Source organism: Solea solea, chromosome 9 (genome assembly GCF_958295425.1).
Source record: "Solea solea chromosome 9, fSolSol10.1, whole genome shotgun sequence".
Lineage (NCBI taxonomy): Eukaryota > Metazoa > Chordata > Actinopteri > Pleuronectiformes > Soleidae > Solea > Solea solea.
Window position 1 is genome coordinate 5378738 of NC_081142.1, and position 72089 is coordinate 5450826.

The following is a 72089-nucleotide window of genomic DNA, read 5'->3' on the forward strand; positions in this document are numbered from 1 at the left end:
GGGGCACAATGAGAGGGACACAGAGTGGGGGCTGTGTCAGCATTTCCTCCCATATTGACTTTCCATCTTGATACACGAGAATACAAGCACTTTATCATGTAGAAAGTCTATAAAACATTTTCTATACACTATTTATTTGAAACAAAATTATATGTTACTCCTTAATCTGTCAGAGTCTTTGTTACTGTATTGTTGGTCTTCTAGTAGCTCACAGCCTTTTCATTTTTGTATGTGTGTTTTCTTTTTTCCCCTCACTGGCCCATGCACTTTCACTCTCTGCCACTTTGCCTCTCTCACATCAGAGATATTTTTGTGTAACAGAGAAAGAGGGGGGTAAAAAGGCAGAGGCTAGAAGTGCTCACAGGGCTTTAGTCGTAAAAAAAAAAAAAAAAAAAAAATCATTCCACAGAATCTCTCTCTTTTTCTCTCTCCACTGCGTGCAAGCACAGAGGCTGCACTGGAAAAGGTGTGGAAGACTCACTGACAGTAGACACAAATTCTCTCCTCCCTCCACTTTCTGTCCAGTCGTCCTCTCCCCCTGGCTAGTGCTAAGACTCGGTAGGCGTGTGTTGACAATTAATTCTGAAATACCTCAAAAACCTTTCATGTAAACTTTATGTAATTTAAACTGAAAATAATACTGCTAATGATAACGATGATTATAAAACTATGATACTATGATAGTTAGTTTTGGAACTTGTGACTTGAAGCTTTATACTGTTAAATTCCTTTTATTTGTTTGCTCATTTTTCTTGTACGTTCTCTTGTTTGTTTTTGCTACGGCATGTACTTACTGTTTTCATAAAGGAAAAGACATTGTGAATGTTTCTGTGGAGAGTGACTCGAGAAAAGAAGAGAGAGAAGGAGAGAAGGCTAGAATACAAAGAGAGGGATGAGAGCTACTCACTTTTTTGGTTCAAAGGTCTTTCATCGGCAGGTACATTTAAAGAAAAAAAGAAGAAAAAAAAAGGAAATGACAAAAATATGATTTGGGCTGAATTTTAAACCAAAAATTTGATGTTAAACCAAAGGAGTGAAAACCTTTTACTCATCGTTAGCTTTCTTCTGCCTTTACGTTTTCTTTTCTCTGAAAAAAATATTCACAGTTACTTTCGAAGGTTCCTGGGTGTGTTCAAGTGCTCCTGATGTTCTTAGAATATTAAAGACTAGCACCTCCTGTTGAAAAGGAGGTGCGCTTTTTCTTTTGTGCATGGATATTGTATAACTGTATAGAAACCAACAGGAATGACCTGTGATTTTGTGGGGAGGAGGATGGAAAGACTTGGGAGAGGGTGGAGAAAGGGTGGGGGATATTTTGGTTATCAAAACAAACAAAAAAAAAGCGGGGTGGGAGGATTTGGGTTTTAGGCATTGGAGGGGTCCTTGTTTTTAGATTTTCCGTCACTGTTGGATTCACTGGTTGTGTGCATGTGTTGTTGCAACCCTTCCCCTTTCCCCAATGTTTCTTTGATGTATATAAATCCAGACAGTAGGGGGCAGTGTGTGCTGGGGGAGGTCAAACTCCTCTCTTACCAATCAATAGCATCCAATCTTCATTCCTCAGCTTGTGGTCCTCACTCGGGTCCTGAAATGTGTGTCTTGCTTTTCCAAAGACAGGCTGTTTATTTGGAGTTAATCAGAGGGACACACGCAGACCCGAGTGGCCTTGAAAATACCTGTGTGTCTGTCTACATGCTTTTCTTCAATCTGTGTATGTGTGTTCATTTGTACCTATGTGGAAGACAAAGTGTTTTCTTTTTTTAAAATGCTCCTTTACTATGGGTTGCAATATTTGTCATGCGAAAAATTTGAAACCATTTCTTACTGACTGATCGACCAACCAACCACAGAACCACTGAGCAGCTGATTGTCCCGCCAGAAATGTCGCCAGCATTTACTGTCAAACAGCATATGTGTGTGTGTCATTTCACTGTGAGATGAATAGGTTGCCGGTGGGGCTGACGTGGACACCCCCAGTCACACTGTGCTCTCCCTCTTCTGTTACCTGTTAATCAATCAGAACCAAGTGTCTTTGTGATGGTAGAAGACAATCAGTTTCAAAACAAGAAAAAAGGTAGAGAGAGGGCAGGCCAGTGGGGAGGAGGAGGGGAGGACGAAGAAAACAAAATCAAGGGAAAAGAGGTTGTCTGAACTGTGATGAGCTGTAGTGCCCGACTGCCAAATGACTGCCGTTCCATCTCCGACACATATTTGCCACGTCACTGCAGCCAAACTCCTCTTCAAATTACAAACTCTCCATGACACACGAATGAAAAACATTTTAAATTCACTCCCTCATCATGTTGCTTTGTTGCTTTTCACCCTCCTGCCACCATGTAGTGCAATGCAGGAGAAGTACGATACAAAAGAAAGCTGTGGTGCAAAGACCACATTTCGCGTCACCTGCCATGATTTTCCTGCTAATCTAATGATGATGTAACCAACCGCGAGGAATAAAAATGGCTCCGGTTGGTGGCTTTTGCACAGAGAACTATGCAAACACCTGACCCCCCCAATCTTAATCGTTGCTGCTGGGTCAGAGTGTACAACCCTCAACCCCCCCGACAACCCCCATCCTCAACATTTAGATGCTCATACTTGGACCTCCATGACCCCCCCCCCATCCCCACCCAATCCTTTTCCACAAGCCCAGTGCAGGCAGAGAATCCCCAGTCACTCAGGGTAAAATGTAGAGTGGCTCGGGGAAAGACGAGCACTACAGCAACCCATGTTTCACTAGACATGTTGTACAGCTTTACACTAACGCCCCAAACTGCCACTGACATCAAAATGGAGTCCATGTTGATATTTGCAAGCTGCTCCTCCCCACGCATGGCTCCATTTCCTCTACAGTGTTCGACTGTCTTTGTCCCCAGAGCCAAGGAAGGGCCACAATCAATGCAAAGACAGTAACATTGTACTTACTTGAGTTTACAAAGTCGTCTAGAGATGGTGGCTTATATTGCACTCAGACAGACAGCATGACAAACAGACACACAGACAGACACAGGCACATACTGGAGAAGGTGAGTCTGCCCTTTGAGAGTGTTTGCTAAAACCAAAGATGAAATCAGAGGTATGACAATCTGGCTACCAAACTATGTTCAGCTTTACGGGCTGCTCTACGGGTCCTGTGATTTAACAGCCCTGTGGACATTCCACCTATTGCACTTAAACACACACACACACACACACTTAACACATACACACACTCACCTCCACCCACACAGAAGCAAGGGATAAGCCCACTCACAACGTCTGGTCAGAAAACCTCTTTTCCCTCCTCCCACTGCAGAAGCCGGAGAGCCTGTGCAGGACTTTTAGTTTCACTCTAGTTGAGACTTTTGAGAAAGAAAAAAATCTGAGTAATAACTGTTACAGAAAAATAAAAACTTAAAAGGATAATATGGGTAAAAATTGCGTGTTTTGAAATAAATTAACAAATAAAACAATTGTAAAACAAAGCTGCGCTGTCAGTTTATTGAGTTTGTTTTGATCTTTGAAGGGAATCCCCTGTGACCCCAGCAGAGGGGAATTTGATTTTTACCACAAAGCTCCTACATACATCAAAGAGGCGATATTCACAGAGAGGAAAGCTGTACATAGTGTTTACATGTAAAGGTAATAAACTAGATTTGTGGAACATAATGTATTATGTACATGTTATTTTCTTTATTGGAAAATTGTAGCCATAGAAAAGAGCAATGGGTCCACTTAGAAATGTCCACAAAAACAGTACAAATGCAGACATATTGATAAGTCATGATTTCAATTCTACGTTGGAGACTAAATCTATATATTCTCACATTTTCCCCATTTAAAACTCATTCATTATTCACATTCCGTTCAAGGTATTACTATTGTCCTTCATGAGAGTTTGGCCTTGGTGGGGGAGATACTACATGTAGTCACCTTCTTATCCACTGGTGGAGCTGTGCTGTGAATGTGGGTCGCAGAAGTGATGAGGCGTCCAGTTCCAGTGCCCTGAGAGATGGCAAAAGACGAGCGACCAAAGGACCCTCTGCTGAACTTTGACTTCAGCTCCACCGGCCGAGTGGACATGCTGTGGACCTACACATGACCAGGTGAGAGAGATTTTCAGTGACCATTTGACCATCACACATGTTTATACTTGAAATGATGGGTTGTGAATACTTCTGCACAGTCAGTGTGTTACATGTAGCGCAGACAGTGACTGTTTGAAAAGGGAAATCATTGACACAGTTATACACAGTGTTTTGCTGTAAACGGGGACAAGAGAAAAAATGTGTCGTGCCCCAGTAAAGGAAAACATATGAAAACAAATTGAGTGTACAATATAGTGTACAATGTCTAGACAGTTTCCCCTGCTGTCAGACATAATACACACTAGCTATATAGCTTATCCTGTCAGGATCAGAAGTGCATTGTGTGAAATCTCTCAGGATCTAATATTGCCCAGGCAGAGCAACAAGGATGACAGCTTTTATTTCATCTAGATAAAAAATAGCAGTGTTGCTCCAGATATTAGGACATGTGGGACAACAGCGCCTTTCAGACTGGGACAAACCCCTGCTGCCCTGACCTCCGACAGGAGGATCTTCTTTTATGAGATAACAACATTCCTCTGCCGTCCCTATTCAGCAAATGGCTTACAGGGGCTAGGGAGATGGTTGTTTGTTGATATTAGCAGACTCCACTGCTACGTAAACTGTAACTACAACTCACTCATTACTGCTACTCATTGCTTCAGTTAGAGCCACTGATGTTTACCCTGAGACATATGGGTACGAGTGCGTAAGTCAAAGGAGGTTATGGAATGGGGGAAAAAAACATAAAGAAGCGCAAGAGGGCTGAAGCTGCTCGATGGACAGAGGTAGTATGACAGAGTTTTATTTTCAAAAGCCTGACATTGCAAGGAAGTTAGAAAGATATTCAAACTTCTGTGATCAATAACATTTCAGCGACATGCAAGACAAATTTAAAATCATAGTGATGTAGACAACAAACCTCATTTTCATCAAAAAGAGCCATCTTCTGTTTTATAAATGTCACAGTGGTAGTGTACATGATAATAGACCTTGATAATACACAATCAATGTAGTTTCTCCAGCTCTTTTTGATTAAAATTGGGTTGTAGCTTGTTGTCTCCATCACTATGATTTCAAAATATGTCTCGCTTACTACTTCTTGGCCACAAATGAGAGTTTTATCCCTCATGTCATGTCTGCGGCTTCATACATTTGTTATGTCATGTTATGATCTTTTCATTCGTTGGCATTAAAATATTAAATAATGCAGTGCAGACCCTAAACGTTCGGGTTTTCCCATCTCAAGTTTCAAACAGCAGCTGAAAACTGTCTACAGTACATAAAAGTACAAAAGTATACCTTCAAGGAAATGAAGCCTCATTGTCTTATATCTAAAACAAGACATAGCACCTGAGAAAAACATCTCACAATGGCTGGTGCATTTATAAAAACCAAAATATCATGTAAAGAAAACCAAAGTTAGTATCATATTGACTTGGTATGAAGTCAATTTCTTTATTTGTGAACATGTCAGCATCCTACGACTGCAGAACAGTTCAGGCTGAACCCAGTAAGATGCACTCGCCAAGTAATATGCTTAAAATGGTTACGTAACCATTGGTAACATCTGACTGAGGCAACTACATATAAATAAAAGGAGTTTTAATTACTCCACTCTTCTGTCATATTTTCTCAGTAGACTAAATTGACTGTATATAAACAATGAGCCTACTTCCCACTTAATTTATGATAATCCTGAGGGTTTTAATGCTCTCATTCACTAGTTTTGGACTCTTTATCAATAGAATATGATGTCTCTTGGTGGACTATTACTTTTAGTTTAGTGCAGACATCTCACCTTGTGTGTGTTGTTGACGGTAAGGATGATATTGAGGCCATGAGCGGTCAAGGAGGGCAGAACAGCCACCCAGGCAGTGAGCAGAGCAGTGAGCCATACAACTGGGTCGAGGAAGGCCTTCTCAGACACACCTGAAGAAAATCAGAGAAAAGGGCAATTAAATTTGGTCAGATCCCTGATATTCTCCATTTAAATAAATAAATTCAGCAGTTGCTATAGTAACGCCACAGCCAGGAACAATGCCACTCAGAAATGAATAATGGGTGTGTCTGTAGTGAGTGGAGCTGTATACCAACAAAGAAGAAGTCACTGGGTGAATTCTGAAACAAGCGTGAGCTTTGGAAGATCCTGGTAAAGATGAAGAACAGCAACACAGAGACGCACACAACTGAAAAATTGAACTTTGTCCAGTATCTCGTCACCAGAATAATCTGACACACACAAAGAGAGACACTGTAATTAGTGGAGCATAGTACGAGTGCATATCAGAAACAAAATTATTGGAAAAAAAATACATTGGTGTGATTATATGAAGCTGTGACAACAATAGAGGAGCTCCAATTACAAGTGAACACATGCACATTGTATTTCAACAACTAAATCATTTTTATTCTAATCTTCATTTTCAGTTGCTGCCACTGCAATTTATTGAGTTCTTAACTTTTTTCTTTTCTTTTCTCTGAATGTATGAATGGATAAGTGTTTGTCAATATGTGATGCGTCAGTCAAAGATGATGTAATATAACATCACAGTATGATGTAAATAGTTCATGACTCTCTGCTGTTAACTCTTTCTTCTTGGTTTAGGCATCAGATTAATGTGGGTGAAGCTATTCTTCTTTATTTGAAAAGTAAGCGTCCTGTCTATTCTGTATGGTGGCCTGGAAGTGCAAAGCGTTATTACAAAAAGAGAAACACTTTTACTAACCCTGAGACAAACTCATACTTTTGAAAACAAATTCACAAAACGTGGAACACTTTTACAAATCCCAATACAAATCTTCTTGTATTGCCAAGTCTTGGCAGTATGTATGTTAAATAGTATGCGTCTTACGGTCAAAAAAAATAAATAATTCATCGTCACATTCACAAAATGTAAATTTGTTTCAAATGTTGTCAATTTGTTTCGGTAATTATGATGATTGTTTGCACTGTAATTCTGGCTGCTGTAGAAACATGGCATCAAAGGATGGCGCCCTCCATAAAGCAAAGCCCTTGCCAAAACTACACATAAAAGGCTAAAATTATTTTTATTTTAAAGCAATTATAATAATATTCAAACATACTTATGGGTAGTATATACTATTCTCTGCCAACAAACCCTCCTAAATGTTACACACTGTACATTTAAAGCAATTTGTTAATTGTGATATTCCTCGTTTGTGCAATGCCGTTTAATCATCTGGACACATTTTTAATGAAATACATGACCCTGACCTCAATCGTGGCAGTAAATGTTGCTGCCATGGAGACAGTGACGGCCATGGTCTGGTAGTCAAAGGCTGTGTCGTGGAAAACTCCATAAGGTATGAAGAAGAGAATAAGCGAGGCATAGAGAGCGTACACCAGCGACAAGGAAAGCATCAGAGGGCTGGAGAGCTCCCGTCTCTGGCCAGTCTTGTACAGCTCTGGATACTTCAGGCTGTTTTCTGCACTCGTATCCTATGACGCAAAGAGCCAACTACATGGAGTATTATGACAGAAATCAATATTAAATCATAAGGCATTAAAAAGGTGAGATACCTGCTCAAAGAAGGCCGTACACATAACTGGGAACGATGTATACAGGGATATGTAGAGAGAGATGAACCATGTCTCATACAGCCGCTACATGAAGGAAAGAAACATACAGAGTTTGCTCCATGCTTCTCTTACATTTAGCACAGGACTTAAGATGATCTAAAACAGGGGTCTCAAACTCACGGCCCGTGGGCCACATGCAGCTCCCCAGTTGATATCTTGTGGCCCTACACTTATTTTAAAATTGTAAAGAAAACATGGAACAATATTTTTATTGTAATGATGATAATAATAATAATAATAATAATAATAATAACAATAATATTAGTTTAGGTTTTATTTATCACACTATTACATTAAACATTTAATTATATACAAGCTTGTTTAGTGTTTTAATTACAATTGCCTGCGGGTTATTTTGATTTAATGTTTTGATTCCATTTGACTTGTTTACCTGTTTTTGTTATTTACAAATTCATTTTGCATTTTTTTTGTTGTTATGAACTATCTATCAAAACAAACACTTTTACTTTGAAATGGGGTGCAATATACTCCTAAATATTTATTTACCTAAATTTATAATCAAGATATAATTTTAATTTCTAATCACTAAACAGGAAATTTTTCCGGAACTGTCAGACTTTTTTCACTCGACCGGCCCTGGCCCCCTCCTGAGCAGACTAGAAGTTTGAGTTTGAGGCCCCTGATCTAAAAGGTGCAATATGTAATATGCAATATGATCTAAAAGGTGCAATATGTATGAAATATATTATATTAAGATGTAAGGTCACCCTCAAGTGTCATCAGAGTAATGTTTTGAATTGGGATTGCAGTAACAGTTTACAATTCTAAAGGCTGTTGTACACAGTTTACATACATTACTAACCTGTGCACTGAAGCCATTGAAGAACCCATACCATATGTGCACCAGAGCAAAGCTGCAGGTCTTGAATAGGAAATACAGCAGGAAGGTGGAAATGCGCCTGTATGACCAGCGCCCATGGACCAGTAGAAGCCTCTGCAGAAACCTGAACTGGGACAAGGCAAAGTCTGCATTCTGCACTGCTTGACCTCCCTCCACTCCTGCCAGTCCCACACCAACATGAGCCGCTGGTGGATAACGGTAAGAAGACAGGAAACACAGAACAGGAAGACAGAGAACAGAATACACAGATCAGCTTCAGTTTTCACCATGGTTGAGCACAAACTTTTTCTTTGTCATTATCTTTCCACGTCACCTGACTTACTCTTGATCATGTTTACATCATTGGCACCATCCCCAATTACCATGGTTACAGAGCTGGTGTGTTTCTTGACCATTGTGACGATGTCAGCTTTCTGCCCAGGTGTCACACGGCAGCACAGCACTGACTCACACTGACTTGCCAGACTCATGAACTTAGCACCCCATTCTGGTCTTTGGTCAAACTCTACCTAGGGTATAACACCATCAAACATCTCAGTGTAGCACAAATATCTTTCAATGTGTATTTCCATGAGTTACCATATTTGTTTCTGAGTTTATTTATTAACATATTACTTTTAACGATGTTCAAAGATGTTTAAATAGTCTCATAATCTCAGATAGTCAAGCGAGAGCAAATTTTATTAGGTACTCCTGTTCAACTGCTTGTTAATGCAAATATTTAATCAGCCAGTCAAATATCTCAGTACATTTAGGGTGAAGACAACGTGCTTAAGTTCAAACTGAGCATCACAATGGGGAAGAAAGGTGACATGGCATGTTTGTTGCCAAAGAGGAACTGCTGATCTATTGGGATTTTGATGCACAAATATCTCCACTGTTTAAAAAGAATGTTCAAAATATTTATTTTTATTATTAATCCAGTGAGTTCATAAATTCTTATAAAAAAATAACAAATCCACAAAATTCATCTTTTGGTTCCTCAAGTTGCATAATCATGATTGGTGCAGTGAACTGTAACATCACCTTCTTCAAGCACCGTGACAATAGAACAGAGAAAAGCCACTCTTCATGTGAAAACACTGTTTTATCTTTTGTGATGATTTATGTTTTAGCATTTTCTGTGCCAGCATATGTCCTCTATTTTGTTTGTCAGAAGGGAAAAATATATATCTTCATGTTCAATACCGGGTCCCTATTACAATGTACACAATAGTAAAGGCTTGTATTTTTGTCTGCAACTGACCTCACCAGTTTTTAATATAACAACATATTTAATAACTACACTTGTGGGCAAATTACTGTGATCTTTGGCATTTGGTTTGGAATTATGGGATTGAAAGTTGGTCTTCATACAACATGTGCATGTAATGTTCAAGCATGAATTGAATAAACCTGGTGAAATAGACCTTTGTCACAGAATATAAAAACACAAGTTTTACCAATAACATTGATTAGAGTTCCACTCACACATTCCTTTTCTGGAAGCATTCCAATCAAATAATTGAGAAATAATTATACTTATATGGTCATTGCTAAAACAACAAATCTAATAATGGCCCAATGCTTTTGCACAGTAATGGATATGAAGACAGCTCTTTAGACATCTAAAAACTTGAAAAGTAATCCATTTGCTGTTCAGGGCAGTTTTTACCAGTTCAGGTCCAGTGAGGACCACAGCAGTCTTTGGCCTGGCCGTCTCCTTGTCTACAGCCCACACCTCCGTCTGTCTGGCCTTGTGGAAACTGACCCTGGGATCTGGGGCCTGGAGTATTTGTCTGCAGGGGCAAACACACAAAGATCAATGAGATGGTGTCAGTGTGTGTGTGTGTGTGTGTATTTTTATCATTGCTAACCTCAGCTCCTGCCATTCCAGTAATCTGGTATCAGCATCCAGTAGTTTGCAAGAATATCCGATGTTCACTGCAGTCTCTACAAAAGCAAAGAAAAAGAGGAGTGGAAATGAGAGAAAACCACAGTGAGGTTCTATTTCAGTGCAGGGCAACAGTCAAAATTATATGATGATGATCATAATACCTTTTTTGTCCCCAGTTAGTACCCATACTTTAATGCCAGCATGTTGAAGGAGAGAAATAGTCTCGGGAACACCTTCCTGAAGCCGGTCTTCTATGGCTGTCACCCCCAAAAGCTGCAAAACTTGAAAGTTAGCATTTGTTTTAAGCAGAAGTGGAAAGCAATTTATGACACATTATACCTCCATAAATATTTTAAATGTCATGCACAACAACCAAAATGGAGGATTGACAATTAACATCACACACACATCACCGAGCACCTCACCAGGAGCTCCATCTCCATTTGATCATATAGCTTCTCCAACAGTGCATCGCGATCACATGTTGCCATGGTAGCAGACCGGGTCAGAGTTTTGCGCCACTGCTCCCAAGATGCCTCAGGAACCGATCGAACAGCAACACACAAAGTCCTCAGACAGGACTGAGAAAATAGCTGACAGAAGATAAGTTAACAGGTTAGTTGACTGCCTGAAAGATCACTCCATAAATAATGTGCAGCCAGAGTTGAAGGATCAGCAGGGGAAATATAAGATAACAAAAAAAGTAAGCATGCTTACAAGCCTCAGCTGATCTCATGAGCATTACACTGGACACATTTCTCTCTCTCTGGTTATTTGAGCTATAAGTTAAAAATGATTTACCCTGTTTAACAAATAATTGTGATCATGAATTAATGCTTAAACTGCTTTTTAAAGTCATAGTTGACATTTTGGGGCATTTTTGCCTTTATAAAGAAACTGAAAGTGAAAGGGGGAGAGACAGGAACTGCAAAACAACACGAAGAAAATCAAATCACTCCAGATGCCAGTGTCATGGCACTGAGCATCATTAAGCCTGATGTCCAAAGGAAACAGAATCCTGCTTATACTACAAACTACAGTATATATACTGTATCGCTGCTACACTGTATTGTAGGTCATGTGGGAGTCTAGCAATTTGTCCAGCAAGTACATTGCTTCTCACTCAGTGTCAGCGGACGGCATGGTGGGGCAGTGGTGAACACTTGTGCCTCACTGCAAGTATTTTCTTGTGTGAAGTTTGCATGTACACTTCAGGGTCTTCAACATCCACAGAGAAAAAAAACATGTAGATTAGGGTTCAGGTTACTTTGAGACTCTAAGCTGAGTGTGAGTGTTTTTTTGGGGGGTTTGCTTGTCCCTGTAAGTTGTCCCTGTCATAAGCTAGCAACCTGACATGAAAGTACACCAACTCACACCCAATGTTGGCTAGGGTCAAAGGATAAGTAGCACAGATTAAAGGATGGATGTTACTATTTAAATGTTACCTAAAATGATCCCACCGCAGTTCCATGTACATCATAAAGTCACAAAAAAGCAGTACATACTGTTATCGATTTTTGTTTTACCCACTTTTGCTTTGATTACAAAATGCATTCGCTGTGGCATCACTTTGACAATCTTATGCAACGTTTATGTCACTCCACAGTTGTATAAATGTTTTGCCAAGATCTTGGAGTTGATGAAGGGAGAGTTGGACAGGTGTGTTAAGTCTTCTACAGCACAGATTCTCAAAGGTTAAGGTGTGGAGTCTGTGGAGGCCAATCCCTGTGTGAAAATGTCTCCTGCTTCCTGAACTCTGAATTCTGGCATTTCCATCTTAGAATATGCACAAAAATCATTTACGATATTCAAGTAGTCAGCTGGATATGGACCTGACCAACTGAAGCCACCCCAGTTCATAACACAGTCACAACAGACTTGTATGGTAGGCACTAAGCAAACTATTGGTAATAGCGTGCAACACTTCGTTGGCTGGGCAGTGTAAAAAACATACAGCAGTTACACTGCCCATCCCAGAATGCTGTTTCACTACAAACTCCAGTTCACCTCAAGTGCTTTTTCAGTCCTTTCCTGAAATGGAACGTCCTTCTGCAGTCGCTCCAGGATCACCATGTCTGCGCCTTTACAGTAGAGCTTTAAACCACCCTCTGGCTCCCGAACTGCAAAACACAAAAACCAGTAAAGGTACATTTATCCTGAAAAGAGACACCGGAGAACAGCATTTGTGCAAGCATAAATGTTATTGCTCGGTTGAGGATACCCAGTACAGACATGCGTCTCCTTTTGCTGGTAAAGTCCAACAGTGCCAACAACTGATACTGTCGGGTAACACCCAGCTCGGAAACAACAACAAAGTCTCTTGTCCGTGAGAGGAAGACCCAGCCCAGCTCCCTGGCTGCACCAACAAGAGCCTCCTCGTCTGGGGATGCGGCCTGGTAAACTGGTCTCTCTGGAGGAATTAAATCAGCACAGAAGACAGGTAAACACTGTTCAGTTTCCTCATCTCTGCTCGTTATCACATCAGATTCAAAGCGGTAGCTCAGTTTCATTGTCAAATTTCATTGTCTCTAAAACACACACACACACACACACATACATACACAAGCTCACCTTCCTTCCACTCCGCCATGACAGTGTGACACAAAGACAGTGCTTTGAAAAACTGACTGCTGAGTGGACACTGTTGTCCTCTGAGATTCTCCACTAGACTGGGAGCTGACATGAACAGAGTGCCACACGAGAATGGATTCCAGCTCAAGTCCATGGGCTGCACATACAGAAGGGGCAAAAAGACAGCATCACACAGCAAAAGATGATAATATTTTGGGACTAAGTTGGCAATGTGTAATTTGGGGGGGGGGGGGGGGGGGGGGTGTTTTGGTACCTCCATGTCCTCTGCGCTGATGGATACATCCCCTGTGGAAGTGGAAAAAAAAAAATTCATATATTATATTATATATAATATATATATTTATATATAGTGTGATGTAACTCAAAGTGCTTGACATGATCAAATACAGATCCACCACCGACTCATATAAACACATGGAACAAATACAACAGGAACTGAGGAAACACTCATAAATCTTAGTAATCTGCAACGAGGGAAAAACACAGACTAAATATGAATAAACTAACAAAGAAAGCACTAAAAATTAAACATATAAACATATATATGTATATTTCTTTGTATATACATAAAGAAATAAATAGAGTAATTAAACAAAACTAATAAAAGAAATAAATTAAAAAGTCAAATGAATGAACATCAATGTAAGAAAAGATTTGCCAAGAAATAAATCAAAATCTGGTAAAAGGTCAGGCTCTCAATTACAAAATAAAACATCAATATAAACACAGACTAAAATGTAGAGAGATAAAAATAAATATTGAGAAAATAAATAATTAGGACTAGACTCAAAATGCGGCATAAAAAAGATAAATCTAAGAAAGACTGTGGCAGGAAATGACTCAGACATACAACATATGGTTGATGTGATTTGGACAAGGTTTCAGTTACAGGTCGTCTTCTGTGGGCAGAGCTAGTGTTAAATATTTAGTAGATGGACTCATGACTGTTGGACATGAGCTTGTTAAGTGTCTCCTCGTCTCTCTTGAGAAATGAGTTGCATCTGTGGTTTGTGTAACATCGCTATGAGACCTCTGCTCCACTGTGGCAGCAACTGCCACCACTGTTTCCTGTCCCTTTTTCAATAAATTGTTCTGCCTTTGAGCTTTTCAATGCACAGTATTATGCACGTCTTTTTTTTTCTATTGAACTTTAGTTCAAGGTCACCTGATCTACTCATTTCTACACAACCAGAAGATCAGGCATCCTAACTTTCCCGACAAATACATTTATAATAAAACCCTATAAAGAGGCATTTATAAGTTTCATCCTCTTGAAACTGAAAGTAAATCAAATAGAAAGAAAAATGAAAGACAGCCTGAACTTTTGCTGTAGCAGTGAGCTGGCTACAGGTTGGTGGTTTTGTGGCAGAGTGGAGGGGAAGTTGCAGACATGCAGGTGTGGACACTCTTGTTCTCTCTCATACGCTTTGCCAACAGATATATATCTATATCATTCATTAAATAATTCATTCAGTCTCTGATTTGAGAAGCTGGTGCCAATCCCAGCTGACACACGGTGAAATGCGGGGACACACCCTGGACATGTCGCCAGTCCATTACATGACCAACACAGAGACAAACTGTTCACTCTCCCATTCACACCTATGGTCAATTTAGAGTGTCTAATGAACCTGGGGAGAACATGCAAACTCCATACAGAACGGCCCTCGGTCAGACCGAGTTGCGACCTCTGGTCTTTTTCCTGTACAGCAACAGTGCTAACCACTACACTGCCGTGTGACCTAATATGTAACATGTTGTCTCCTCTCATCATGTGATAATTCTCAGTTAAGTAAAGTAAAGTAGACACTTCCCTCTCAGTCTCTGCTCGTTGCCGACACGCTGAAATGAACCAAAAACCAAAGAGACCTGAGAGGAAAAGGCTCATCTAACAAACATTATGCGTAAACAAACACCACATATCACTGCACTAGCCTCACACATAAACTGAAAACATGTACATGTATCAAATTAAAAGGTTCAAACATATGATTCAGAATCAACACACTGATTGGGCATATGAGGGAATTTGTTATGTGTCTTTTCTTGTACTTGTTTCCTGAATCATTGGTGTAGTTAATATAAAAGTGACAATCAAAGTGATTGATTGTCATTTAATTTTAAAGACAATGTAAATAAGGGACTGTGGCTCAATAAGTTTGAACTCCTTTCAGACACAAAACAATGGAGTGGCTATATTTTTGTGCGATGTTGCAAAAGCTCAATATTTCGTGTTTACTCTTTTCTGTTAATTTGTCCAAATAAAATCATTCAGTCATTCAGTCATAGCCCGTGGAAATATTTGATATTGAAATTTATCTCCTGTATTTTCTTGTTGAATTCGAATAAACACAATGTCATTATATAGCTAATGCTAAAACAAAAGATCTAATGTTGATCTCAAGAGTTTTACACAATTCTGGCAATTGTTATTACCGTAGATCTCCCCAGCTATGCAGCACTGTCTGAGGAGCAAACGGTTCTGGGTTAGTGTCCCAGTTTTGTCACTCAGCAGGTATTCCACTTGGCCCAGCTCTTCATTCAGGGAGGTGTTTCTGGCCTGGGCCGGTTTGTCTGCCTCCTGCCAATACATCTCTAAGTCCCAGTTAATGAAGAGGCTGTGAACCGTGTGAATCAGATCAAACCTGTGGACAGGACACATACCCAAAACAGTATAAATACACAAACACGAGTGTACGAGTTTGCATGTTTTTGCAACGTATCTTCCCACAGTCAAAAAACATGCAGATTTGGGGATTAGGTACGTAGGTGTGAGTGACAGAGTGGATGGTTGTTTGTGTCTGTGTCCCTGGGATGGACTGACGACCTGTCCAGGGTGAACCTCGCCTTTCGCTCTATGTCAGCTGGGATTTGCACCACCAGCGCCCTCCGTGACCCTCATGTGGAGGATAAAGCGGTGTAAGATGGATGGATGGATAGCGAGTGTGGTATTGCAGATGTGACTTACGAGATGTAGAGGGCTACAGGCATGGCTGGGCTGAGCAGGAGGACGTAGCTCCACATGGCGATAAAGCCGGTGTAGACGGGATTGCCGTTAACCACCAGAAAATATAAATCCTCCGTCAGGCTCATGACCTGACTCGAAAAAATACAGCTGCCGATGGCAAGACACACAGCTACCAGCAGCACACTCACGACAATCTGTAGATGTAGAATAAAGACAGTTTATAACTCCAAAAAACTCCAGAGTGTAACTTTTGGGGATTTTTGTTGTTGTTGATGTTATTATTTTGCCTCCATTTAGTCTTTGTAACATTATTTGTTTGGTGTCCTTCATCTGAAAACAGCTCTGTCAATCAATACTATCAGACCTGACTGGGAGCAATTGTGTGTATACAGTGACAACACAGGTGCAGACAGGAGCCTTTAAGCTGTCAAACTGCTTTCACTTCTTCGTGAACGCCAGAGTTTAAGCTAGAAAATATTTATGTGGTTGATAATATTTCAAAATTCTGGCCATACGTACTAAATGTGGGACATACAGTATTCTTAGGCCACGTCCAAACAGAAACGGCACAAAATAATCTTTTTTTTTTTAAAGACGGTATCATTTCAGGAGCTGTAAGTTGTGCAGTAACGTTACACATAGTTAGAATTGCTTAGGTATCTTAATATTTAATATTTTATCATTCTTTTTTTTGCCACTGGACATTTTGGCCGGTGACAATTTGTTTTGCCGGCCAAATACCGGCTAAGGTAAACCCTGGTGGACGGTTCTTTGTTTTTAGTAAGGGATGAACCAATACCAGCATCAGTTGTACTGGGCTGATATCAGTATCTTTAGAAATTCCAGGAAGTAATATCAGTATCAGGTAACCCCTAATTTCAGCTATAATCCAACTGGTTTCCCACCGTCTCATTTTACTAGTGCAACGTCGCTGCCGTCTGTCTCGACATAAAACAAATCACTGCTATACTGAGAAACACAGAGAGAGAGAGAGAGTTGTGTGGAGCTGATAAGCTTAATCAATACTGTATGAACTCATTTGTTTAACATAACATTGACATGGTGACATTTGTCTATATTTAAAACTTATGCACTACAGTTTAAACTGCACAACACAGTGCGTGGTATAGTCACCCCACCTGCTGTTAACTCACTCACCCCGATCACCAGCCTGTTAAAAACTTTTTCCATTTGTGTCTTCTTTACTGTCAGTTTCCCGCAGTTCTTCAGGATCTTGGTGTCAGTGCCTGGCACAAAACAAACTGCTGTTAGATGTTAAATGATGAGGCCTCCTGGCAGTGCGAGTTGGGAGGCCACCCTGAAGCCAGAGGGTTAGAGTTTGTGTCCTTGTGTGATGCGGCCGTGAGCAAGATGCTGAATCCCTATCAGCTCTGAGCATGTGTGACCGCACTGCTAAGGTCAGAGGAAAGAGAGAATCTTCCTTGCTCCGATCGATAAAAATATTACAATATGATTTTCACTGGTGTTTGTCTCAAACAAACTGAGTGAGGAAAAGACATTGAGCTGAATGTGTAAAAATATTCAAGGACATAAAACTGATTCAAACTTCCTATGACATAATAAATCAACCTTTGATTTAAGTATGCTAAGTAAGCCATGTCAAGTAGAGTTATAATCAGGCTAAACCGGGGTCACACCAATAGACATCCTCCCATGAATAGTATACTCTGGAGGAATTTGATCTATTGATCTGCTTTACCAGAACTGAAAGGGTCATGGCAGTGACATCCATGACACCCTCTGCCCGGTTTAGTAATATCCGATCAATGATCACTTAAAAGAGAGGAGGAGCTTGTAATCGGGCCAGACGCTAACAGACCCACTTCACCAAGAGTTACTGTAAGTACTGTCCATAATTAGCAGTACAATATATTCCACTTCTTAAAATTTGTCATTGAAGGTACAGTGGAGGTTGAGGAGAGAAATGTTAGACCAGAAATGAAACATTTGGGGCACTGTGACCTATATTGTGGACAAAGGTCCAGTGTATAAGGATTAGAGACATCTAATGGTGAAACTGCAACAAACCAAAGACTCCTTTGCTTGACCGTCCCTTTCCCACGTGCATCAGGAAACTAAGGTGGCCTTCACCTCGCCTTAAACACTTAATACGCCTTAAACACTCTTTGACAAATCTCACTGCTTTTCCATTCTCTCACCCTCTCTGCCATTTCCTTCTCCTTGGTTTATACATTGGATTTATGCAGGCAGAGCTGCTGCTCTTTGTTTGTGTAGTAAACTTTGGCAGCCACTGTAAAGTCAGACTCTTGCCAAAAGTACATAAAAAAAGACAAATCATTCTTATTTTAAAGCAATTATACTCAATACAAGGAAACTCCTATGTTATATAATAATTTTCTGCCAATAAACCCGACTACATTTTACACATTGGACCTTTAAAACTAACAGTGACTTGCATCCCTTTTTGAGAAGAGAAACTATATCATCCTATCCTTCATTTCTCAGGCAAAATAAAAAATGTTCTATATGTACCAGCATATAGGGTCAAGCCATAGGCAAACTCAGTGTTGCGTAGGACTGTTCCCCTCAGGAGGATGTGCTCATTGTCCAGCAGATGACACTGTCCTTGCCAGTGCAGCTCTCCTCTGAAGGTATACAGGCGATTGTTGGGCTCCTCGCAGAACACAACACCTGTAAAATGAGACAAAACATTTGGCCTCACTAAGCAGTTTTTGATCCATAACAAAAGCTTTAAAAGAAAACCACTACCATCAAAAGCTGCAAGGGACTCCTCTGAGGGGTGACAGGTCAGCTCGGTGTGCGTAACATCGAGCGCCTGCCGATACTTGAGGTTGGTTTCTCTGTTTGCAGAAAAAAACAACAGATGTTGAATTCAACATCCCGATCCTCTGTAACTGCACTATGCAAGTTTGGTGAGTGGACAGCAAAACTGTGAGAAGTGTGTAACTTTAAAAGAGTAAAGAAAGTACTAAGAAGTACTGCTGTACAGAGAGGAGATAAAGACTCTGAAGTATTTAAATGAATCTGGTTTCACTGTAACAGAAAAATGTGTTGCTCTCTAAGTAGTAAAATACTTGATTTCCATAATGTTAATTGTATTAAACCGTTTCGATTCCCTCTAACAGACCTGAGCTTTTAACTGGTTCACTGGAATCACACTTTTAGTGATCACATATCAACCAAAAAAAAGGGAAGATAAGGAGAAGAAGAGGCAAGAGAAAGAGAAAAGGGTAATTAAAAGAGATAAAAAAATAATCTCTTTTAAAATATATAGATGCATTTGAGTTTATACAGATCACTTTCACAGCATGAGTTTCTTTTATTTGACCCCATATGTGTTTTACATCAGCATCACCATCAAAATCATCATTTAAGCTCCATATAGTTTCTGCTATTATTATTGTTTTTAACCGTTTTCTGTTATTATCATTATATACTATTATACACTAACAGCAAAGACATATACTACATAAATTTATGCCATGACTACTATATCTTATCTAGCTATACAGGTAAAGTAAATACATAGTGTACAGTGTATATACAGTTAACTGCTAAGAAATTAATGAAAGAGAGAATGTACATATAAATGAAGTTGGCCGAGTTCCTTACCCATCGATGTCCGCCGTCTCCACATAGCAGAGACTGTGATTCTCCGAACTACACAGGAGGAGAAGGTCCGCCTGTGAGAAGAGAGGAGAAAATATCAAAATAAAACGGAGAGAAGACAGAAGTGGAGAGTCTATGGGAACACAAACAGAGCTTTATTCAAATATCTTAAATTAAAAAAAAGGTTTTATTTTTTTTTAAATACAGAGTCTCTTACAGGGATGACTTGGTCTTTGTGGATTCGCAGTATATCTCCCACACACAGGTCCTTCCACTGTGCTGCATTAAATCTGATAGAGAAAGAAGAAAAATGTTTCTCCATCTTGTCACATATAAGCACCAGAAATGTAATCTTCACAAATTGTTGTAAATGACTTGACACATGTATGAATGGACAGACTATACAGAGCTGGAGGTAGCAGAGATGAAGATGTTGAGGTTCTCTTTGGGAGTGACGAAGATGGATAGGATCAGGAATGAGTCAATCAGAGGAGCAGCACATGTTAGATGTTTTGGAGATAAGGTCAGAGAGGCCAGAATGAGATGGTTTGGTCATGTACAGAGGAGGGATAGTGAGTATATTGGTAGAAGGATGCTGGGGTTGGAACTGCCAGGCAGGAGGTCTAGAGGAAGACCAAAGAGAAGGTTTATGGATGTAGTGAAAGAGGACATGAAGTTAGTTGGTGTGAGAGAGATGGATACAGAGAACAGGGTGAAATGGAAGGGAGCAGCCGAAAGGAAAATAAGAAGAAGAATACGAGCGCATCACCGACGGCATGTTTGCACAAGTGCACTTTGCATTGCGGTATTTACAGAACAGTTTGTGCTATCGGAAAAATTCAAACAATGTGCCAAAAAGTTGCACATTAAAGCCAACGTGGTTATTACGGTAATTTCACTCACACTGTTGAAGGAAGCTGGAGAATCTGTGCCTTTGTCACCAGAGAGGAGAGAGTTGGAAAAACACCTGTGCATTGTTTGCATTTTTTGGCCCATTTTTACACATTGAGACAGACTCATAACAAATGTTATTGTATTGAATGTTTGATAATGCTCAAAAATCGAATGTAACATGCAAAGTCTGTTGTTTGTGTACAACCTTTCCAAATAAAACTTTTTTTTTTTTTTCATATTAAATTGTTAATACACTATTTTAACATGCAGTAGATTGTAAATAACTGTCAGATACTGGAAGTTATTCTGGAAAAATGGGCAAAAGCACTTACTTAATTTTTCTATCCATTTTATCGTTAAAATAAAAAAAAAAAATGTACTTCTGTTCAATTTTCTTAATATCACAAACATTATTCATTCTTGCGTAGTTGCTGTGATACTGTAGGCCAGAGGTAAAATCCTCAGACATCAGGGATGTAACACACAGGAGTAAAAATATGTGTCAGTACAAGACAAGATGTTACCAAAAAAACGGTCTTAAAGTTCCAGAGAAGACAAAATATTATGTCTTTGCTGTGCTCTAATGCATGAAAGGACCATCTAGGGATTCACTCATTCACACTTCATTAGAGCTTCATTAGTGAGCTGTTTAAAACGGGAACTGCACCGAGTCCTGAGAGAATAACAATGCCTTTGTCCTCACCTCTGGGAGATGAGTATGTCACAGGGTCGGGAGTTAATCTGTGAGTCGCTGCGTCTCCTTGCCTGGACCAGAGATGGAGAGGGGTAAAAAGTTGGGTGAGAACAAGTGAATGAGAAAAGAGAGGAAGAGTGTGACAAGGAGGGAGGAAAAGAGTGATGGACAGAGGGCTTGTGAGAGGGAGTGAGGGTGGGTGTGAAAGGTGGAATAGGAGAGAAGAGAAAGGAGAATCATCATTATGGGACTCTACAGTGACACCAGCTGGGAGATTTATACCCTCACCTAAATGATTAGTCAATAGAGAGGGGTCAAGCAAGCGTTTCACCCAGAGCTGTTAACGACCGTAACTCAGTGATGCACTTAACCAGAGAATTCTCCATGCAAAACATCACGCCTGCATTTAAAAGGAAAAGCTTTAATGATAGGAGGGAAAATTAATGCTACTGGGATGACTGGTTTTGTCAATGTGGAGAGGACAAGGAGTCAATGAGGACAATGAAGGAGAGAAAAGTGCACATGTGCCTAAGTGCCAGGTGCATAAATGCATGCGGATGGTCGTATATTTGTGTTTTAAGATCATGCATTTGTGTGTGAGCATGTGCCTTCATTGGGGGGCTGATGGATTGTGTGTGTGGGGGGGGGGGGGGTTATGAGAGAAGTGAGTGGGTGAGCTCACCATGTCATTGGCGAAATCTTTCAAACCTCTCACGATGAGGACGGCAAGCAGTGGGATCATGGCGATGTACCAGGGTATGGTCGAAATGATAGGGACACACTGGAAATCACATTTAAGGATGGATGCACAGAGAGAGGAGGAAAAAAAGAAATGTAACCACACACACTGAAACACCTTGAAATGTCCTAATTCCTGGTTTGCTGTGTTACGTCACGTATGTTAGTGGTCAGTCCTCGTTGGCTGTAACACAGTCTCTGCTGCTTGCCCTTGTTTGTTGTCATGTTTACATATTCATTCTTTAGTTTTATCTTGTTCAATGAATATGCCTTGGGACTACAGATGTACAGCAAATGGCTATAATCTGGCATATTTACATGTTCTTTTTTATTTTAGAAATAAAGTTGCATCAAAGTTGATTGTTGAAGCGTGGTTTATTCTTTGCAAAGAGAGAGTCGAGATGCGGGTCAAAGATGGCTCTGAGGCACATGAGCAAGTTTGTACAGTTTATAGTTGGTGCTCATGTCCTAAGCTTATCCTGTGCAGCTGGGAAAGATGACAAGATGATAATCATGTGTGGGCATTGCTTAGACTACAAGTGTATAACATAATATAATATAAGATAACTGGGCACGTACTAGGTACGGGTAGTGTACAAGTGTGTGTGTGTGTTTGTTAAAACAAGCAATGTATGAGAGACTATAGTGTCATCTTAGGACAGGCATCCATGTTGTCAGGCTTAAAACAACAGAGGTATTTGGTTGCCCTTGTGTAACAACTGTGGCAAAAAGATCTCCTTTTTGTCCCTCAATGTCCTCTACTTCTTCACCCCTAGCCTTATATCGCTGCCTCTCTCTAGATTTGCTTATCTATATCGATAGATTTGACCATCACCGGGTTCAGTAGTTGTATGCTGATCTGTTCTCACTCTAAATTGACCGTAGGTGTGAGTGTGAGAGTGGATGGTTGTTTGTCTCTACATGTGGCCCTGTGATGGACTGTTGACCTGTTCAGGGTGAACCCTGTGTTCTTTTTATTCATTTCTTCCAATTTCTTTCTTTCTTTTTTTTCATGTGGCCCTAATGTTTATTTAGTCACAAAAAAGAGAGCAGAATATGTGTGAAAAAGATGGCAGCTATATTTCTGCAGCTTCACATAGTCCTGTTCAGGTAGTGTACCACTATCCTTTGCTCTTTTGGATGTAAATGCTTATTTAAAAAAGATAATACTATAGAATCAAAGCATGAGTGAGAGAGAATAACAGAGTCTTCAACTAACCTGCAACGTCACCATAAGCAGGTAATAGAAATTAGCCACTCGTTGGAACTGCTCGAAGAGCATCAGGGGCAGAAACGTCAGAGGGGAATACTTGTAGCTGCGCACCACATTGTCCTGACAACACAGAGAAGAGAAACTAAGGTAGACGCACTGGGGAAATATACATTATGTCAACACAGTAACTGGTTTCTCAAAGCTTCATTATGCTAACAGGTGTTCGTTATGACCCTGGGCCACATGTTTGGCATACGGTTTACAGTTCTCTCCTCCTTGAGTGCGTGTCTACACTAAGGTAAACTAAGTTAGGTAAGTTGTTTAACTTTGAAACATAAGTTGTATTTTTGCTTTTGCAAGAGTCTGTATTGGAACAGTGTTAGTCAAAGGCAAATGATAACTTTCTATAGTGTTTTGACTAAATTGTTAATTAAAAAGGTAGCAATAGTAGGAGAAACCATTTTGCTTCACCTTTTTTTCTCCTATTTTTAAATATAAGCATAGGTAAGTTTTTTGTCATTTATTTTGCACTTTTCTTTACTGGAGGTAAGATTAGGTTCATTTAAGTTTTTTTTTTTTATTATGGCGTTGCTCGTCACCAAAGTCAATAAAAACTGCCAAACTTTGTGAAACAGACTTTTTGCTTTGTTTGTTTCCCAAGGCCACGGACGTAACAGATATTATGTGGAAGCAGGGAAGCTCACTGACTCACCGAGTACCGACCCCAGTGGCAGCACAGGAAAGATTTCTTCAGTTTGTCTTTATGGTAGTGGTGGCTGTTTGCCTTCACCTCCCATGAGAAGTCTGTCAGACACACAGGAATATTTTGTTTATCACTTAACATTTTGTAAAAAGTGCTAATTAACAATAAAAAAGCCAATTATAAGAACACTAAAATAACACTTATATGCATAAGTCCATATAAGTGTTATTTAAAGCCTTTTACCTCAGCACACTTATAAGTGCTTACTAGAAAGCAGGGGGTTTAAATTTATAATATGTTGTTAACTAGTGCTATTACAGGAGCTTAGAATAAAGCCAATGGTATGTGGTGCCGTTACTGCTATTTAAAAAGGAAAGATGAATTCTCATGACATCTTCTGAAGAAACATGATCTGAAACCTTCAATCTAGACAATGAATGTTCATGGATATGAATTATTCAAATATAAATATAGAAATCTGTGCCAGTACAGTGAGATGAAGATTCAGAGGTTAGCAGGTAAATAAAATAGAAGAATGCAGATCAAAAGTGACTTACCAGATTCAATGCTTTGTGTGGCCATTGTGTTGTGGACTTTTGTAGACTTCTGTTTGTAGACTTCTGTTTGTAGACTTCTGCTACAAGAGGGATACAACAGAAAATGGCTACTTTTGACCCCTTCTAAGACATGCTTATCAACATTGTAACTCATTACACCGAGTTACCAAGCCTACACACAACACAGCAAAGCACAACAGACACATGTGAATACAAATGACTCCAAACTACGAGATCATTTAGACAAATTAAAATAAAAAGCATTAGAAAATTAATAACATGAAACATATCAAAACACTTAAGCACACATGGACACATGCACACATCTCCCAAACTGTGTAAAAGTTCATAATATGTGACTGTTTTATATGGTTTAAAAAAAATGTCTGTGTATTGCAATTGATGCAGTCCGAAAATAAAGAATAAAAAAAAAAAGAAGCTTGCACGTGTCTGCAAGCAGCGTGAACAGTGAACACTGTATTTACCATATGATCAAATGTGTAAAGTGCAGGTAGCTCAAGTGGCACAAGTGGCACCTCCTTTCATGTGTCATATCCTCCTTTTGTGCAATTTTTGGGCAAATGTTTGATATTTATGATGAGGACTGACGTTAGTTTAAAAAATTATTTATACAATTTTTATAGCTTGTATTTTATGAAATATGACATTGCAAAAAAAATGTATATGAACAAGGGTTAAAAATGTTTTAAAATCCATTAATATTTGATATGTATGGAAATGACTGATGTTGGTTTACAACATTGACATTAACAAAAAAAATAAATGGAGACAAAATCTTATAGCTTAATTTTTTTATGAACACATATTGGTGCTCTGGGTGTGTTCATATAACATTTGTGAAGGTGCATCTAATGGTCAAGGATTTGTAAGACATCTCAAGTGAACTGAAAATGAAATTAATATCAGGAAGATTTCAGTTTGGTTACCATATCCATATAAACTACTGACAAAAAAACAAAATCAAGGTACAAAATAAAGGATTTAGAGTGATGATCTATACATCATGAACAACTACCGTTCTTCACCATCCTCTATTGATCATTTTAAACTAAATGGTAGAAAGATGAATTAACAGTAAAAGGCAAGTGTGTGTGATGAAATACACAGAAATATACCAACCTCTCTGGAAGAAACTCTGCTGGAAGTTACAGGTGCAATCCTGATGAGAGAGAACCAAGACTGCACACACAAATCCATATGCATCAAACCTGAAAGAATAAAGACACACACAGTCATGTCAGCTTGAGAATACAAGTTGTGATGGTGCACAATGATTTTACCTGTTGTTGTGTAATTGTGTGTTACCTCTGTCAAAATATTACACAGAAAGATAGCGTTGATCGTACCTTTGTTTCCATTATTAGCAGCAGATAAATCACCAAAGATTCCAAAAGAAATGTATTCACCCGTTTGCCAGTGCTGCTCTGAAGCACCTTGGAACCAGGCGACAAAGCCGAACACTCCATCAATCCTGAGTCTCAGCTGGCCAACACGATTTTCATAACCATCGTTCAGCTGGTTTTCATAATACGCACACCTGTGTTCATCCAACCCCTCCTTTCTCTTCTCTTTCTTCGTTCTGCTGGAGCAACATGTTGCAGGCCCCGCCTCTCTCTTTCTCCCAGGTAAAGACTTCCCCTTCCCATGCTATTCACCTGAGGACAGAAAAAAGAGAAACAAAGGAGGCACTCTAAAGCCTTTTGTATATAAGCATATCAAATCACCTGCTTCCTTTAACACAGGTTTTTCAGGTATTTAAAACATGTTTTTTAGTTTGCTGGGTACCTACAACCCCAATCCAGACAATGGAAGTCTAAACATTATTATATGCATTTCTTTTTAACCAACTTGCATAACTTCTGTCTTTGTGTTTATGGAAATAGGTTTGCATATTGGCAACTGTGGGAGTATTGGTTTACATGAATGTGAACGCTTTAAAGCTTTGCATTGAGACCAAGCCAACACCCAATTACCAGTTTGCTGCACTTGTTTGTTTTTCCTTGGAAAATGTACTATGAGAATTTTATACAATGTAGAACAAATGTGTCGGGAGATGCAGTTTTGCAGGTGAAGATGAGAAGAAAATGTGCCTTGGCCTGTTCTGCTTTAATTTAATTAAAATAAATAGAATATTGACAAACTTCTATAAAGAGGTATTTACAATAGTGCGCTAGACACAATATTTAATTTTATTCAAACTAATCTTCAAATGTAGGTTGAGGAATGGATTTGCAACATTTAAGTATAAGCCATTTTTACATTGTGAATCTGATGCCATCTGGCGGAGGCTAGCAGTCACTGCAGTGTCACCATCTAATGAAGGTCATAAAGGTGAAATTATGCACAACGGCACCCCTGAAAAAAGACAAAAGGCAGTTCACTCCATTTATATTTTTACTCTGTGTCAGTTATATAGACTTGTGTGGTTTCATATCTCATCATCTCATGTCCCCTCTCTGCGCAAGTGAGGTCGTGAGGCCACACACCGGCACCTGAATGTGTGTAAATCTGTTGTCTAACGTGTGTGCGCATATCTGGGGCGATCTTCCCTATCTATTTTTACAGCTGGGCTGTGCATGTGAGCGGTTAGGGTGATGTGCCGTTGGTTAGATGTTCTTATAGGCCTCAACAAAGCATGACACTCATCAGTGTCAGGCCAGGCTTTTCCACCACGGTTTAACCGTTGCCCATGACGGCCGCCACGCCTCACAAACAAAGACACAGACAAGCAGAAAGAATAAAGGCTCATCTAAACGCTTTCAAAATTTAAAGAGGCCACAGAAACATTAAAATAATGACCAAATCTCCATTTTACTTCTGTATTTCTTTTGCTTTTGTGCATTATTTAAAACATTAAGACATATATAGCACCATGATCCTTTCTCTCTTTAGTCAGGTCATTTAATGTATACAGTACATTTAAAACAACCAGAGTTGACCGTCTCAGATAAAATATCAAAAGGTTTCATTCAAATGTTAATAAATCCATGAATTATCGCTGCTGGAGGGAATAAAATATAGAAATAGTTACTTAAGTACTGTAGGTTCACAAAATCTTAACATTAATTGTGCAACTTTGTGCCAAAACAAATCAAGTACACCAACATTAGTGGCAGCTTTTAAATTCTTGGAACCAGGCCAAAGTACAACTATGTAATTTATTAATTGCATTCATTAAATGTTGGCAGGTTATTTTATATACTTATATATAGCACATGTAATAAAATAAATAAAAATAAAATATTAAAAATGTAAATTCAGCAGAGAAATCCATGAATTGCCTTTGCTGGAGGTAGTAAAATATAGAATCTTACAAAGTAAGTATTATAGGTTCATAGGATCTTACGTTAATCATGCAACTGTGTACACCACCTGCCAAAAGAGACCAAGCTCTGCCAACAGTCGTGACACTTCTTGTTTATTTCGACAGCTTTAAAGATCTTGGAACTGGACCAGTCACTGTTATTTATTGTATATCAAACGTAAAGCAACCCGGATACAAGATATTAATGGATTCTGCAGGAAAACTTGGGTTACTTTCAATAAAAACTAAAATAACAATGTAGTTGTTGCTTTATAAACCACTAACAAATATAACCACCCTGAAACATATTACACATTATAACAGTGTGAAAAATACAGGCCAAATTTCCACTGCAGAGTATGTTTGTGTTCATCCAGTTCTGTATCTGACAGAGTCTCACTAGATCTCGACCCTCAGACGCACTCGTTTTTCAGCACAGCGTGAGAAAACCCTGGGCTGAGCTTCTAAATCTCTCTGCCCGTGTTCGCTTAGATCTTACACATTACTCGGTTTTCATGTGAGATGAATAGAAAAGGTGGTACTCTCCACGGTCAGAGGCTCATCTTAGTGTAAAAACATGGTTAGCGGCTCAGCTGTGGGTGAAAAAGTAGGAATCAGGCCGGGGGACGCCGATAATGACAATCACACAAAAATCCTCAGTGAAAGAGCTCTGAGACAAATGTTCAACATGAAACACGAACAAATGTCAAACAGGCTGAGATGAAGCCAAGGCAAAGCGGTGGTTTATTCAATTCACAGTGGTTTCAGTGTGCAGCACACAGCAGCAGTGGAACATGGTGGCAAGTTGTGGGCAGGGGGAGTGGTGGGGGTGTTTGTGTGTCAGTGATGGTGTGCGTGTGTGCATGTGGGGTGGGGGTTGACATAACAAAGTTTACCGGAACATACTTAGATCTACCCCCATGAGTCACCTGGTAGCATCACTTTGCTCTGTGAACACACTCATGAAAACTGCAAGACAGTGTCCTGTAAAGCATGTATCACTTATCAAAATAACACTGTTCTTCTGTTAAAGTAACTGCAATAACTTTGTTGATTTTGACAGGCATCTGGCATCTGTAACGTTGCACTGGAGCCTTCATGTGTTGAGCTAGTTGTTATTCCTGTGCTGCACACAGAGTGAGAGGATGTAAAAAGGTGTCACTCCGGTAACACGCATACAGTGAGATGGAACGAGGATACAGTGGGTCTCCATGGGATACAGTGAAAATGGCAGAACCCCATAGGGGTTGATGGAGGTGCTACACTGGAGCTTTACGCAATTTTCTTGATTTTTGAATGTTAAACCGTTAATTTTTTTTTCAGAAAGGTAGAGAAAAAGAAAACCAGCCAAATATATCAGACAAAAATTAAAATAATCAGCATCATATACTGGCCATCAGATTCTCTGATGTTTTCTAAATATCTGTCTCAGGTATCAAGTGTTTGTGATTGAGTCACCCAAAAAAAGTCAAATGATGAATTTTAGGATGGTCGCCATAGAAAAGAAGAAATGAAGGTTGCCTTTAAAGACATCAATGACATTTTGACTGTTTTTGACTGTTTCAAATAGTTAATTTACTGTATAACTAGAGTTTGATGTAGCATCATTGTCTCGTCATTGCTATGTAAAGTGCCTTGAGATTACGTATATATTGTGATTTGACAATATTTGATTTGTTTCTGGAAGCCTCTTTTATGAGTATTGATTGACCTTTTCATAAATTTGTCTTGAGTCAGAGACATTATGTAGAGAAAGTGAAGATAATTCAAAAGACACATAACTTTACATCAAATGATAGAAAGGAGCATACCATTCCCAGAAATAGGAAAAAATATATTTAGGCATGTTAAAACTGTAGGCTGTGAACCTCGTGCTTTAACAGTGATTGATAAGGAAGGTCTACTAACAAGCTACATCCAGTGCAGATGTGGCCTAAATTACCCTTCTAAAAAAAACACACCGCAAACAAACGCACCTGTTTTTTTTATAATAATGCATGGATGGATTTTAAATATTTGAAACATTTCAATATTTGTGTGAGCATGTGCTCATGATCATATATGATAACTTGTGATTAAAGCCATCAGTGTAATCAGCAGGAACCAATCAGTACCACTGTGTTACTGTATCTTTAAAGTTCTGGAGAACATCTTACTGAAACAAAAACCTGACTGTTGGAATATACCACAGTGGTCTCTGTGGTGACGTTGAGTCAGAAAGAAATTGTTTTTCTACACAAACTTGTCAGAGTTCACAGTACATTCCCCCACTCACTCTGAACAGTCCCCACACTCAGTAGACCAGAGTTAAATCATTATGAACAATGCCTGCAAAACAATTGGTTTTCATTTTGGCGGAACAGTTTACAGTATTTATGTCCACATTGCCACATGTCTAAAAATGGTCGTAAAATACAGCATAGCCACTAATAAGATGTGGGTCATGATATTCTCATGGCTAACCTGGACTTGTAAGAGGTTTCACATGTGTGCAGGTTTGCGTCAGAGCCTGAGATAATGAACAGCTTCTTAAGATGCATACATGATACTATAGATATCATGTATCGATAGTGTCACTGCTCTCACACTGGAGAGCAGTGTGCCAGTGATAAGCCACACCCACACACCTGAAGGTGAGAGACAGGGCTGTGTCTCCTCGGCTGATCCAACACCACTACCCTGGATCCTCACTGTAGAAGTCCTGCAATAGACCGAACAAAAGAAAAAAGAAAAAAAAAGACATCTAATTTTAGTTTGGTGCATTGCGTTTCTGGTACTTAATAACCTACTGACCAAGTATTTCAAACTTACATTTTTAGAAGTGCTGAATGAGTGCCGTCTCCTCATGCTCCGCCCCCTCCACCGCTACCCACAGAAACAGTTCACCGCGTAAACACGTTAATGCTTGGAATTATGTCACCTGCAATCTGGTTTCAATGAAAACATATCTGTAAAATGAGTTCAAACAATGCCGCAACACCTCTTTGTCTAGAGTTGTTACTTCATCCAACAGAGTGCTGTACACAGGAAGTGACTTGTTTTCTATCAAGACAGACAGAGGCAACAGGAAGATAGCACTATTTATGTGGGATAGCTTAACAGGCCAGCATGTTTTCACATACAAATAATGTAATGTTAGAAATCCAGGATATCAGAGAAGGTGAGACTTAACCAATGCTGCTGAGTTCATCCTGGTTTAGTCCATTGCACAAACACCAAACTAGGATAAGAAGGTGTGGCTTGGCCAAGTCAGGTATAACTGATCCTGGTAAGTGCACATTCACAGCTGTTTAAAGTCGACCCTGATGTTGACCACATATTTACTGATGCAGAAATGGAGAAGTATGTTGTGTATTTTTCTACAAGCGAGCAACAACATATAATGGAGACTAATGAGGAAGTGAAACATTAAAAAAGGCAAATCAGATATTTTTAAAAACTAAAATACTTAAAATAGGAGGTTTGTGGGTGGAGTTTTCCTAACATGCTTGCTTTAAAAAAATATATATATAAATATTAGTTATTATCTGAGTTATATGGCACATGCTAATTATCCTTCATGCTCTCAACTGTGTGTTTTAACACTCACTGTTCAAAATGATGCATGTTGAACCTTAAGTGAAACGCTCACCCATGGTATTTACCACTACATAGGGCTTATGATTTGTGGTTATACAAGTTGTTCATGCAGAACACTCTGTTGGTGTGGCTCGTCATTGTAACTTTTGATTCAGCTAAGATATTAAAGCTCATGTAAGCAAACAAACTGTTAATATAAGTCAAAATTAGGCTGATGCCTGCCTGCATTGTAGTTTCATATAATGAAATAGAGGTATCCTTAAATTAAAACATTTAAAAACAATTAACAACTAACCACTGTTTCATTGAAATCATCATATTCACAATCTAATTTAATTATGTCAACAGTTTTGCATAGAAAAAAAAGCTTAACCTTAGACAGCAAAACAATCACCAGTCTTCATAAAATCCATATAAGAGTAATAATGGCTATATCCTAATTAAAATAACACTGAATGAATCACAATCTGTAAGGTAAAATACACCCAGAAGATCATGAATAACTATTAAATCACATTTTCTTCTGATTAGAGCAACAGCTGACTAGATTCATATAGGATAACTGACTTATCCCAGCTTAACCCCTTATCTTGGTTTCACGCAACAGGCCCCAGAGGTCATGCATTATAGCATGAATTATTGTTATTGACTCAGGACCAACATGTTCAAAAGAAATGCTGATCCGAGGTCAGTAAAAGAGAAAATAGGCTTTCATGTTTGTGACTGCAACATGTCCAGTATGGCTTTTAACCTGTTAGCATAGATGTGCCAGCATACAGCACTGCAAAATAAACACCTTGCGGTATTGTTTTCATAAACCAGCTTCACCCCTTCACCAGAAAATTAGGATATATTCCAACAGCAAATTGGGAAATACATCTGTAATTTGAGAATGAGGAAGAGTCAGCAGTTATTTATCAAGCTGTCACTTCTAATTCTTCACACATCTACTATATGTCACTCACATTTCACATGTACTGCACAGTGCAACAATAATGCTTGCCACTAGATGCTGGCAAAAAAACTAGTTTTAATGTAACGGTGATTTAAATTTTAAATGTTTGACAACATATAGCATACTTGCCATGTTTTAGCCATTTTAGATAACTTCAGAGACAAGGAGTCATGTGGTCAGGCCTGGCCCCGGTTAAGAAAAGCAAAATAATTCAAAAAGACAGTCATAAAAGAAGAGGACACAGAGGAAAATGAAGGCACACTTACCTTAACTGACGAGATAAAGTGACAAGAAACACGGGTGAAAACACACGAGGGACACTAACAACAGGTGAAAATGTTTGGGACCAGGTGTGGGCAATCAGGGAGGAAACATGGAGGAACCGGAAGTAAAATAAATCCTGACACCGGGAAAAAGAACTACAAAATAAAACAGGAAGCAAGGACAAGAAACAAAAAAAGGCAATAAAAAAAACCCCGATTAAATATAACTACAGAAATGCAAGTCTATCCAACTTGATCCAGTTAACTAGTTTCAGTCTCACCTGTTTGTTTGACTGTGTGGCGACAATGTTGCTGTCTTGGATTTCCGCTCCGTGGATCAGAAGACGCCATTGGCTGCTGTCACACAGTAAAAGCACGCGCCCGCCGCCAAGCAGTCATGTCATGCTGCAGCTCTGCTCTCTTCGGCAACGCTCAGTCTGACCGTGACTGACAGACAGACAAGAAGAAGCACAGCCGTCTCCACGCAAACAGGTGACATCCACACAACCTGGAATCTGTTTACTTTCCGATTAAGTTCGTCCGGGGTTTTTTGTTTCGTTTGTTTTTTAAATAAACGAAACTAAAAATACAAGTGTTAAACCTGATCCTTTCTACATCATCTGTCATCCTTTCTGAGGTTAGTACGGTGAGTTTATTATAAGTATTGGTACAAAACATTCATTAATATTAATTCCTCTGCTCACTTTCTGTTTTAGATTCATTTTTATCAAGCATTTTTTAATTAAACTTTGTAAACAATCTTGCAGCCTATACTGGAAGACAAGCACCAACACAGTTCTGTTCTGCCAATAACTTTGTGGTGAGATCATAGTCTAAAAAAAAATACAAGTTAGTTCTTTATAAGATGCCAAAAACACTTTGGGGCCTCTTATATCTCTCATATTTACTGTAATTCATGTTGCACCTGCCTGTCTAAGGATTCTGCATCTCTCCTTATGCACGGTCTGCAAATTAATTAAACTACTCTTTATTGCGATGAATAAAAGATTAGAGTAGAATATGATGTGTATAGGTGAGGACAATATTTTACATCTCCATGGTAATTTGACACATTACATTACATCACATAACATGTCATTTAGCAGAGGCTTTTATCCAAAGCAACTTACAATAAGTGCATTTCAACATTTGGGTACAATACAAAACAAGAACTAGAAGTAAGTAAATGCTTCAAATAGTGCTAGTCATAAGTGCGATGGACAAGTAAGTGCAAAAGGTTTGTTTTAGTTTTTTGTCAAGATAAAGATAACAATCCTTTCATGTACAGGTAGAAACAAAAAAGTGATAGCAGTAAATATAAAATTACAAGAATTTCAAAACAAACAGGCATACTAAGATGGCATAGAACTAGCATTTAATGATAATATAATTATAATATACACACTAATAAAAATGTATACAATGCCTATAATTAAAAACTGGTACAATAATAAAAATAAATTGTATAAACTGTTGTATTCAGTTAATTAACATGGAAGTGCTGCAGCATCTTGATATTTCTATAAAGCAGAAACACTCAAACACTCCAGGTTGATGACTGACTATTCATTTAAAATTTAATGGTCCCCCAGTGTCATGTCCACACTGACGAGCCCCGGTGCCTCATGCCAAACCTCCTCCTCCTCTTTGGTTGACAGCAGCAGCGTCACCGAGCCTCTTGCAGCCCAACCTGGACTCCTGCTCTCAGTGACTGGCTCCTCCCCACTGCGTTTACGGACCTGTAGCAGACCAGTAAGACGGCGAAAGAGAACGATGACCCCCATGTACAAGAAAGACTCCACCTACTGGGACAAGCGGCGAAAGAACAATGAGGCGGCGAGGAGGTCCAGGGAGAGACGCAGGCTGAATGACCTGATGATGGAGGGTCAGTTGCTGGCCCTCAATGAGGAGAACGCACAGTTACGCGCTCATCTCAGTCTGCAGTATCACACCAGTGTGAGTGCAGGCAGAAGCAAAGCTGCTTCACCTGTTGGTGCAACTTTCACTTCACCTGTGGTTGCTCCATTGTCCTTATCACCCAGAAACCCAGCTTATTCCCGGGCAGGACACTGGGTGAACGGTGGGGATGCCACAGCCTCCATCCTGAGTGTGAGGCATCAAGACAATCGTCCTTGTGAAACAGACGTGTCTTGTTTTGGCACAACTGAAGCTGATGGTGTGTTCAAAGGTGCCACCGCCTCTCTGCAGGGTCTGAGGTCAGCGGAGGCAGAGATGGGTCCCCAGCGACGCATCACTTTCAGTGATGACAACTTCACCCAGAACTATTATATCCAAGCGTTTCTGCGCGCACCTGCTGACACACCCCGCCATGCCTGCACAAACAAACCTAACAGTTGGTTAGAGTCTCATCTGAGTTCCTCAGCAGTGTATAATAACCTTCTGCTGCCTTGGTGGTCCTCATATACTCCACCACCAACAACCCTCTACTCATGTCTGCCTCCCTATAGACTCAGTTGTGCTGGGCCAGGTCTGCATCTCAGTGCTGATGGACGCTAACACAGGCCTTTATTAGGATAGAAGGCTAATGTGTACATTTGATGGTAATTGAAAAAAACATGTATGCAAATCATGTTAAAAATGCTATTATTAATGAATGAAACTTCATTTTGAATACATTTAAGAACACAATTGTTTGAAGAAGACAGTGGGAAGAAGAAGATTCTCACCCCCATATTCAAATTTTTTTTTTTATTGTTTATAACTGTACAATATTTACTGGTGTGATCATAATATGGTCATAATGAAATTATTTTGAGAGTGCCTTTGAAGTGTTTTGCCTTTTATATTCTACAAAATATAGGAAATGTTCTAATTCTTATTAACAACTGAATTGTAGCACATTTTTAATATTTGACTTTGAAGCATGAAATTAGAGAAGCTATTAATATGATATTTCTCATTATCATTCAACTTAAATTACTGACCGATTTGAAAGTAGTTGGTTGATTTTATTGAAGGATAGTGAAACTAGGTGCTTCTCTACTTTGGTATTTCCCTTTATCGCCACTGTGTGATTTCCCAGCAGATGTCGATTAACCGGTAAAATCGATCATTACCATGGCTTTCAACAGCTTACAACTCATGTGAAAGAGTCGTCACCATCTACTGCAGCGACCCTCTGGTGGAGGATAAAGCGGTAGATGATGACTGACTGACACTACATGCTTGTGTTTTGCATGCATGTAGTGTATAGGCTATTTTCTACCTTTTAATAATAAAAAAAAACTGCAAAATAACTGCAAAACATTTGTTTCATGTAAGCTTTAGCCAAATATATATTGTACTTTTGTCTCTTTAGTGTTTTTAATGACATTTGAGGGTGCATACATTGCTGTAATTTAAAAAAAATCTATACACAGCCAAGAAAATCCATCTAAAAAGTTCCCCGGGGTTGCGATTATCTGTCTAATGTAGAATAAGGAATTATTAATCTTGTTAAAAAGATCACATGAACAAAAGATTCACATTTATTGCAGTTTTCTAATCAGGGATGTAATTAAACTCTAGCGCCTTGCTCTCATGCAGACAGCACTTACCTGTAGACACCAGCAGAGGCTGCTACAACATTAATGATGCTGCAGATGACAGAAGTGCTGGGTGCACACTTCATTACATTACATTACATTACATGTCATTTAGCAGACGCTTTTATCCAAAGCGACTTACAATAAGTGCATTTAAACAGCTAGAAGTAAGAAAGAGCTTCAAGTAAACACTTCAAACAGTGTTTCAAATAATAACAATAATCATGATTGGAAGTGTGTTACTGGCTGGCTCAAACGAAAACGTGAAAACAAGAACATATCAAGGAGTATTTATGCGAAACACAAAAAATAAGATTTGACTGTTTGAAGGAGTGGCAGTGAAGGGGAACGGAGACAGATTTAATGGCTGATCTTGGATTGCGCTGATTTTGGCAATCATTATTAACTTGTAAGGTCATAGATGTTTCCAAAGTTGTGTAACGTCAGATCATGCTCAACATACTGATCAACCACAACATTAAAACAAGTGCCTGGTTTTTAAAGATGCGATAAGTGACTCATTTTTCTTTAACAACTGACAGAGTGAAAAGAAGTATTTTCTTTTTAGTGTCAGGTCTAAATACAGAAGCCGACAAAGGTTGAGCAGTATCCTCTCTGCCGCATGACAACAAAAATAAAGTGTTTTCATGGATCTCTGGTGCAGATTTATTTTTATATTAACGGTTTAAGCACATCACAACAGGAAGCAAAAATCTAACTTGTCTTCACGTGACAGCATCTAAACATAGAAACAAGGGTGGAGGTTAAATTTCCACTCAAGACAAACGCACACTATGAGATCCTAATTACAAATAAGTTCATATGTTCATTTTTGGCTGTAATGCATAACAATTACGTTGCAGTAAACGGTCTCAGTTTTCTAAGAAAGAACAATAAATGTCTGATGCCAAACTTATGCTGTTTTTTATCTGAGGTGTTAAAGATTTATTTAACATATAGAAAAGCTTCACTCATCAGTGTCTGAAATGTAAAATGTGACTTTTAAAACCACACACAAAGATCCAGCCACTGTACAGCAAACACAAAAAAAGTTATATAAAACTATAGTCAACAGCAGCAGCATCGTACTGGGGAGACCCCTGTGGCCACTGACACCACAGCACTGTCAATATCAAAGGGGGCAGTAAGACACTTTTCATGTGACAACAGAGGTGGACAGTCACATGAAAAGACAGTTAAAGACCGGAAAACATAAGCGAGCGTGTAGGACTGACAGCGACGGTCTGAATTAGGTCGTCGACACCTTAGCAGTTGTGGACAGTTAAAGGTAAGGCCTCTATCTCATTGTGCCATGTTAAGTGATTTGTACCACGTTTCTAAAGCAGGAAATGTTGTAGGAAACAAACAAACAAACATATATACTATATACTATATATATATATATATATATATATATAAGCATAATTCAATTGGTAATTGCTTTGAATTACATTATTAGCATTATATTGAGGCATGACCTTTGATCTTACATGTTAACGTTTCAAAAAATATTAGCGGTACGAATATTCCCTGTGGATCAAACCAACTTTGTCTCGTTACAAGCTCGTTGTGGCCACTACATAAAAAATACATTCTTGTTGTGATAGTATTCGGCGAGGCAGCATCGTGGTAATCAACTGAATCAGAGATGTATACCGTATTTAAACGTATAAAGCAGTAGCTGCTGGTGGTGTTTCTGATCACTCCGTACTCTTCCTTAAAAATAATGATATCCAGCACATACGTAAATCTTACACATAATGAACTACAGTATATCATTTTACAGAGGCACAAAATGTTTTCTTTTAAATAATAATTTTTTTAATTTGGTTGTCGTTGTTTGTTTTGTGCTGTATTTGTACGTGCGTTTCTAACATTTTGGTCGTTCCTTTTGATTTACGGATTAAGAATATTCACTAATTAATTCACTAAGTGTATTGTGTCCAGATTAAACAATAGTCCCAAAGAGATTGTGCTGGATGGCCTGCTAACATGATATGACACATTTTACTTTCAGGGAGTTTAGCTGATTATGAATCACTTAGCTATTAACAAATAAGTCCATATAAAGACCTTTCAGTGCTTTAAATCACATCTCCTGTAACTACAGGACTTTTATAAATGGTAATATATGTGCTTTCAGTAATGAAGCGCTGTATCCATTCAAAAGCACATAAATAAAAGGATCAACAACACTGCACGATTAATGACCTTGCGACAATGCTGTATATATTTTTATTGGAGGCATGAACTGTGCCAATTTCCCCAAGATGGCATGAATTCCCTTGATGGAGGTTCACAAAACACTTGAAAACACAGTACATTGAGGTATGGACCTCTATTTTTTTTTACAATGTAGGCAGAGCCCACAGTAAGACAACAGCAGGTGGTGGAGGATGAGAAAACTGCCAGAACACCAAAAGAAGAAGTTTGAGAGTTCCTTACTAAAAAGCAGGCTGGCTATTTTTAGTCAATAAGAAACAGGTGCAAATGTGCAGCAGAGTGGTGAGCAGTAAATGATCATTGTTTGTACATATATATATATAAATATGTGTGTCTGTGTGTGTATGCACGCACACATAAGCTTTGTATCACACACTGGTATGTAGGTGTGCATGTCAGAGATACAGAACAGAGATACACATGTGTATATGCTCGGGGTTCTTACTGGGAACAGTCTTGAATATTTTTAACCTGGCGTACATCCTGCCCACTTTTCTCGTGTAAAATCTTGTTTTGATGTTTCTGGCTTGGTCTGCGTGGCACATAGAAGAAGAACTATGACTAGTTCAGTGAGCAGTGTGCTCAGAAGACGCCTCATGTGTGAATGACAAATGACAAAAATATGAATTAGATCTTCACAGCCACACAGGACACGAAACATGCTCACATGTTATGCTTCACAGGCGCTAAAGTTTGACGCTATAACGTGTGGATGGAAACGTCAGTGTTAAAAGACAAATTTGTCTTTTTAAAAAAATAATAATTTTCTGGCATAAACACTGACCTTGTCGGGACCAGTAGTCCTCACTGAGGCCAAAATCTGTTCCTAATTGTGGTTAGGGTAAAGTTAGGGTTATGCATTAACTGGTGATGGTTAAGGTTAGGGATAACACTTTGATCCGGTTGTCCGAATGAATGCAAATGAATGTGCTGTCCTCAGAAGAACAGCTGCACAAGCCTGTATGTGTGTGCAATACAGGTTGACCGATAAGGGGTTTTTATGGCCGATGCCAATTCCGATTTTGCTGCCGATTCTTTTTGGCCGATTTTTTTTAAGCCGATATTGCTTTTTTTTCAGCCATTTCTTTAAAAAGAAGAAATAAGAACACGAATACAGTATATTTTTATTTAATGCTTAAATCTTGAGTTTAATTTATAAATGAAACTTTTTTTTTTGTTTTTCTACATGAAATAAAGTGACCATGTTTTATCATGTCGCCTATTATGCAAAGACAACACACTAGAGAGACAGAGAGACACACACAGAGAGACACACAGAGAGACACACAGAGAGTGACAGACACACTGACCACTGCTGCAGTGTGAACTATATTAAATATGTGAAGTTAGATGCTGTTTAAACACGCAGTGATAGGTAATTGTTTTCATGTGCATACAGATAAATGTGTCGTATTCTGTAGCCATGGCACGCGCAGACGCGCAGACGCACAGCGGTGCCATCTCGCCAGCTGGAGATCAGATATGTTTTTTAGCCAGTGGGAAAAGGGCTCTTTGACCATTGTAAGCGGCTCGACCAGAGGTTAAAAAAAACACACACACTCCCGTTCAGAGTGACACAGAGACAGACATATTTTCAAAGTGTAATGCAGTAATACAGCTAAGTTAGACAGTTAAAAATACACTGAAAGTTGAAAACACCGTTCTCTCATGGAGAGTTGTTGTAGGCAGGCTTCCAAAACTCCCAGCTGCTCTCTGCCAGGGAGGGAGGGGCAATGCATGCGCTTCGGTGCCCTCCAGCATCTCAACACAGCGCAACGTGAATGTTCAGGATGAAAAAAAAAAAAAGAAAAAAAAAAGCACAATAGGTCGGCCTGCGAATCGGTGCCAATACACGTAAATGGTAAATGGTAGGTCCAAGCACTTAGGTTCATATACGTATCTCAGGTGTGAGGATTATTATGAGAGGAGCTTGTCAACAGCTTTGCCTGTGTATGGCTTTTATATAAGGGATAATTCTTCTTTGTTTAGGCTGCCCAAAATGAATCGATGCCAATTCAGAGTCTACACAAGAATAGCTGCACAGATCTATCTGTGTGTGTGTCTGTGAGATCGCACTTGCACGAGGTGGCTGTGGTTTTCATCCTTCTTGCAGAGCCTTCCCTTAAATCAACCACAAACCAACGTGAATGACAGAATTTATTAACAGCTGCCAGCATTTCTCTCGCCTTGGTTATTGAAAAATATCTTGTACAAACCCTCAGCGAGTGGCCTTTTACAACCCAGAAGAACCAAGTGAAGCACATAGATAAAAGAGAGTGTGAAGGGGAAGTGATGAGTTGGTGGACATTTCAGGTTGGGGGATTTGAAATGAGAAACAAAACACTGTCTGAGTCAAACTTGACAAAAGAACTTCAAAATCAACTGTAATTCAAGGGTCAACTAACTTGGCCACATGAATATTTAACATTATCTGTGGAAATACTCTACTCTCTCAAACATATCAGTTCACAGTCGTCTTTGTCTACTGAATTTTTCTTGTCACAGTTTCTTCTGTGGTTGAGTCAAGTGGGAGGTGAGGTTGTGTCAGGAAAAGGGGGGCTTTAAACATTGAAGGTGTGAGACACTGAGTAATGGCATCCAGTAATATGGAGTTTAATCGTCAAATGACAATTCCCTGGAAATGGCTGGTTTATCTATTGAAAATATTAACAGCTGTTACAGAAACCCCAGTGATCGTAACGATCTGTGTTGTGAATCGTCATTGTTTGGGAAACGCTGTTTAAGTCCTCACACAAATACACAGTCAATGTACACGAAGGAAACGTTTTCACAAATGTGCAAATCACAGCCAAACGAAATGTTTCATTGTTTCTAAAGTCAGCTTCACGGATCCTTTTCAGCTTAGAAGAGCTTCCTGTATATGCAAATGTTCTGTGTCATTGTGCACAATACTTTTCAGTGAACAGCTCCACAAATACAGTTTTGAGTTTTAATGGCGGTAAAAGATGGACATATATACATACTTCAGTGAACTTATGGGTAATATTAATAATGGGAAAGACAGTTTCTTAAATTGACTTAATATCTTGACACCTCTCAGTTAGAATGCACACATTTACCAACTATAGACTGAATATAGTTGTTCATGAAAGTAAAAATACAGATATAATGACCTACTGCATTGTAGAAAGAAGTGCTTTTGACTGAAAATTGACAAATGTATAGCATTAAAGGTCATTTCATATCAAAAACAACAAAGCATAGTAAAGGTGAGAAGGCCCCTGGTGCAGCAGACAGAAAACAGTGTAGAAGCAATGCTAAAAACTAACCCTAACCCATCAAAAAGGTACATCAAAATATAAAATGCATTTTTAAGTGTTTAAAAAAACCAACATCATTAAAAGACAAAAGAAAAAGTGGTGAGAGTGGTGAAACTATGAGCTCCTGGCCAGGGTCTGCGGTGAGTGCAGGTCGTGGTTCAGCCACCATGGCTCTATTACATTTTAAACAACATTTTATTCCAACTCATGTTTTGTTTTATACCATGATGAATAAATGACCTATCATACGAATTATGCTGTGGTGCTTTCAGTAAAGAAAAGAACAACCCACTGCATGTTCAGACATAAGGTCACCTTAGGTCACCACAACAATGAAGAACTTCAATTACTCAGCCTCTAAAAACCAATGACGTCATCTCTTCCTCTTGTATTTCAGGTCTCCGTTGGTTGTCTCTGATATTTCATCTGTGATGGAGTCCCTGTCGTCACCTTTTCATGGAGGCCAGGACAAGCATGTTTTAGATGAAAAACTGGTACATAAGGGGACCCGCCGCAGAAGGGAGTTCATATCTGAAGAGAAAAAGGATGCCCACTACTGGGAGAAACGTCGCAAGAACAACGAGGCAGCCAAACGGTCACGGGAGAAGAGAAGGCTGAGTGACTATGTGCTGGAGACTCATCTCTTGGCCTTGAAGGAAGAAAACACCAGGCTCAGTGCTGAATTAACGGCCATCAAGCTCCACTTTGGCTTGATTCACTCTTCAGCACACAACCAGCTGCAGCATCAGGTCCACAGCAGCACCCCCCACCAGTCCCTGCCATGGAGCTACAACTGGGGTGGCAGAGACGTTTCACTTATATCAGGCCACCGACCTTCTCAACCTCTGTTTATTCCTGCATACACCCCACATACCATGCGAGGCTACCCATACGTTAACACTTATAGTAGTCCAAGCTCGGGCCTCATCTCTCCCCTTGTTCTGCCTCGACATTTCCTGCCCTCCGATTCATCCCGCGCAGCAGCTTCTCTGCCGAGGCCCATTCCTACAAAAGCTGTCTCAGATGAGGAGGAGGAGCAGCAGGTCCCGGGTGTGCTGCCTCTGCTAGGCTCAGCTCCACTTCGCAAAATCACCAGCAAAGTGAGCACAAACAACTCCCCACAGTATATACTGGACTGACCAATGGTTGTGAGATTGATGGAGTGAGATTGTTCATTTCTCTATATGTTCTGTTCAGTGTAATCTTGCCGATACAAAAAACTTTCAGAGCTTTTTTTTAATGTTAATTGATGGTGCACACTGCATTTAAAACAACAGGCACATATTTAAAGGTCCAGTGTGTAAGAATTAGTGACATCTAATGGTGCGACTGCACATTGCAACAAACTGAGGACTGCTCCACTCAGCCCACCCTTTATCACGCTTGCCAGGGAGCTGCAGTGACTTTCACATACACACAGAGAAGACGATGTTCTTCCTCATTTGTTTTGTAAGACCATCTCTGGCTGGACTGGTCCGTGCCTAATGTACACATAAAAGCCTTAAGGCTAAAGAAACCAAAAGGATTTTTATTTTAAAGCAGTGATACACTTTTACAACTAATTTCTGACAATAAATCTAAATGTTACACACTGAACTTCACCTGAGATTGGATCTGTGTTTTATCACACAAAGTACACGTTTAAATGCACTGAGGACGAGCTGATAGTTCTGATCACCAGCAGCATGTATGTATTTTTTTACATGTATGAACCTTAATTAGACCTAGATATCAGTGTGTATGTTATACTCGCTGCTTGTTGTAATGTCGTGGAAATTGTAATTTGTACAAGACTAGAGTAGATGGACCCAGAGAGGAGTGTGTGTGCTTGTGTAAACCTTTATAAAACTGATGTTGGTTTTAAAGGTGTTATTATGAATGACTTGACCTTCTGTGCTTTCATATCTCACTCTCACACCTGTGATCATTTGCATGTAGTAAAACTTCGGCAAGATTTTGTGTCCTGTTTTCTCTGGAAAGAATTTCCACACCTATAGTCTTTACTTACTTATGGTAAAGCATGTTAGACCACTTTCTCCAGTAAATGAAGCATACAACATCTAGGTAAAACATTTTTAAATTTCTGGACCAGACAAAAAACCTACATGGGGAAATATTCTCGGTAACTGTTTTGCAGCTGATCATCTGATCTGCATAATGCATTCCCTAGTCACTTATCCTAACTTTAACCATCACAACTAGATGCCTAACCCTATCTCTAAGCTAAGCCAAATTATAACCCTAACCTTAAACCAGGACTTAATCCTCAAAAGGCCAGTTAAAGTTATGTGGACCAGCCAAAGTGTCCTCACAAAGATTGTGACACAGATTTGACAGTTGGTCCAGACAGCTTATTTAAGACATGCACACACAGTTACATCATTTCAATTACGTATCTGTCAAACAAATCTACAAATAGCTTCAAGCAGTGAGTTGAATTTCATACATGAAAAGGAATAAGACCCATCTGAATGGTTAACATCATTATTCCACACACCTGAAGTCTTTACTTACTTATGGTAAATTAAAGCATTTTAGACCGCTTTCCCCAGTAAATGAAGCATACAACATCTAGGTAAAACATTTAAGAATTTAAAAAATATAAGCTTCTGGACATTATGGTAGGGTTTAATGAGACATTGCAATGTTCCAGTAAGCTGCAACTCTGCTACAAATGGAAACAGTGAAGTCGATGGTTTTCCTCTGTGGGCAGATTTAGTTTTGTCTCCCATCATAATGTGGGTAGAGTGTCTTTGAATCTTTCTAGTCAGCTTTACATATTGTATATAAGGATTAAACATAATTACAAGTATACATTGTGAACAAGGGCATGCAATTTTTGACAAACTTTTGTAACAACCAGCATGGCTCACAAAGGTCAAAAAATAGTGCTTAATAAATCACCATGACGGCAGCTTTTTTGTTTGTACTTTGTCATGGACAGAAGTCAGCTGAAAGTCCTATTACACATGGCCACCAAGGCATTGACTAATGGTTAGCAGCGGTTAAGGGCCTTGAGATAATGCACGCTGTGTTTTGGTGCTAAATAAAAAGTGTGGCAGAAAAAAGGGAACATATCTGTGCTTCACACTTGTGTCAGGGTGCTAAGACTGGAGCAGGTTAACTAACTACCTCATCTATTGCGGAAGGAACATTGTGTTGTTGCAACAGATTTGTACCAGACTGAGATAAACTTACACTTGTACCAAGCTCCAGGCACACCCGTCTCTTTGTGATTACATTGCAGGATAATGGCTACAGGCATACTCGTACATTGTAATCTATAGTCTATCAAAACCACTGACTTTATATAAAATGTGAAGCTAAGGAAGTAAGTTAGACCAGGGGGGTGAAAAAAGGTCATTCTGAATGGAATTCTATAAGAAAATATTTAAACATTCTCCCGGTGAGTTAATGGTCTAAATCACTAGTTCCTGGTCTTTTTTTCAAAAGCACATGATGTCAACTTTGTAAATAATGTTCCCAATTAGAGCACAACAGAGGATAAAGCATGGCATATATGAGTAGACACCAGTGTGACTGACAGCTAGCATCGTCCAGTACAACATGTCAGTTTGCAGGTGACAAGCTGTGAAATTCAGTTTGCAAAAACTGACATGGAGAACAGTCAAATCACAAATCTGGAGGCGTAAGCACAAGACTACTTCCATTTTTATACACAGTCTATGATCCAAACAGGGACACCGACATTTACTTCCTGTAATAGGGATTACCCAAGTGTGTTAATGCTTCAAATCTGCAAGTTTAAGCAGTGAATGACATAATGACGTCAACTTTCAGCCACATATTAAAAAATGAAAATGTCTCTTCAGAGGCGTTGGGTTGGATACGATTATCAAACGATGCGATCAAAAGGAAAGAGTTTAAACAAAGTGCTTTTTTTTTTTTACAGGTTGGTTTTTCTGAAAAAAACGACATGGGGAAATATTCTCAGTAGCTGTTTTGCAGTTTATCATCTGATCTGCAGGCTGACTGTGTCCTGACTAAAATAGGTGCAATGTTTATTCAACACCCGCTAACCGCACACACACATGCTGGTATTGCATTCTTTGTGTGGACACTCACAGACATAATGCATTCCCAAGTCACTTATCCTAACTTTAACCATCACAACTACATGCCTAACCCTATCTCCAAGCTAAACCAAATTCTAACCCTAACTTTAAACCAGTACTTAATCCTCAAAAAGCCAGTTCAAGTTATGTGGACCAGCCAAAATGTCCTCACAACGATCGTGACAAAGATTTGACAATTGGTCCACACAGCGTATTTAAGACATGCACACACAGTTACATCATTTCAATTACCTATCAGTGTATCTGTCAAACAAATCTAGAAATAGCTTCAAGCAGTGCGTTGAATTTCATATATGAAAAGGAATAAGACCCATCCGAATGGTTAACATCTTTATTTCAGTCTGATGTTGGTGTTGCATGCTTGGTTGATGGCAAACAGTCTTCTCTTGTCAAGGGTGTATGTGTATTTACTTTGAATATGTGTATTAACTACAAAAAACAATCCCGTAAATGTAAACGTGCAGTGGCGAGTGGCAGCACAGAAATGCAGAAGCTTGCATGATATAACTAAGCATTTTACAGCATCATCATTTGACGTGTGCAAAAATGATGAGAAAGACCAGGTGATCAAGATAATGAGAAGGGAAAGATTTAAATGACTCATCACAAAACCAAATGTATGTCAGGCTGATCACACATGCAAAAGTCAAACACAGTGATAACTTTGTTTCCTAATCGCGGTCTTAAATGTTATATAACTCATACTAAACTCTTTGATATTATGAATAGAGCAGGCTTTCTCATGGTGATGCCTCTAATTCCACATGCAGCGATGAGGTTGATGAGGATGATGATGATGATGTTGATGGTGCCATTTGCAGCTGGTTGTCCAGATATGAATTAATCCCTCTCATCAACTTCCAGCATTTGTGGCTGGGCGCTGCTTGTACTTTTATCACTATCCAGAGGAAAAATGTGTCATGTTTGCAGTAAAATTAAATAACTGATCTTGTTACATATCATTAATCATTTATCTTTAATCCAGATTTTTCATCTTTAAACTTTAAGATGTTTAACCCCCTGCGGTCATTTCCCATCAACCAGCAACACTGTCCCAACACATTTTCCACATGGTAAGCCAATGCTCCATTTGGCTTGTTTAGTTTATATACAGAAGCTTTCTAACAATGCACAAAGTTGCTTGGAAAGAAGAATGAAAGACGAGCAGTGTAAGTGGAGGAGACAGACCTCCTCTGTTGAGGGATGGTTTCTTAACATTTCCATTTACTTCCTCTTTCAAACGATCTTTCCTCCCTCTCGAAAACATGTACAGTATATTTGCTTCAAGGTCGAGACAAGGCCGAGTTGAGGCCTGAGGAGTTGTGTCTCCTTTGCTGTATTTGTCCTGCAGGTCACTGCATTCTATACCTTTACTTTTCTCATCAGCCACTGATACTAATGTGATATAGTAGAGTGACCAGACCAGGCAAAACAATACCTTGAAAGACATGTTATTTTATTTTCTGTTGTCGTAATTGCTGTTGTGAGATTTTTTTTTCCGAGTTCCTTATTTTGTATTTCTAAAATGCGTCGTGTTCAGGCCCTGCAAAGTCCCCCACCCCTGATGTGGTCACATGAGTCACTCTTTACCATATGTTGAGCAAGTGTTGGAGTGTAGCCAAACCTAAATGCTTTCCTGATTTGTGTCAAGGTGCACTGAGCCCTCACAGTAGCCCCAGCTCTCGACCAGCATTCGTTTGTTTGTGTAATGTGTAAAATTTACAGCAAAGAACAAATTAAACAGGTCTTTCTACACTCTAAAATAATAAATAAATATATGAATATTCCTCCTCCACACAGTGTGAAAGTTCCCTCTCAGTGTACATGTGCACTCTCTATTTCCACATCAAGCAATTACATACTGTGCAAATAAATACTACAGATTTTAATCACGATACAAAATGACAGATAACACAAATCACTTTTGATGTAGAGAGTTCACAGAATACAAACAACACAAATGAACAGTGTGAATATTAGTCTTTGTTCACAATTTTATTTGTTAACTTGTTTTTGGTTTGATGAATGCATCAAAAATGAACATGACCCCTACTCGTACAGTGTAGGCAGAAGTGATATTAATAAGGTTCATCAGAGTAAGGACATTTCTGTGTGGTGTAATTAACATACCCATCCGTCTGATAAAGACAAAGATCTGGAAAAATCAAAGCAACGCAAAATCTCACAGTGACAGGGTCACGGGTGTTTTTCAGACCCTCAGTCAGTGCCTCCGACTCTCACCATGGGGGGGTCCAAAGACGAAACGACAGCTATAAAAATGGGACAGGACATTATCATAGCAGATAATACAGCATGCTTTACAAACAGTGTGCTCCGTTTTTCATAAAACCATACAATACAAAACAGTCTAGCACAATTCCCAGACGTAATGGCTTCAGTATTTACAGATTAACCGATTAAGATTAACCGAGGACAGATGGACAAGTTCACAGCTCATTCATACTTTTGTACGTGGACGCACACCAACGGTGCACCCATTGTTGTTATAGATTATATATAACAAGCTGCAGAGCAAGTGAGCGTTTGCTGTGTGAGGAATGTTTTATTCGCTTTAACACAAAATGTTTTTTTCTCTTTCTCAGTACGACTGGATCAGCTGTCCATCAATATCATAACGGAATGAACATCTTACTATTACTGTATGTCTCAGACGTCAATGCCATGTATAGCCAACAGAGGGCAGCAGAGAAACACAATTAAAAGTGGAACATAAACATGCTGGTGCTGGTTCTTGGGGCTTTACTCACATTATCTTGAGAGAAACTTCATCATGGTTTGAATGTGACATGCATTTCATTCTCTCTAGATAATAACAGCAATAATAAGAATAATAAGAATATAAAAAAAAAGTGTAATGTGTGAGGTTATGAGGGAAAGTGGATTTAATGCATTCAGAGTCTGGCTTTTATAAAGTGTGTACTGTAGTTTGGTGTAGAACCTAACAAACATTTTTCAGTTTTCAGACTTCCAATTCAAAAAAAACACACACACACATATTGAATTACATGTGTTGTACATACATATGCATTGCTTTTCTAATTACAAATTGTATGAACAGTATAAGAATAAACAGCTTTGCTCTGTATGTGAATGAATATAGAAACATGTCAATGTTAGCCAGTTCTATTCAAACCACTTCTTTTTTAACTTTTACAAAATAATGCACACCTGTCTTATTCGTTATTGATATTTATATTGTTACAAGCTTGCATCCAGCCCTTTGTTGTTACAGTCTCAGTGTCGTCCAAAAATACCTCAACTCCCTCTCCTCTCTGGCTCAGGTTCATTGTGACCTTTGTTCCACTCTGCAAGGTCCATATCGCATTAGCATTTTTCTCTACGTGTCTAAAAACAGATCAGGGTCCCAACGAGAAGCCACGGAGCTCTTTCCTCTGCCTCCCCACGCTCACTTGTAAAGCCAGAAATAGGCAGACAAAGTGAAACCTAACATGAACGCTCTTCAGGATTCATTGTGCGAGCTCAGAGAGTGAGCGGAGATGTACCTATCTGACCAGATGATGTGGTAATGACTGTAAAAGGTCTGCCCATGTGATCAGAAAAGGAGACTTAAACAGTACAATCACAGTAAAAATCTGAGCAGTCAACATCAATATAAATAACCACAAGGACGTCAGTGATTACAAAATATAAATATTACATCTTATACAGTGTGTTCAATTCGATTCTGGGATGAATGCACCCCAGCAAATGTTCAATGTACAAATATTACACATTATTCAAAGTAAGAAGCCAAGTTTGTGCGCATGCACATCATCTTTACACGGGGAATTAAGAGGGCAAGAGTCTAGCGTGTATAATAAATAGAAAAAAGTGGAAAAAGTATCTAGTGTGTACTAATGTATAACTGCACATGGTCCTTTAATTGTCACTTAACCTGTAGAGTCAATTTTTTATTGTTGTTTTAAAACATCTTGGACCTGTGACGAGCGACGTCTCTCTACCAGGGCTTTGCACTGACAGATACTGGTATTACCTATGGTGCTTTGCAGTCAAATTGGCAGTGTTGCAAAGAGTAGACTCTTGGTATCTGATGTATTTTGCACAAACCCACTATCAGTAAAAATAAATAGAACAGAGCCTCTATATTTATATCATAGTAGTGCTCGGAAATTCTGATTGTATAACTCTACATCTGCAGTATATAGCTAGAATTACTCAAATAAATATTGGCAAGTCCTTGGCAATCACCGAGCACCACCCGGTATTATGTATTCATGAGTTTGGAGATCGAGAGCCGGATGGAGCAGAGAGGTGAAGTCCTCTAAAGATGAAAAACACTGGAATCCTTTTAGGGAAGAAAGACAGAGTTGGCATGAGCATTGTAGAGGTTAAAGACTGGTGGGACTCTGAAAGCTATTGTTGCTTGGTCATTTTAACAGTCTATTCAAGATTTTGAGACATCTTTAAATATAACACAGATTTCCCTCTTCACAATAGCATGACCACGCAGTAGAAATATTATATTTATTAAATCTACAGAAATTGCCTTTTTCCCCCAACATAGTTGTTTTTTCCAATAACAACATCTTGTCAATTCTTCTGTTTTGGAAGCATAGACGCCCACTCCAGCATCCTATTACACACGTCTGAGCTCGACACTGCTCATGAATGGTATCGGAGAAGAAGTGCTAATAAGAAAATCCCACTCGAATGATCAAATCATTTTCATGTTGAATTTGCGTGCTCCACCCTGTCCTCCGCTGGCTGCAGGCCCATCCACCTTTCTGAAGGAATATTCCACTGAGAAATTGTTCTTGTGCTGCCCTTTCCCCCGACTCCACACAAACAGCAAGATGAAACAGAACAGGACCACACCCAGGAACATGATGCAGCCCATGGCTGTGGATATGAGGATGGTCTTAAGGTCCAGAGTAAACTTCAATAAGACCCTGGTATCATTTAGATTTGTGTCATTAAGATCCCCAGCATAGTAAGTGCGGTTGGCCATGAGGGCCGCATCTAGTGGCAGCCCACTCACTGTAAGTGTGGCAAAATAGGTGTCATTCCCACCAGCATTGCTGGCAATGCAGATGTAAGTCCCACTATCTATAACCTGCGCGTATCTTATTTCTAATGTGCCTTCTGGTAGTACAGTTAAGCGGCCACTGCTCTTTGTAGTGATGCGGCGGCGTTGAGGAGAGATCCAGAATACCACAGGTGTTGGCTCACCTTCTGCTCTGCAAATGAACGACACGACCTGTCCTTCACGGGCAGATACCTGTTGCAGTTTCCTGTTGCGGATTTTGGGCTTCTGGCAAGTGAAGTGATCAAAGAGAGCTGAGTCAGTGAAAGCATTAAGAGCCCGCCCCTGCACCTCAACGGGCATCATACACATTGGGGAAGCGCCGTCAAAATTAAGAGTCTTCCTGCGCTGAAGTATCCAGAGCAAGCGGCAGTCGCACGCCAGAGGGTTTCCATCCAAACGCAGCGTCTCCAGCGTGTTGACGGACTGAAAAGCTCCTTCTTCTAGAGTCACCAGGCTGTTAGAGGACAGGTTAAGAACCCGGATTTGCCTTAGACCCCCCAGCGCATAAGGCTGCACAACTGCCAGGTTAGTGTTAACCATGTGCAGCTCCTTCAGTCTAACAAGGTCCCGCAGCGCCCAGGACTCCAACACTGATATAGGATTGTAGGAGAGGTTGAGACTGGTGAGGTGGGCCAGGCTGCGTAGGGCAGATGTCGGAACTGAGGTGATGTTTGTGTACGTGATAGACAGCCAGGACAAGTTAAGGCCCTGCAGGCTGTGAGGGGATATGTACTCCAAAAAGGGCCAGTGATTGATCTCAAGACCCCTTAGGTTTCCCAGCTTCCGGAAATTCTGGTCTTCTAATGTAGAGATGCTGAGGTAGCGGAGCCGCAGAGTCACCAGGTTATGCAGGTATGATAACGACTGGCTGGACACAGACGTCAAGTTGCACTTCTCAATGGTCAGCTCCTTCAGCCCCACGAGACCAAGAAAGGCCTTATTGGAGATATAAACTAGATCATTGTCTCCAACTTGCAGGTTTTTGAGATTTTTCAGGTCCTGGAACGTAAAGTCCAAAAGAATCACAATTTTATTGCCGCTGAGGTCCAATGAAGTGAGGTTGGAGAGATGTGAGAAAGCCCCCATTGGAATCAGTTTCAACTGGTTCCCCCTCAGAGAAAGTGACAGCAGGTTCTGGAGATTAGAAAAAGCATTTGGTTCCAGGACATTAATCATGTTGTCGCTCAAGTCCAGCTTTTCAAGACGGGTAAACGGAAGCAAGTCACCATGTTCTACCCAGCGGAGTTTGTTCCCACTAAGGTCCAGGATCTTGGTGTCCAGAGGGATGCCATCTGGCAATGCAGACAAACGCTTACCGTAACAGGACACGGTCTTGAGCTTCGCAATGCAATCACAACGCTGGGGACATCCTTGGCTGTGGGCAGGAGACACTGAGATCATCAGTAGCAAGAACAGGAAAGGCAGGCACCGGCCTACATCCTGGCTCAGGCTCGACCCCATGGCCATCCTTCTCTCTGCTTCCTCCTGCTCCTGTCTGAGGTTCAATCACTGGGGCAGACACCTGAGGAATGGACACAAAATGGGAGAAAGAAAAGGAAGAAAGGTAGAGTGGAAGAGGGGAGGCGGGGTGTGAATGAGAGGGAGAGAGGAAGAGACAGAAAGTGAGAAAACATAATTAAAACCATAATAATTCAATTCCCCTTCAACAGCAGCCATCAAATCCTCTTAATGAGTGGAATTACAATTACAAACTCTAAGTGACCTGTTACCGCAGTGAAATTAAAGTGAGAGCGAGGTAATCCTCAGAGGACTCTGTTTCTGTTCTCTGACTATGTCTCCATTCAACTGAAACAGTTTGGTTTTCCGAGTCTGTGTGCGTGTGTGTGTCTGTGTGTGTGCCATAAAAAAGCCATACGCAGGTGAAGCTTAATCCAACCACAGTTCAAATCTTAGCACTAAAATGAACCAGTTCCTCAGAAATTAGGTTTAAGAAAAAAATTAATTAAGAAAAAAATCTGAACAAAAAATACATTTAACAATGGGAACAGAAACATCAGGAAACCAACAAAGTAAACTGAAACTAAATGAACTGACATGGGCACTGGGGATCACAGAGACTAAAGGGAGGCAGGGATAATCAGATACAGGTTAGACTTAAGACACAGGTGAAGCACAGTAGGGTGGAGCAGACAACCAAAGGGAAAGACAGATTCTGCCTCACGAGGACCAGGATTTGGTCTCCATGAGGATAACTTGGCCCTGACAAGGTTAGGATTTATACAAGAAGAGGTTCTTCAGAGGTAACAAATGCACGCACACACACACACACACACACACACGTAAACAATTCCCCCCTCTCCCTACCCCGCACACATGTGTTTGCAGCAAAGTGATAATCCCTTTATAAACCCATTGAAAAATACCATGTGGAATGGAAAATAGCTCCAGAAAAACATATTCCACTACATCATGATAATATAATGCTGGGGCAGGTTTACACAGTGCACGCTGTATTATGTGCTGTGAAGATCTCATAAAAACATGCTGGAGAAAAATTCTGCTGTCCGGATGTCGATGGGGAGCTCATGTTGCCTCCTGCGATTTGAAAAATTGCAGTAGACCTTATTGCGATTTTGATCAAATCGTGATTAATTGCTCAGCCCTACAGCAACGGATGCTGCCAACAAACCCACATATGCACGTGTTAGACACAGTGGCCTCAAACATAACCTTTCACAGTCCACAGCTGATAAAAGACAATAAACACTGAAGCAAAAGTTGGCACAGGAGGATGGAGCTGCACTTGGCCGCCGAGCTGGAGCCATTTCACTTTAAAGAGGCAGTGGTGTGTAAGAATAAGTGTCTGTAGTTGAGATTTTCTTTGTATGCATAGTTAGCTGTCACTTCAAAACAAACACTGTGGCTGGTTTGTCCATTTCAGCTGCTGTAGACACATGTTGGCAGAAGAAGGCAGCCTCCAAAGACCAAGGCCCTCAGCTCAAGTACATGTTCAATGACAGACTCAATTACTATGAATACACTCTCCTAAATGTTACACAATGACTATCTTGGCAAAAACCATTTAAGATTTATTCACAAAGTTTGAGTCGATGATGCAGATTCATCAACATTATCTTCAGTTTATGGCACATGCCAGCAGCAGATTTTTCTTCTCCATGTTTATTTTTACTTCTGCTCATGTTCATCAAAAGAAAGTCATTTGTATGAAATTAGCTGATGCTGCAAACATGCTGCACTATTTATAAGTGGTGGTGTATTGAGCTTGTTTTTCTGCCCAGTGCATGTGCTTCGTAGCAGATAATTAATTTCTACGTTTCTGATTCATGGACACTTATGAGTGTTTTGCTGCCTACTTCATAAATCATTCTTTCATAGTAATGAGTTACATTCCAATCATCTGATTTAACTTTAATCATTTGCCCGGATGCTCATATGCGACAGAAACCAAGCTTATCTAAACTGAATGGCTGCTCATAAAGAAAATGAATTATTGTTGCAGTATTTTATGGCAGGTGAAACTGTGAATTAGCAAATGGGCTTTGGTAGAAATGGTAACTACAGACATCTTAGTTCGAACCCCAAACACTGACTCCTTACTACACAAGGTCTCAAATGTCACTGACATAGTCAGTTTTCAAAACCCATATCTGGTAGCAGCCACTTACTAATAAGCCCAGAGGCCCACGGTCTGTTAACTCACCACAGGTCAACAGCAGGTGGCTACACTGTAGACCAGTGCTCACTCAGCTGCTCCCCTTCCACTCTGCCATGGGCTCCAGGCAGTTCCACACAGAAAGCCGACTGAAAACAGAGGTACATCACACTCTTTCCTGCAGACCCTTTGCTGAGACAAAGAAGCTGTTTCTCCAGACACCCACTTTCATTCAACCTGTTCTTCTATTTGCTCTAAAAGTTAAAGAATGTAAAGAGAAATACTTTCAGTCACCACTTGGCTGAAATACGGCACTTCACAAACACTGAGGAACAACCTGGAGTTGTAGTTGAATGCGTCTGTAAGGTCAGAACAGTCACAAAACCAAATCACATCAAGTTCAATAAATGCAGCACTGATATAAACCGCAATGCTCAAATCGGCTACAAGTGAACAATAATGTAGGTGTCTCACGTTGTCATGGTAACACCTGCACCATCTCTTTACCCTCCTGCTTCAAAACTCTCTTCCTAGGGCTAGTTTTGTTCCAGAGTGAAACTCTTGTGTCCACTCGACGTCCTCAGTGTCGTCTCCGCCTCCGTGTGCTGACTTCCCTGCTTTTCAGTGTCATCGGTGTGCACATAGTTGCCTTTTTTTTAATATGGGACAGATGGTCATTGTCTGTCACTGTCACATTGATGAATAATATATGAAATGCCAGTCAGTTAAAAAAAATCACAGATGCATCACATAAAAAGCCACGTTTCTTTATTTTACTATTTTTGTTGCAAATCCAGAAACAACTTTACTGCCTGAAGTGATGTTCTATTCTGGAAATGGCCCAATATTTATACATGGTGTACTCATTTAAAACATCTATTTTCTGTGTTTTTCGTGAGCATCAGTAAAGTAGGAATGAAACCCCTTTTTCATGTTCAATACCAATATATGACAGCCTTGAGCATCTATTGATACCAATATCAGTCAGCTATAGTCCTTGTAACAAATCATACTCATCTGTTTTGCTTTTCCCCGCTTCCTTTATCTCAATATCTGCTCACATGATCATGGACGTGCATGCCCCACTTACATCACCAGAAATATTGTGCTGCACATCCCCCTTCACAGTCTGTGCTTAGTGAAGCATTTATTTGACATTTAGGGATTTTGGATCATATGTGATTTTATGTTTTTCTTTTTCCGAGATATAATCCTATGATTTGACCAATATCGCAGTTGAGGTTCAGGAGTTGAGGAGGAAAATATTGTAGTGTATATTTTAAATACAGAACTATGCTGTGGTGTTCCTATGTTGCCATTATTACTAGTCCATAAAGAGACAAACAATTACATTGATAATTGTTTGTCTCTATTGTACTGGTGTAGGGGTGAGAATCATAGGGTACCTCACAATACGTGGTCCATGATACCGATAATATCACGATACAACAATTCTGTGATATATTGCAAAACAGTTATATAGAAATTCATCACAATATCGGTCAAACTCATGGAAACAAATGTCTGTGAAAAGATAAAAGTGTAGAATTTCTCCATTTACTCACAACATAGAGAACAAAGTCGTAAAGTGCGTAAAGTCGATGCATTAAACGTGGATGACGTAGTATTAACGTAGTATTCTCCACCATTATTCCGCTGCAAACTCTGTCTGGTGAGTTAGGGACTGTTTACTTTCAAATGACTTAATTAAATTAATTAATTAAAAGGTCGATATTTCACCTGGTTTATCGATGATCGTCTTGCACAAGGAAGGATGACAATATATCACCAAATTGATCTCCCCCTAAAGTGTTGGCCCTGTGCTAGACTGGCGACTTGTCAATTGGGATTGGAGGATAACAGTGGCAGACAATGAACAAATCAAATAATGACATTATTTTCATGGTCACGATCACAGAGCCTGTGTGTAAGCATGAGCTCTTAGTTGTGAGACACTGAAATTACAGCGTTGACAAATCAAAATAAAAAAACGCAAAATCAAAGCAGCCCATTTGTGCATTAACAGCACTGATCATTGTCAGCCAATGTTTTGTGTCACATCAGAGACAAAAAGGAGTCATCGTGTCCCGCCCTTCACAATGACACTTCAAATTGTAGCTCACGCTTACACAGTGATGTAAAAAAAAAAAAAAAAAAAACACTACCCTACACACTAACAAATGATTTGTTACTGACATAAAAAATCCCCCCACAAAATAAAAACAAATATTTTTTTATGTCATTTTAATATATGGACACTAGATGTTAGTTAAAGCACTGAAGCAATGTAATAAATATTTGACTACACCTTAGTGTCTTTTTCTCTCTCTCAGAAACCACTTTAAGAAATAATATCCAGCGCACGTCCTTTGGATGGCAGTTACATGCAGCGATTGCTACGGCTTCAGTATTTTACATTCCTTTACATATATTTTAACCATAACCTTCATTATAAGCAACTCTAAAAGATATATCAATAAATTAACAGAGAGCCATAAGTGCAAAACAACAATGTATTTAGAATATTAATTAATATCACCACCATAAAAATAAAACCATAAACCATAAAAATTGCAGAGTATATTACTGTGTAATCTACAGGAGAGCAACAAAGTCTGATTTTATAGTCTGTGCATTGTGTTAAGGTGATGATAGTCACCATTATTCTCAAAAGAAAATGATGTATATGATGAAAAACCATGTTTTTCTCCAAATAGGAGTTGTAGTATTGTAGAATTTACAGGAGAGCAGTGAAGTCTGGGGTGATTCTGAAGACACTGCACTATATTATGGTCATGATGTTAACTAATGCTCCCAGGAATGATGATGGGGTTGTAGTCCAATCTACGGGAGACTAACGAAGTGAGAAACCATTTGAGAGACTCTACACTTTTATAAGCTGGAGATACACACTTTGTCGGTGTTGCAATTTGTACTTTCGATGAAAAAAGGTTGTAAATGATCACCACTTCAGTACATTTGTAAAGATATCCAAAGACTTGAGGTGTTTACCCAGTTTGGTAACACTTTATAATAAGTGCACACTATTAAGCATTAATAAATATTGAATTTATCAATTATAACACATGAATACTCATTAGTATGTAGTTTATAAACACTGAATACACGCTGACTACTCAGTTAAATGATGAGATTGTCCTTGTTAATTGTTGGGGATTAACCCACATTTTCGGGATTTCTAAGTCTTTTTAAACTCATCTAGAGTTGGGCGTTGTTCAGCTTGATTCTTGTGTCGGACTTCTTGCTCACGCACTCTGACCAATCAGTGGACGGCAGTCTGACGACTTCACGCATAACATCAGCTCAGCTCGTTTGAAACATCGCCAGAGCAGGTACTAAAAAAAAGGACCTGGTATTCGCTAGTGGAAACGCTAAATAACCGAGCCGTGCTGAGGCGAGGCGAGGCCAGGCCAGGCGTGCCACGCTAGTGGAAAAGGGGCTTTCGTATTGAGCGTGGATGGAGCATCTCTTAACGTAGCTTTCTCCACCATTATCCCACTGTAAACTTCTGTTCAAGTTTTCCCTCATTCATTTGAACAGCTTCATTCCTCCTCCCTCATCCTCTCTCCACTGTACTGTCGATTAAAGGCAAAAGCCCAAATAATATACTAAAAAACAATGAAAGGCATGAAGAGATTTATGGATAAAACATGACTCAGTCACAGTCCATGCTCAGTCACCATAAACTCCACAGAAAACTACAAAAACTGACCCTTCTCTACATCACGTCCAGCAGAATTTGGCACATTTGGACAAAACCACTGGAGACACACAATAGTGTGCTGCATATATGATGTACAGCACATTACCGATCCCTGTGCGGCTCTAAAAGCATTCAACAGGAAGAGCTTATAGTCTGTATGTCTATAAATGTGCTATGTATAGCAAGAAGGGCACACAGCTGCAGCAGAACAGAGGGAGATTGCTGTCAGACCAATAATCATGCTGGAGGTGGACGACACAAAATGACAAATGAGCAGGGAGCTTGTTGGAGAGCGTGTAGGTGTAGCTGAGCGCTGTGCAGAGAGGCACCCAGGCCGAGGCATAACATCGACAAAGGCTCGTGAAATGGCTGCACACACACAGATTTCTATGCCCACTCATTGTGCTTTACATGAGAAACAACTATGTGTGTGTGTGTGGTGTGTGTCTGTAGTGTTTTGAGAACCCTGGTGAGAAAACACATTCATTTGGACTGAAAGAAATGTGTTGGTATTCATCAGTCTGTGAAGGGAAATCCTGAAGCCCCCGGCAGTGCATGGACCATGCACACACACCCACACACACACATATACTATGCACAGACCATTACACACAGGGACATTCACCTGATGAAAGAGAAATAGGTGCGAAAAGAAAGGTGCATTTCATTTGTTTGAGTGGCCTTGTTAATGCAAAACTGTGATTTCATTATCTGCCCAATCTGGTGATCATTGGCCCTTTTGAAAAGGAATAATGTGAGATTGGGACGTTTATCCTATGTATTACTGTAGCTTTCCATGAGATAAACTCAACCACATTCATTTTGACATGAAATAATAGGACAAATCCAGGGTGAACCTACGGTCTACCTGATAATTAGGGCTCTACTCCATTTAGTTTGCAAAATACAGGGTTCTGCCATTGTTCAAGTGTAAGGGGAGGTCACAAATTGCTAAAACAACAAATCTAATGGTGGCCTACAACAAGTGCACATCTTCATCATTCTCTAACTGTGACTTCCACCTTGCGGTGAAGTATGGAGCACCGGTAGGTGTGCATGCGAGTGTTCATGTGTAATTATTTGAGCCCACATGAGGTCCACGCAGCAGCTGTGCACTCTGAGGCAACATGGGAAGACAGAAGAAGATGGATGACAGGCACTGTGTGTATCCGTATAATACTCACGTCATAATATTGCCACAGTTCAACTGGCAAAGATGTGACTTCAGCAACTAACGCAGACTGATATGAAACACTCGTTTAAAGACGCCACATGGGAAAGTAATTACAATGACGGTTCAGAGTGAGATTCTTGGATTGCAAAAGCATGGACAGTGTAGACTAAATGACACAGTGGGATGATTAAGAATGTGTCTTTCCATGCGCCATGAATGTTTAATGGGTGAGAACTGTTTCCGGGCTTATGGATGTAAAGACTTCTACGGAGAAGAGCTAAATAATTAACGATGTTATGCTGCATAGTAATGACCCACTAACATGGAGACTTTGACCTTACCTGGAGCTAAAGTAGCCTCATATACAGTATACACACACTGAGCTTCCACTAACACCGCCATGAAACTTCTAAAACTATTTTTCTTAACTGAGGTGTTAAAAATGAAGATATGTGCGACACATCCTCAGTCCATTTATTCAGAGTAACATTCCTCCTCTGTCTTTTTGAAATAACAACGCCTGTGATGTGTCCTTTGTAGAACATAATTATAGACATAAATCATTATACACAAGGTATGTGGACTGCCAAATACCTCATAATTATCAGCATGACATTATAAAAATAACATCTATTCTAATGAGGTCATTCATCACTCTAATTAATGTCATTCTCTGAAACAATGTGGAGTTATAAAAGGTAATTCTTTTCTTAATTAATATATAGTCAAATGCAGCAAAGGTGATCAAAAATCTAATCAGAGCCTGTGGTGTTCGGGGAGAAGCTGGAGTTCAGTTGTTATTGTGTCATTCATCACAGTTATATGACAGTGGGGTCTGGAGAGTCTCTGATGCATTTTCTTGGTTCTTTCTTTCAAATGAAAAAAAATTGTCGGACCATTTTTCTCGACACTTGTTTCAACTACAGTTTCAAATTTAAAGGTTAAACCATCTGTTCATGTGACTGCTTTGTAACTTCCAATTTTGTGAAAACTGTGACCATGAAAACCTTTACCTGCACCAAGGAGGTTGTGTTTTTAGCCACCTATTGTATATTTGTTAGCAGAAATACAGTATATATAAAAAAAAACAGCTGAATCAGTCTTTAAATTTCCATAACACTGCAAAACAGGACATTTTTCAACATTTTAATACATTTTTCAGGGGGATATTATTAGTTGTTTGTATCTATATGTGGCACAGCACCCCACATGACCCTCAGGTGGAGGATAAAGCAGTAGTAGATGGATGGATGGATATTGATTATCATTGTCAAAATCTTCTGAATAGAATAACATACAGAACCAAATATGACACTTTTCTCTTTTATTATGATTTTATAATGAAAATCATCCAATTTAAGTCGTATAGAAGGACAATTTGGACTGTAGAGCAAACCGGATCTGACTGTCTTTTTTTATTTATTCCCTTCTACTGAGGCTTAAAGTTAAAACAAATATGAGGGTTGCTTCCTACACGACGTCTCCCACATACACACAGACCCTGCAAGCACAGTCGGGTTGTGTTAACACAAAGGGATCCGTGGCTCAAAAGCACATTAAGTTCGACGCTGCTCTCTGAAGAGCCACAGGCCATTACTGTGATGCAGGGTGACACATCGTCCCCCGTCACACTCGGTGATGCCAGTCAAGGCTTGCAAAACCCTCAGCATTGTTTTCCTCTCAACATGCAACCTCACACACAATGTTCAGTAACAGCAATTCCTTAATGTGCTCCTCACACTTAGGCCTATTATACGGCTGGCAGACTTACTCACTCCTCTGTTTGTTTATTTGAAGGCCTCATGAGACTTGGAGAGCTCACACTGAAAAGACTAATGACGATAAAAACAAAACTCTAGCTAAAGTCATTTATTATTACATTTTTCACATTTGCTACTTTAGATTTAAATGCTGTCCAAAAAGTGAAGAATTTATCATTGCAAATATTGTGTTTAGGGTAAAAATCCTTAAAAAAAATTAATCCACTAAATATGGTATGGATTACATCCAGGGTTCTCAAACTGTGGTACGTGTACCACCAGTGGTACGTGAGCTTCCTCTGGTGGTACTTGGAGGAAAATCAGAAATGCTGTTTTACTGTATATAGCAGGGTATGTGACAAAGAAATAATAGTAAATAAAAATGTCTTAATCTAATTTCTCCATACCAGTGTGTGAAGTATATGTGAGGAAGAGGAGGATGATGGGAGAGCAAATTATCTTATTGGGAATACATCTGCCTCAAAACAGGATACAGTGTGTCAGTCCTGTCATCTCGATCTGTGCAAGACAGCAAATGTGCATATTTCCCAAAATATGCTATGACATTTATTTTTGGTTTATCTTTTTTTCCTTAGATTCAAAGGCAACCACGTGACTTTATGACAATATGGAGGCATCAAGAACAGTTGTGGCCTTTTGGTCTTTTACTTTTGGACAAGAGAACATGATTGTCACCCATCAGTCACCTACCGAACTTTTCAGCCTGAATGCCACATGACCACCCTCCTCTTTAAGGCCCCCTGTCAATCAACCAGCAATCCCTCTGGACCCGTCGCAACCTTTTAGGCTACATGACTTCAGCAGGGATAAGAAGTGACAGACCACCAGGAGGGGGAGAATATAACTGGGGAATTAGGTGGACAAATGGATCATTCAGGTTGAACAGACCTAACATTTTCATTTGGCTTTGTTCAAATTCTTTGCACATGAAAATAAACTTTAACAAATGATAGAAATATAATTTGTTACATGATCAGTCACCTAGCCGACAATGCCAAACAACGCCCAGAGTTTTGCATCCTAATCTGTCCACAAACCCAGTGAACTGGATTCTGATTCAGATGACGTGAGTGGATAGAGTCACTGACCCATCAGAACCAGAGGCCATGAAAACATCCCCAAAATTGCTTCATACATCATGTTTAAGAACATGTACATTAAGCCTAAACTCAGCAACTAAATTAACCATCAACTAGTTTTATAATCGCTTAATCTGGTTGAGTGTTTTTTCAATAATTTTTCAACTTCTTAAACGTGAGTATGTATTGGTTTCTTTACTCCATATAACAAAGAAATCATTAAACTGAATATTGTTTTGTTTGTGGACAAAACAAGACATTTGAGAACATCATCATATCCAGGTTTCAGAAACACTGATCATAATTTTCTGACATTTTATGGATCAAACGAGTAATCGATGAATCGAGAAAATAATCCACAGATTAATGATTATGAAAGTAATCGTTAGTTGCAGCCATACTCTGCAGTCTGAATTATGCTGGTTAAATATTCTGAGTGACAAACCATTTATGCTGTTTTCCCTCCTTTCTAATGACTTTAGATACAGCAAACTCCAATGATCCTAAATTTACATAAACAATGGCAATTCATCATCTAGCTTCAGTGCTAATGGTAAAATAAACAAATACTGGGTCATTTCAGTGCACGGTTATCCAATATAAGTTAGAGGAATAATTCAAAAAGGCTGACTCCAGTCTCCTTTTCCCATAGAGGTAATAGTCTTTAATAAGACTCACGCTTGAATGGCTATAGCTACTGTGTTTGCAGCCAAATTGAAGTCACTTTCATTTCGGTTCATTTCGGTCATAAATTTCTCGGTGTTTATCTGGGTCACAAATGCACTTTGAAGTTTGAGACTCTTACAGCCAGTCAAACAAAGACACAGCGCGGTGGAGGTGAGTGTGATCAGTATCCCTGCTGGCTTCTATTTCCTGCCTGGCTGGCCTGTCTGTCGTGTCACCAGTCATCACTTCAGCCCAGGCTCTTTCCACGCCAACTGGCCCCACTCTCCATCGCTCACACACACACACACACACACACACACACACACACACTCGCTGCCACATCCAGAGATTCAGAGACGGGGCATATTAGGCCGGCATCACACAACAACATCACAAGCTTACTGCACACTTATTTGCACTTCACATCATCATCACATACACATGCACGTATGCGAGTTCTATGTGTCCCAGTTTACTCATGAAAACAGATGATTGCACAGAAATACAGGAACAGACAGGCATACATATTTGTCACTCTCAATCTCTCACATACACACACGGGATTGTGTGTTAGTATCCAGGGGACACTGACCTTTATACAGAACTCTTTGTTTGCCAATATCTCTGAATCGAAAGCAGCCAAAACAGAAGGAGGGGTCTCTACGGCTTCTCACTATAAACGACAAACTCTCATTCTATATTCATACTTCGACACTTGCAGTGTCCTTTTTCCTCCCTCAAGGTTGACAGCCTGTTCGAGGCATCACTCGTCTACAACTGCTGGAGTCTGCTCTAATCCGTCTTGAAGCCTGCAGGCTCCGTGTCCTTCTCATTAGCTTCATTAAAAAGATCCCCGTCCTCTCTACTTCCCTTTCACTGTCTGCTGCCTGCTCATCAACCTGGCCAATTGCAACCAATTATCTGGAGTCACCGAGTATCTAAGAGAGGGGTCACACATGCACCACAGTTTCCTCTTCCCATCAGAAGGAAAGTGAGAAATGTCATCCGTACTTGTAAGATGCCACGCCACTCATGTACGAGTCAAACACTGGGGCAAGAAACATGAGCGCACACCGTGTAACTATATACAGAGCTCCGAACATCCATTGAGATTCATTTCTCAAATTTTACATGATTGGTGGGGTTAGAGTTTCAGGCAGCAATCTAATACTGTCCTCCAGGTCCCTTGAGAAAGAGTCTGAATAGCAGTGTAAGCTATAGTGAGCAAACGGGGGGCGGTGTGCAAATTGAAAGTAATCTTCAGGCCTGGATGGCTGGATTCACATTGATTCATAATTCATCACTCGACAGCAGTGAGGTGGAGAAAGTTTTGCTCACGTAGTAAACTAGGAAGGGACATCTCTGAGAGGCATTGATGGAATCAGACGGATCGACCTCTGTGTTGTTTGAGGTCCCAGGTGAGAACGACAGGAAGACAGACGGAGCCGAGTGCAGGAGTCTGCATATCTCACATCGCAGTAGACCCTACAGCTGAACATCCACGATGTTCACGAGATTAGCCAACTGTGCCAGGGTGAGTCGAACACAAACAATCGTATGCCTAATATGAAAGCTTCTCCAGTGTCACGAGCTCAGGCTTTCATAAAGCCCCTGTCCAGGGTCGATCCCGCCTTTCGCACCAGCGGCGCCCAGCGACCGCCCGACCCTAATGTGGAGAATAAAGTGGTAAAAGATGGATGGATGTTAATCCAACTAAAACTGATGTGAGTCTGAATGAAAGTGTAATAAATCAAATTTCGGGAATAACACACCCAGATTAAGAGTCGAATTACAAATGCATGTACACCATCACTCAGACTCAAGCTGGCCTATGCACTCTATGCATGCTCCACAGTTGCCACTGCCCCATCTTTTATCGGGTAATAATAGAAGACGCTGGTACACAGAAGACAACAGAGACAAAAACATGGAAACATGAATATTAGATTATTACTTTGATGACTTAGAAACTGTTTTTTTTATTCAAAACTGTTAACACAACTACTTATAACTAAAAATCTCTTTTTTTAAGTGAGACCTGGCCAAGACGGCAGCATCAGCAGCAGCACACTTAAAAGTCACATCATAGACAGACAAAACGAAACACAACCACTACAACACAAACAAACTTTTAATTTAATTAAAACTTAATTAGAGCAGCTACATGAATCAAAAGAACGTTTATCTCTGTCATTTCAAATTGATTTAAATTGCCTTGGGGTTCAGACATTTTCACGTCTTTTCAAAAATTGGTCCAGGATGACGGGGCAGAGTATTTATGTAAGGCCAGATGGCTTAAGTCCAAAATGTACTTAAATTTAACATAATCCTAAACACTGGACTATGTTAACATCAATTTAATTTGTTTTTTGTCAGACAGGAAGTGTATAACAAGTTTGCTCTAAAGAGTCGAGTGCATCTGTTGTATTTGTTGTTATTAAAAAATATCAATTACACACTCTTTATCATGTAAATCTCTGGAAAGGCACCGCGACACAATCTCAGTATAATATCCTGAAAATACGACTCTGGCTGTCGCTGCATCTGTGTGACAATCTCCGAGGAATCATATTTCAATTCAGATTCGAGACTTGGGAGCCAATTGTGCTTCAGCAGACATTTTTGGAATGACAACTACACTCGTTCACCAAGACTGATAACGACAAAGAAAAACAAAGGGCAATTATGAACGACACCCACATCAATCAACGGGAAATACACACAGACATTTACGAGTAGATGTTTACAAAAGGAAGCGTTCTCCTCTGAGTCTACAAGTTTAGTGAGACATGAACAGATTGTGTGGCTGACAACACACGCACTGTGACTGGAGGTGACTTTGGTTGTCCGTGGTGTTGGCGCAAGGTCTCGCAACAGGACGGTGACTACAGTTTGACACTGGGAGGATGAAGGAGAAGAGGAAGTTACCTCTAGAATATGTGTTAGAGTTGAGGGAAACATGTAATAAGGATCATAATGAATAAGGATAAAAACATTTTGGGTTGTTATTGAGACTGGAATAGCATAATGAAAAAGACATTGGAGCAGAAACTTGAAACTGGCTTGTTCTGTGTCTCTGCACTGTAACATGATGCCAAATGGTATTCCTGACCTCCCCTTCACCCCTCACTCATTTTCATCCGTCTTCCCTCACTGTGAGTAAATAATTGGCTAAAGGAACCTCTTTAATTCATCATAGTGCTGTACTGTGATCGTCCTTTGTGCCACTGTTTATGTGCTTCATCTCAATAAAACCTTCCATCCACCTCCCAGGTTTTCTAATATGTCAGCCAGTTTGGCTAATTGTCCCAGTTTCGTGTTCAATCATCATGGTAACAGCTCCCTCTCTCCTAAGAACAGGACATTAGGTTCCACTTTGTAACGGTTGAATTTCTTTTCTCTCAGTTTCTCTGGATGTCTCCCGACCCAGGAGTTGGAGCCACGTTCAAATGAAACAGGTGGGGTTAGGGTTAGGGTTACTGCAACTGCAACTACAAAAGTATTGTCCTTTATATAAAGCAAATTGGTCCCAGGCAAATATCCTGGGATAATTGGGATGATCCACCTGTTTTAATATGTATTAACATTTCCAATGTTTCTTCACAGCTCTTTTCTATCATGTCTTTGTTCCTGAGGTTCAAATGAATATCAGAAGACACTCTAGCCATTAGTTTTTGAACCAACAATCTGACATGAGCATAACAATCTCGCACAATCCTGTCGGTCTGACATCAAAGTCTTGCAAATCCACACAGAGGTTTATTTTATAAGTCTGGGTTTACACCATAACGACATTCTGATGAAATGTATCCAGATGTGTCTATGTCATGTAGAGCTGAAACGATTCATCGATGAATCGATTATTAATCGATTACTAAATTAATCGACAACTATTTTGATAATCGATTAGTCGGTTTGAAGCTTTTTTCATGATTAAAACAAGATTTCTGATTGTTTAAGCTTCTTAAATATGAATATTTTCTTCATTTCTTTGCTCTGGATAACAAATTAATCATTAAAAGTCAATCATTTTGGTTTGTGGACAAAACAAGACATTTGAGAACATCATCATTTCCAGGTTTGGCGAAACACCGATCAACATTTTTTATGGTTTTCTGATATTTTATGGACCAAACGATTCATCGATTAATCGAGAAAAAAATCGACAGATTAATCGATTATGAAAATAAACGTTAGTTGCAGCTCTAATGTCATGGTTTCTTGTCCACATTTAAAGTGAGCTTGTTTGTATGGCCTACTTTACTGCCCCACCCTCTAATACTGCGCTGCTGTAAAATGCAACACTGTCTACTTTACCTCCCATGTCTCCGTCTTGCAACTTTAATCTCAGAGCAGCCAGGATTGAGAGACTCTGAGAGAATCTGGGATGGCTGACAGTCAGAAACAGCCTTTGATGAAACGTGACCTTCTATAAGCAACAAACAGAAACCCTAAAGTTTCAATTGTTTACAAAGATGTCCTTTTACATTTGCATTCTTCTGTTTGACACATCTTACATCTTACATATATAAAACATCCACTTCATGTTGTGAAGTACATACAGGCTTTGTGGTCTCATGAACATGCGACAAATGTTTGCACACAGTTGTCTGCGTGTGCGTGTTCTCATTCTCACCACGCTGAGCCTAATAATGTGAAAATAGCGAGGTCTGTGATTCGGGGGTAATTATCCGAGAGTGTTAATTACAGGAGGAATTCTGAGGCAATTATAGAATCCAAGAAAGGAGCTGGCACTGAATCTGCTCTCCCGGCACAGAAACTGTCTCACATCACTGCAGCTAATTGTTGATTAATCTTCAAACATCCATATCACTTTGCTGCATTCAAAAAAAATCCTGCACTTAATTGATTGGAGATAATCATTCATTTCTTATATTAAATATAAATGTATTAGTTCTGCACCCTTTTTTTAAACTCTTTATCTCAGTTAAATAGTGAGTTGATGCTCATCTGTTCATAGCTGTGAGCCAAAGTAGAAGAAGAAGCAGATCCTGTAACTGTACCACGTCTTCTGAGAGATTAGCTAATGCAACAATGAGCTTCTTACTAAAGAAAGGCAAGACGTCAAGCGCTTGAAGAGGAGTAGAGATGGCAAGAAAGAGTGGGTGTGAAGGTGAAAAAAGAGGATGTCTTTAAGAGCTGGACATTCAAATTAGACTCAGAAAGCAAACAAAAATAATAGAGACAGAATGACAGATGATTACTGAATACAAATGTGTGAAATGTTTCAGGGAAGGCGATGAGGGATTATACATCCCGAAAGAAGCATGGAGGGAGGAGAATCTGGGGAAAGGATGTCAAAATAGAGGCACTTCAGAGAAACAGACTGTAACTGTGTGTGTGATCACATGGTTGGTTGACAGTCGCTCTCTTTAAGCTCTCTGGCATAAATCTCAGCGGTTCCATCACAGAGCGTCGTTGCCGTCCATGAGACAACTCTGACTAATAGGAGCGCCTAATAGCAGGGCGTGCACAACGACGGCACATTTGCAAATGTGTCTGTATAAATTGGGCTAAAAAAAAGAAAAGAAAAAGAAAAAAGAAATCCAGGTTGTCAGCTTCTGTGATGAAGGCTTACTGAGAGAACACAGAAGGAAGGCGAACGAGAGGAAGAGCGAGTGCAGAGAGGGAGGAGAGAGTGACTCAGCTGCCCTCCCTCAAGGAGTAAGAGAAGGAAAGCAGGGAGGAAGTGAAGAGGAGGGGTGTTTATGCTCCCTCTGCTCTTCACAGACATCATCTAAAAAATAAAAAGAAATAAAGAAGAGAGGCCAAAACAGGAGCCGTGCAAACCTTCAAGGGTAATTTTACAAACCACAACTGCCCATGACGTAGGCGTGACGGTGTCCTTAGAGAGGATCACCACACAATCTCACCTACAGGGCGATTATGACATCATGGCCACAGACATGGCATGGGAAGGAGCCTCTTTAGCATGGATGTATTCTAAGAACTGGATAGAGCTCCTCTCCTCTCCTCTCCTCTCCTTCATTCTTATGAAGCTGCTCACTCGGCGCATAGAACAAAAAGTTTATGACTTCTGCGTTTATTACCAGGTTATGTGTAGTGCATGTAGTGTTACTCCCACAATGCCTCTGGGCTCTGGGAATGAGCGGTCCATGTTCTCTACTTGCTCAGCCAAAGGCATGATGGGAGTAACACAGTAACAGCTGCCGTGAAGGAAGATCTGTCGATGCTTACTGTGACATTTAATATAAGATGTTTTTACAAGGTTATATTTTGTCTATAATGTCTTTTAAAAACGTTAGTCCGCCTCAGCTCTTCATTGCACTGATATGTACTGTGTGATAATAATCAAAGGTGCAGTAAACTGTGCACAAACCTACAAAAAAATACACTGTGGGTACATCGTGAAACATTTTTACATTTATTGGATGTTTATTTGACATCATCAAACTTATAGGGTAAACACATATTTAATATTTACACAGCAGTTTCATTGTCCACAAATGTTGCCGTCACAGAAAAAAAAAAATTGTATATTAATCATAAATAGAATGTTTTTGTTTGTTGTCTCATTGCAATACATTTTCATCTGCTTTGTATTTTGGTTTAAACAATTGTACATTCGTACTGTCTTTGAAAAGGTGCTACAAATAAAGCTCACTATTATTATTATTATTATGATTATGACATTGATGAAATATCAATTTACTGATCATAAAATATTAAAATAAAGTCAGGCCAGCAAACCTGCAGGCTAACATGATCAAATGATTAAGATATGTAATGTTTGCATATCGTACGGCGTTCAGCATTTCCCGAGCAATTAGAGACATTCATGGCCAACTCCATGAATTAAAAATATAGAATATAAAGATCTATAAATGTCTATGTCCATGTCTCGATGTGTCCTGTGAACAGGGAAAATTACTTTTTGAGTATTTTTTGTTGCAGTACCACGAGTGGCCACTGGAAAACCTTTGCAGTGGTGCTCTATCCAGTTCTTATAAAGCATCCATCCGCGGTCTTTAGTTCCAGCTACGTGCACCAAGTAATTGGGTCCTGCCTGCACATTAAACATAGATCTGTTATGACTTCCCAGAGGAACTCAGTATTGAATACACTGGGATGAAACGGCATCGCAGATAGAGTTAGAAATAAACTGCACTGCATAACAAATAAATAACAAACACAACCATAGCTACACATAAAAGTACAAATTATTTACAGGGTCCTTTGAAAGTGTTTAGTCTGACATTTGTTGTGAGAGGCAGAGGAAGGGTGAAGACAACGTTCTTTGAAGGAAAGCCGATGGTGCTCAATGTCAGGGACGCGGGGAGAGAAAAGCAAGGTTGAAAGAGATGAGGCTGGTTCTGACCGAGTGCTATCATACACAGGCTCGCTGACATGCACACAGGCTCGTCCCCTGTGATTCTCTGATCAATGTTTTGCTTTTTTCTTGAGGAAGAAAGAAAAGAAATATGAATGAATTAATAATGTATTTCTAACGATGACAGGCTTGTGTAGGGGAGCACAGAATGATCCCCCTGCAACACTGTCCCACTGTGACTCCTCTGGGCCCCATGATAAATTCATAACGTTCCCCTGATATCCACAAGCGGCTCATCCTCTTCACACCAGTAAAAGCCAGCGGAAAGTGACAGGAGGACATGAAGAAATACACAGACTTGTTTATCACATGCACTGGATATTCATAGACAACACAAAACCACAGATTGTGATATACAGCGACAAGCAGCATGCAGCCAGCCTTCACGTATATAAACGACTACTGTGCGACAGCTACTTTACAAGTATAGAGTCTATAATGACCCAAACAACAGGAGAGATACTCCACACAGGTGTGAGTCTGTTCAAAGCACGGAACAAACACTTCTGACAGACGAGTCCAACACATATGTTCCCAGAGAGAGGGACAGGAAGACCAAAGGAAGACGGCAAGGGAGGAAGAGGAGCCAAGGTCTGTTGAGCAGAACCTCGTCACACCCATCTGTCAAGGTTACACATGGACACATACAGCTGCAGATTTATTAGCTCAAATGGTGCAGAAACAAAACAAAGATTTTCTCCAGGCACCGACGTCCTTTTACAAATGAAAGGCCAGAAAAAGCGAATGCCCTAAAAACCCACTTATGCTGCAGCTCCACACAAAAACACACAACGTTATGCCTTTTCTTTTTATAGCTGACACTATCATTTTTCAAACACTTAACTCAGCCTCTCTTCAAACTGTATTATGGCACAACTTCTTATTGAAATTATCACCAAAATAATCTCAGATTATTTGTTTTGTCACATACTGGGTCAGTTGGAAGGCTCAGTTTAAATCAGCATGTCCCTAGTAAAGTTATGGCCTACATTTTTATGTCAGCAGGTCTTAACACCTTTAAGCTCAAACGCACCGAAGAACACAGAAGAACATCCTGGATATTACGGATGACGTCAAATGTAATGATGTTCAGTTTTTTCATGAAAATAAGATGATCATTTAGGATCATATCAGAATATTTGTCAAAATAATTACAACATAATTGTTTTACCCTGTCGTGCAAACTCTCGTCCAAGAGAATTGTCTTCAAGAAGACGTGAGAAGGCCTCTGTCTCAAAGAACCTTCTGCCATGGAAGGTTCTTCATTATCCCTCTTTTAAAGACGGTCCTTCAGAGGCCTCTTGGAGGAGAGGTGAACTTTAATCCAGTCCCGTTGCCTTTATCTATTCTCCTGAGGATAAAAAGCCTTGGATGTCCCGAGATGAGAACAACAAACCATAATTTCCCAGCAGCTTTCAGTGAGGCTTTACAGTGGAAGGACACCGAGCTGAATAGAATACAGAAAACGCAGAACCAGCACGTCACTGAGAAAGTGAGGCAGACACGTTTTTCAAAATCGAAGGCAGACCAGCTCCTTGGAGAGCTTGCATCATGTCTTTCCTCTGAGGTGCTGGAGAATTATGGAAGCGTAGAGACATCTAAGGGCAAAGAACAACAGAGGCCGAAATTCCAAACGCTACAGTCAAGACACAGGACACAGGCAGGAAAGTGAAGAAGATGGAGAAAAAGGTAAAACCCCAGCAAGTCCAGTAACTGAAAACCTTCAGATATTTGCATTCTGCTTATTATTAATCAGTTTTTCTATTTGTTTGCTTCTCCTCTGCTCTCTCTGCTTGCATATATATGTATATATATATATATATTTATTTATTTATTTATTTATATGTATAATATGTTAACCAGCAGGCACTTTCAAGGCTTTTTCAGCGCTGCTAAAACCCTGGTTTTTATAACTAAATCCCATTTCACATAATTTCAAGACA

The 72089-nt window shown here is 39.7% G+C and overlaps 4 protein-coding genes across 9 annotated transcripts in view; 2 read left to right on the top strand and 2 right to left on the bottom strand.

Moving 5' to 3' along the window:
• Positions 1–1910: 1910 nt before the first annotated feature.
• atp8b3 (ATPase phospholipid transporting 8B3) lies at positions 1911–32633 on the bottom strand. Of its 6 annotated transcripts, none has more exons than XM_058637965.1 (32): positions 32506–32632; positions 30517–30632; positions 30333–30406; positions 25808–26056; positions 25521–25609; positions 24381–24457; positions 23833–23924; positions 23127–23240; positions 21852–21950; positions 21179–21240; positions 19799–19871; positions 19585–19655; positions 18721–18812; positions 18484–18642; positions 17128–17216; positions 15970–16163; positions 15438–15646; positions 13255–13286; positions 12981–13137; positions 12631–12819; positions 12417–12529; positions 10835–11002; positions 10571–10682; positions 10390–10465; positions 10188–10311; positions 8856–9042; positions 8495–8718; positions 7612–7695; positions 7306–7530; positions 6161–6299; positions 5869–5999; positions 1911–4071 (listed from the first exon to the last, which is right to left on the bottom strand). In XM_058637965.1, the coding sequence occupies exons 6-32, from the start codon at positions 24403–24405 to the stop codon at positions 3868–3870; spliced, it is 3444 nt and encodes a 1147-aa protein (XP_058493948.1). In that variant the 5' UTR covers positions 24406–24457; positions 25521–25609; positions 25808–26056; positions 30333–30406; positions 30517–30632; positions 32506–32632; the 3' UTR covers positions 1911–3867. The 6 variants fall into 6 exon arrangements, with proteins under 6 accessions (XP_058493948.1, XP_058493944.1, XP_058493947.1 ...); XM_058637961.1 differs by having other exon boundaries at positions 24381–24460; XM_058637964.1 differs by having other exon boundaries at positions 24381–24460; positions 25748–26056.
• An 86-nt stretch (positions 32634–32719) lies between these two features.
• si:dkey-172o19.2 (uncharacterized) lies at positions 32720–35840 on the top strand. Its single transcript, XM_058637969.1, has 2 exons — positions 32720–33139; positions 34095–35840. Exon 2 carries the CDS (start codon positions 34099–34101, stop codon positions 35017–35019), a length of 921 nt encoding a protein of 306 aa, XP_058493952.1. The 5' UTR covers positions 32720–33139; positions 34095–34098; the 3' UTR covers positions 35020–35840.
• A 6117-nt stretch (positions 35841–41957) lies between these two features.
• nfil3-4 (nuclear factor, interleukin 3 regulated, member 4) lies at positions 41958–42759 on the top strand. The gene has a single exon (XM_058639217.1). The coding sequence runs from the start codon at positions 41983–41985 to the stop codon at positions 42688–42690; it is 708 nt and encodes a 235-aa protein (XP_058495200.1). The 5' UTR covers positions 41958–41982; the 3' UTR covers positions 42691–42759.
• Positions 42760–47622: 4863 nt separating this feature from the next.
• The window catches only part of lingo3a (leucine rich repeat and Ig domain containing 3a), a 33654-nt gene continuing 9187 nt past the window's right edge, over positions 47623–72089 (bottom strand). The window contains exon 2 of the mRNA XM_058639153.1: positions 47623–52238. Within this exon, the coding sequence (XP_058495136.1) occupies positions 50345–52183 (1839 nt within the window). The 5' untranslated portion in view covers positions 52184–52238 and the 3' untranslated portion in view covers positions 47623–50344. The remainder of the gene's footprint in view (positions 52239–72089) is intronic.

Bases quoted from the DNA above. Each gene is read 5' to 3' on its own strand.
- nfil3-4 (XM_058639217.1), top strand. From the start codon at position 41,983: ATGGAGTCCCTGTCGTCACCTTTTCATGGAGGCCAGGACAAGCATGTT.
- si:dkey-172o19.2 (XM_058637969.1), top strand. From the start codon at position 34,099: ATGTCCACACTGACGAGCCCCGGTGCCTCATGCCAAACCTCCTCCTCC.
- atp8b3 (XM_058637965.1), bottom strand. From the start codon at position 24,405: ATGGCCACACAAAGCATTGAATCTG. The intron at 12,530-12,630 runs GTATCCTCAACC...TGTGTTTTGCAG, and splicing joins GAGACGCATGTCTGTACTGG to TTCGGGAGCCAGAGGGTGGT. The intron at 7,531-7,611 runs GTATCTCACCTT...TTTGCGTCATAG, and splicing joins GTACGGCCTTCTTTGAGCAG to GATACGAGTGCAGAAAACAG.